We start from the raw sequence: 72089 nt of genomic DNA, 5'->3' as shown, positions 1-72089 counted from the left end.
GAGGACAGTAAAGCGAACTTTGCAGTCTACAAAAAACCCTAAAGCAAAAACCACGCAAAGGGGGCAAAAAAATCCCCACCGTGCCGAACTAACGGCACGGCGGTACACCCTTTGCGTCTCAGAGCTTCCAGCAAAACAAAAGACAAGCTGGACAGAAAAAAAGCAACAAAATAGCAAAAAGCACTTAGCTATACAGAGCAGCAGGTCACAGGAAAAATCAGGAGAAGCTCAGATCCAACACTGAAACATTGACAAGGAGCAAGGATAGCAGCATCAGGCGGAGTTAAGTAATGAAGCAGTTAACGAGCTCACCAGAACACCTGAGGGAGGAAGCTCAGAAGCTGCAGTACCACTTGTGACCACAGGAGTGAATTCAGCCACAGAATTCAGAACAGTACCCCCCCCTTGAGGAGGGGTCACCGAACCCTCACCAGAGCCCCCAAGCCGACCAGGATGAGCCGCATGAAAGGCACGAGCAAGATCGGAAGCATGAACATCAGAGGCAAAAACCCAGGAATTATCTTCCTGAGCATAACCCTTCCATTTAACCAGATACTGGAGTTTCCGTCTAGAAACACGAGAATCCAAAATCTTCTCCACAATATACTCCAATTCCCCCTCCACCAAAACCGGGGCAGGAGGCTCAACAGATGGAACCATAGGTGCCACGTATCTCCGCAACAACGACCTATGGAATACATTATGTATGGAAAAGGAGTCTGGGAGGGTCAAACGAAAAGACACAGGATTGAGAACCTCAGAAATCCTATACGGACCAATAAAACGAGGTTTAAATTTAGGAGAGGAAACCTTCATAGGAATATGACGAGAAGATAACCAAACCAGATCCCCAACACGAAGTCGGGGACCCACACGGCGTCTGCGATTAGCGAAAAGTTGAGCTTTCTCCTGGGACAAGGTCAAATTGTCCACTACCTGAGTCCAGATCTGCTGCAACCTATCCACCACAGAATCCACACCAGGACAGTCCGAAGACTCAACCTGTCCTGAAGAGAAACGAGGATGGAACCCAGAATTGCAAAAAAATGGAGAAACCAAGGTAGCCGAGCTGGCCCGATTATTAAGGGCGAACTCAGCCAACGGCAAAAAGGACACCCAATCATCCTGGTCTGCAGAAACAAAACATCTCAGATATGTTTCCAAGGTCTGATTGGTTCGTTCGGTCTGGCCATTAGTCTGAGGATGGAAAGCCGAGGAAAATGATAGGTCAATGCCCATCCTACCACAAAAGGCTCGCCAAAACCTTGAAACAAACTGGGAACCTCTGTCAGAAACAATATTCTCAGGAATGCCATGCAACCGAACCACATGCTGAAAGAACAAAGGTAACAAATCAGAGGAGGAAGGCAATTTAGCCAAGGGCACCAGATGGACCATCTTAGAAAAGCGATCACAGACCACCCAAATGACTGACATCTTTTGAGAAACGGGAAGGTCAGAAATGAAATCCATTGAAATATGTGTCCAAGGCCTCTTTGGGACCGGCAAGGGCAAAAGCAACCCACTGGCACGAGAACAGCAGGGCTTAGCCCTAGCACAAATCCCACAGGACTGCACAAAAGTACGTACATCCCGTGACAGAGATGGCCACCAGAAGGACCTAGCCACTAACTCTCTGGTACCAAAGATTCCAGGATGACCAGCCAACACCGAACAATGAAGTTCAGAGATAAGTTTATTAGTCCACCTATCAGGGACGAACAGTTTCTCCGCTGGACAACGATCAGGTTTATTCGCCTGAAATTTTTGCAGCACCCGCCGCAAATCAGGGGAGATGGCAGACACAATGACTCCTTCCTTGAGGATACCCGCTGGCTCAGATAAACCCGGAGAGTCGGGCACAAAACTCCTAGACAGAGCATCCGCCTTCACATTTTTAGAGCCCGGAAGGTACGAAATCACAAAGTCGAAGCGGGCAAAAAATAACGACCAACGGGCCTGTCTAGGATTCAAGCGCTTGGCAGACTCGAGACAAGTCAAGTTCTTATGATCAGTCAATACCACCACGCGATGCTTAGCTCCTTCAAGCCAATGACGCCACTCCTCGAATGCCCACTTCATGGCCAGCAACTCTCGGTTGCCCACATCATAATTACGCTCAGCGGCCGAAAACTTCCTGGAAAAGAAAGCACATGGTTTCATCACTGAGCAATCAGAACCTCTCTGTGACAAAACCGCCCCTGCTCCAATCTCAGAAGCATCAACCTCGACCTGGAACGGAAGAGAAACATCTGGCTGACACAACACAGGGGCAGAACAAAAACGACGCTTCAACTCCTGAAAAGCTTCCACAGCAGCAGAAGACCAATTAACCAAATCAGCACCCTTCTTGGTCAAATCGGTCAATGGTTTGGCAATGCTAGAAAAATTACAGATGAAGCGACGATAAAAATTAGCAAAGCCCAGGAACTTTTGCAGACTTTTCAGAGATGTCGGCTGAATCCAATCCTGGATGGCTTGGACCTTAACTGGATCCATCTCGATAGTAGAAGGGGTAAAGATGAACCCCAAAAATGAAACTTTCTGCACACCGAAGAGACACTTTGATCCCTTCACAAACAAAGAGTTAGCACGCAGGACCTGAAAAACCATTCTGACCTGCTTCACATGAGACTCCCAATCATCTGAGAAGATCAAAATGTCATCCAAGTAAACAATCAGGAATTTATCCAGATACTCACGGAAGATGTCATGCATAAAAGACTGAAACACAGATGGAGCATTGGCAAGTCCGAACGGCATCACTAGATACTCAAAATGACCCTCGGGCGTATTGAATGCAGTTTTCCATTCATCTCCTTGCCTGATTCTCACCAGATTATACGCACCACGAAGATCTATCTTAGTGAACCAACTAGCCCCCTTAATCCGAGCAAACAAGTCAGATAACAATGGCAAGGGATACTGAAATTTAACAGTGATCTTATTAAGAAGGCGGTAATCAATACACGGTCTCAGCGAACCATCCTTCTTGGCTACAAAGAAGAACCCTGCTCCCAGTGGTGATGACGATGGGCGAATATGTCCCTTCTCCAGGGATTCCTTCACATAACTGCGCATAGCGGCGTGTTCGGGCACGGATAAATTAAATAATCGACCTTTAGGGAATTTACTACCAGGAATCAAATTGATAGCACAATCACAATCCCTATGCGGAGGTAGGGCATCGGACTTGGGCTCTTCAAATACATCCTGATAATCAGACAAGAACTCTGGGACCTCAGAAGGGGTGGATGACGAAATCGACAAAAATGGAACATCACCATGTACCCCCTGACAACCCCAGCTGGATACCGACATGGAATTCCAATCCAATACTGGATTATGGGTTTGTAGCCATGGCAACCCCAACACGACCACATCATGCAGATTATGCAACACCAGAAAGCGAATAACTTCCTGATGTGCAGGAGCCATGCACATGGTCAGCTGGGCCCAGTACTGAGGTTTATTCTTGGCCAAAGGTGTAGCATCAATTCCTCTCAATGGAATAGGACACCGCAAAGGCTCCAAGAAAAACCCACAACGTTTAGCATAATCCAAATCCATCAGATTCAGGGCAGCGCCCGAATCCACAAACGCCATGACAGAAAACGACGACAAAGAGCATATCAAGGTAATGGACAGAAGGAATTTGGACTGTACAGTACCAATGACGGCAGACCTAGCGGACCGCTTAGTGCGCTTAGGACAATCAGAAATAGCATGAGTGGAATCACCACAGTAGAAACACAGACCATTCAGACGTCTGTATTCCTGCCGTTCAACTCTAGTTATAGTCCTATCGCACTGCATAGGCTCAGGTTTAACCTCAGGCAATACCGCCAAATGGTGCACAGATTTACGCTCGCGCAAGCGTCGACCGATCTGAATGGCCAAAGACAAAGACTCATTCAAACCAGCAGGCATAGGAAATCCCACCATGACATCCTTAAGAGCCTCAGAGAGACCCTTTCTGAACAAAGCTGCCAGCGCAGATTCATTCCACTGAGTGAGTACTGACCATTTCCTAAATTTCTGACAATATACTTCTATATCATCCTGACCCTGGCACAAAGCCAGCAAATTTTTCTCAGCCTGATCCACTGAATTAGGCTCATCGTACAGCAATCCGAGCGCCAGGAAAAACGCATCGACACTACTCAATGCAGGGTCTCCTGGCGCAAGAGAAAATGCCCAGTCTTGAGGGTCGCCGCGCAAAAAAGAAATAATAATCAAAACCTGTTGAATAGGATTACCAGAAGAATGAGGTTTCAAGGCCAGAAATAGCTTACAATTATTTTTGAAACTTAGAAACTTAGTTCTATCTCCAAAAAACAAATCAGGAATAGGAATTCTTGGTTCTAACATAGATTTCTGATCAATAGTATCTTGAATTTTTTGTACATTTATAACGAGATTATCCATTGAAGAGCACAGACCCTGAAAATCCATGTCCACACCTGTGTCCAGAATCACCCAAATGTCTAGGGGAAAAAAAAAAAAGTGAACACAGAGCAGAAAAAAAAAAATGATGTCAGAACTTTTTCTTTCCCTCTATTGAGAATCATTAGTTTGGCTCCTTGTACTGTTATGTTTGCTAATGACAGGTGTTATGAAGGCAATCCAGAGACACAGTGTGCCTAGCGATCAGAGCGCACACAGTGATCTGACAAATACCCAAAAATACAAGAACGAGCTCTGAGACGTGGAAACTCTGCAGACTGCACACCTGATCCTATCCTAAACACAACTAAAAGCGGCTGTGGATTGCGCCTAACAACTACCTAGGCAACTCGGCACAGCCTAAGAAACTAGCTAGCCTGAAGATAGAAAAATAGGCCTGACTTGCCCCAGAGAAATTCCCCAAAGGAAAAGGCAGCCCCCCACATATAATGACTGTGAGTAAGATGAAAAGACAAAACGTAGGGATGAAATAGATTCAGCAAAGTGGGGCCCGATATTCTAGGACAGAGCGAGGACAGTAAAGCGAACTTTGCAGTCTACAAAAAACCCTAAAGCAAAAACCACGCAAAGGGGGCAAAAAAAACCCCACCGTGCCGAACTAACGGCACGGCGGTACACCCTTTGCGTCTCAGAGCTTCCAGCAAAACAAAAGACAAGCTGGACAGAAAAAAAGCAACAAAATAGCAAAAAGCACTTAGCTATACAGAGCAGCAGGTCACAGGAAAAATCAGGAGAAGCTCAGATCCAACACTGAAACATTGACAAGGAGCAAGGATAGCAGCATCAGGCGGAGTTAAGTAATGAAGCAGTTAACGAGCTCACCAGAACACCTGAGGGAGGAAGCTCAGAAGCTGCAGTACCACTTGTGACCACAGGAGTGAATTCAGCCACAGAATTCACAACACTCTATGGTTACAATGGAGACGCATCGCCGACTCCCGATCATGTGACTGGGGTCGGCGATGACGTCATTTCCGGCCGCCCGGCCGGAAGCGGTAGTTAAATGCCGCTGTCTGCGTTTGACAACGGCATTTAACTAGTTAATAGGCGCGGGCAGATCGCGATTCTGCTCGCGCCTATTACGGGCACATGTCAGCTGTTCAAAACAGCTGACATGTCCCGGCTTTGATGCGGGCTCACTGCGGAGCCCTGCATCAAAGCGGGGCTTCTGACCTCCGACGTACTATCCCGTCCGAGGTCAGAAAGAGGTTAAGAAAGGAGAAGGTGTCTGCCCACCAACTGTCCTTATTACAGTCATTGTCTTTATCATATTGATCTCTAACTTTTTGAATATCTTCTAACTTTAACTTTAGAGTACTATTGGGATCTGTATAATAAGAGCATGTGGCTCCAATAATCTGACACATACCACCCTGTGCTGCTGTACTACAGTATATTGATTAGTGACTATGATAAGTTAGTTTTGGACAGCAACAGTAGTATTAAGTATTTCCAATATATCCCCAAATTTGATCATCTAGATAGTCTGTAGCCCTAAGCAATTTATCCCACATTTGTGTAATCATAGGGTAAATGAAAGTAGAACTGACAATTTTATTGGCTATACCCATCTGTACTACTAATCTTTCATGATATTGTACAAACTTATTATTCAAGGATATTGGAGAATTTAGACTGTCCCATGCGGTTACCAATATTATTAAATGGAAATACAAAAAACTAAAACATTATGTTCCCTTATTTGCTACTAGTCTGTTTGACCAGCTTGCAGTGCGATACGTGGATCCACATCGGCCTTCCTTCCAGCTTTACTGACATAGGAGTAATGAGGAGGACTTGGTAGGGACCGTCATACAAGGGTTCTAGTCTGTGTTTTCTGACATAGCTTTTCACGACCATAAAACCACCAGGCTTCAAATTGTGACAAGTGTCGGTTTCTGCTGAATCTGGAAGGGAAGAATAAACTAAAACATGGGTGTTAGCAAAATTTTTACTAAGCTGAACAACATATTGAACAACACGGTCAGTTTCTTCTGATAACTACTGAGGCTGGAAATTTGTAACTGAGGGCCTAGCACCAAACAATATCTCATATGGGGACAGGCCATGTTTTGCAATAGGGGCAGTACAAATGTGGTACAGTACAATGGGTAGGAGCTCTGGCCATGGAGCCGTAGTCTCCTGCATCATTTTGGTCAATTGTCCCTTCAGTGTGCCGTTCAGTCTCTCAACTTTCCCACTGGATTGTGGATGGTACGGAGTATGGAGGGCTACTGTGGATCCAAGCATTGTCAGAACCTCCTGATACACATGAGAAGAAAAGGCCGGGCCTTGGTCACTTTCGACAACTTCTGAGACACCATATCTGCATATGACTGCCATCACCAGTTTCTTTGCTGTGGTTTTTGCAGTCATGTTGGTAACAGGGAATGCTTCTGGCCAACTGGAGAACATGTCGACAACCACCAGACAATACTCATACCTTCCAGACTTAGGCAAAGTGATATGGTCCACCTGGAGCCTTTGAAAAAAATAGTCGGGCTTAGCAAGGTGCTTCGGGGATACACGTTGAAGTTGACTGGGATTGCAGGTCTGACAGATATTACATGCACGGTTGAGTGCTGTCAGGACTGTAGAAATACCTGGAGCCCAGTAGAATTTTTGTACCAGGTCAAGGGCCTGGTTTTTTCCTCGATGTGTGGGCCCATGTGCCCATGTGGCGATAGCAGGGTACATCCGCTTAGGGAGACACACAAGTTGGTCCTCTTTCCAGAGACCATTGTCCATACGTGCTCCATCAGCCTTCCACTGCTTCACTTCTTCCTTTGGAGACATTCTCTGCATCGTCATTAAGCGGTGTCGCGGGGTCCGGCAGAAAACCTCAGTCTGGCATAGATCATCAGGTTCCTGTAGAGTCAGTGTTTCTTGTAACTGTTTACGCTGAGAGCGTGTGGTTACCATAGTTGGTATGGTCTGTTCAACGGGTAGGAGAGCAGCAGCTTTTGCTTGCATATCCGCAAAGGTGTTACCAACAGTCTGTGGACTGTTCCATAGTACCGTGCTCCTTAACTTTTTGATAATGGCCACCTGGGTAAGTAATTTGATTGAGTCCATGAGGGTTTTAACAGCTTCAGCATTCTTCACTGGAGTTCTGGCAGTAGTAATAAACCCTAGATTGGCCCATAGGGCTCCGAAACCATGAGCAATACCAAATGCATACTGTGAGTCCGTGTATATATTAGCCCGCCTGTCTTTGGCCAGAACACATGCAGTAGACAGAGCCTGAAGTTCTACTTGTGCTGACAGGGAGGGAGGGAGGGAGTACAGCGTCGGGCACTACAGTGTCTTCCGTAGTAACAGTGTATCCGGTGTGGAATCTGCCAAAATCATCAGCATATCTTGAACCGTCTTTCAGGGCATTGTAGAGAGGTTGCATTATGCGGGATGCGTCCGGTACCCACTGACAACAATAAGTACATAGTCCAAGAAAACGCGGGAGTTCAGTCTCATCTTTTGGGAAAGGAAGGGAGCTGACGGCTATTTTTTTTTTCCTCTGTGAGGTGTCTGGCACCCTGAAGGAGACAGTGACCCAAAAATATCACTTGACCAAGGCAGAACTGAAGTTTCGAGGCCGAAACCCGACAGTTCAGATCTGCCAGATACTTGAGGAGGCTAACAGTGGCAACAATGGCTTCCTGCTCTGTCCATACACACAAGAAAAGATCAGCCACATACTGAAGCAGCGTGACATAGGGGTGATTTAACTGCCAGGGTAAAAGACACTCGCCCATATTTTTTGCAAACTGATTGGGACTGTTTTGGGCCCCTTGTGGCATAACTGTCCGCATCAATTGTCGTCCCTGATAAGTGAATGCAAACACAATCTGTCAATCTGGGTGTAATGGAATGTGTTGTGAATTCCGCTCTTGGGCTCCCTCCGGTGGTTGTAAGTGGCACTTTTGTGAGTTCTGCTCTTGGGCTCCCTCCGGTGGTTTTAAGTGGAATGGCTGCTCCTTGGATTTAGCAGTCTGCAGCTGCTTCCACTAATTGTCTTTCTGCTCGGCTTTTATGCCTGGCTCTTCCCTTCAGCCAGTGCCACTTGTCTATGGTTCCTGGTTGGATTCACATCTCTGCTTGGATTTCCCTGATATCCTGACCAGTTCAGCAAAGATAAGTACTTGCTTTGCTCATTTCTGTCCACATGTTGTGGACTTAATTGTTCAGTGCATTCTATGTTTTGTCCAGCTTGTCAGTATGGATTAATTCTGTTAGCTGGAAGTTCTGGCAAGCAGATTTACCCTCCACACCTTTAGTCAGGTGTGGAGATTTTTGTAAACTCTGTGTGGATTTTTCTAGTTTTTAATACTGACCGCACAGTATCCTGTCCTGTCCTATCTAGCTAGCTAGACTGGCCTCCTTTGCTACATCCTGGTTTCATTCTATGTATGTCTTTTCCCTCTCCACTCACAGTCATTACTTGTGGGGGGCTATCTATCCTTTGGTGATTTTCTCTGAGGCAAGATAGATTTCCTGTTTCTATCTTTAGGGGTAGTTAGTTCTCAGGCTGTGACGAGGTGTCTAGGGAGTGACAGGAACATCCCACGGCTACTTCTAGTGTTGTGTTGAGCTTAGGAACTGCGGTCAGTACAGGTACCACCTCCTTCAGAGCTCGTCCCATGTTGCTCCTAAACTACCAGTTCATAACAGTACAAGTGGCCAAAAATGAATTAAATGCATCTCAAAAGAAGGAAAAAAAAATACTGAACCATTTTTTTTTCTGTGCTCTGTTTTGTCTTTTTTTTCCTCTTGATCTCTGGGTGGTTCAGGATTTATGCTCTGGCATGGATGTTCAGGGTTTGTTTTCTCGTGTGGATCAACTTGCTGCAAGAGTACAGAGTATCCAAGATTATGTTGTCCAGACTCCGGCTTTAGAGCCTAGAATTCCTACTCCTGATTTGTTTTTGGGGACAGATCCAAGTTTTTGAACTTTAAAAATAACTGCAAATTGTTTTTTGCTTTGAAACCCCGTTCTTCTGGTGATCCCATTCAGCAAGTAAAATCATCATATCCTTGCTGCGTGGTGACCCTCAGGACTGGGCATTTTCCATTGAATCAGGGGATCCGGCATTGCTGAATGTAGGCGCATTTTTTCAAGCGCTCGGATTATTGTATGACGAACCTAATTCTGTGGATCATGCAGAAAAAACCATGTTGGCCCTGTATCAAGGTCAGGAAGCGGCAGAATTATACTGCCAGAAATTTAGAAAATGGTCTGTGCTCACTAAATGGAATGAGTATGCTCTGGCTGCAATTTTCAGAAAAGGTCTTTCTGAAGCCCTTAAAGATGTTATGGTGGGCTTCCCTACGCCTGCTGGTTTGAGCGAATCTATGTCGCTAGCCATTCAGATTGATCGGCATCTGCGCGAGCGCAAAGCTGTACACCATATGGCAGTGTCCTCTGAGCAGAGTCCTGAGCCTATGCAATGTGATAGGATTTTGACTAGAACAGAACGGCAGTAATTCAGACGTCAGAATAGGCTGTGTTTTTACTGTGGTGATTCTGCTCATGTTATTTCTGATTGCCCTAAGCGTACTAAGAGGGTCGCTAGGTCTGTTACCATTAGTACTATACAGCCTAAATTTCTCTTATCTGTGACCCTGATTTGCTCATTGTCATCCTTTTCTGTCATGGCATTTGTGGATTCAGGCGCTGCCCTGAACTTAATGGACTTAGAATTCGCCAGGCGCTGTGGTTTTTCCTTGCAGCCTTTGCAGAGCCCTATTCCTTTGAGGGGCATTGATGCTACACCATTGGCCAAGGATAAACCTCAGTACTGGACGCAGATGACCATGTACATGGCTCCAGCACATCAGGAAGATTGCCGTTTTCTGGTGTTGCATAACCGGTGCTGGATTGGAAAACTATGTCTGTGACTAGTTGGGGTTGTCAAGGTGTACATAGTGACGTTCCTTTGATGTCAATTTCCTCTTCCCCCTCTTCTGAGGTCACTGAGTTTTTGTCGGATTTCCAGGATGTATTTGATGAGCCCAAGTCCAGTTCCCTTCCATCGCACAGGGACTGTGATTGTGCTATTGACTTGATTCCTGGCTGCAAGTTCCCTAAGGGCCGACTTTTCAATCTGTCAGTGCCTGAGCATGCCGCCATGCGGAGTTATGTTAAGGAGTCTTTGGAGAAGGGGCATATTCGGCCGTCTTCGTCACAATTGGGAGCGGGTTTCTTTTTTGTTGCCAAGAAGGATGGCTCCTTGAGACCCTGTATAGATTATCGTCTTCTTAATAAGATCACGGTCAAATTCCAATACCCCTTGCCTTTGCTTTCTGATTTGTTTGCTCGGATTAAGGGGGCTAGTTGGTTTACTAAGATTGACCTTCGAGGGGCATATAATCTTGTTCGTATTAAACAGGGTGACGAATGGAAAACTGCATTTAATACGCCCGAAGGTCATTTTGAATACCTTGTGATGCCATTTGGGCTCTCTAATGCTCCATCTGTGTTCCAATCTTTCATGCATGATATTTTTCGCAATTATCTTGATAAATTCATGGTTGTATATTTGGATGATATTTTGATTTTTTCCGATGATTGGGAGTCTCATGTGAAGCAGGTCAGGATGGTATTCCAGATCCTTCGTGATAATGCTTTATTTGTGAAGGGGTCTAAGTGCCTATTCGGAGTTCAGAAGGTCTCTTTATTGGGTTTTATTTTTTCTCCCTCGTCTATGGAAATTGATCCTGTTAAGGACCAAGCCATTCATGACTGGATTCAACCCACATCTGTGAAGAGCCTTCAGAAATTTTTGGGCTTTGCTAATTTCTATCGCCGTTTCATTGCCAACTTTTCCAGTGTGGTTAAGCCCTTTACTGATTTGACGAAGAAAGGCGCTGATGTGACGAATTGGTCCTCTGCGGCTGTTGAGGCCTTTCGGGAGCTTAAACGCCGATTTACTTCTGCCCCTTTGTTGCGTCAGCCGGATGTTTCTCTTCCTTTTCAGGTTGAGGTTGACGCTTCTGAGATTGGGGCAGGGGCCGTTTTGTCTCAGAGGAATTCTGATGGTTCTTTGATGAAACCGTGTGCTTTTTTTTCCAGAAAGTTTTCGCCTGCAGAGCGCAATTATGACGTCGGCAATCGTGAGTTGTTGGCTATGGAGTGGGCATTTGAAGAGTGGCGACATTGGCTTGAGGGAGCCAAGCACCGCGTTGTGGTCTTGACTGATCATAAGAATCTGATTTACCTTGAGTCGGCAAAGCGGCTAAACCCTAGACAGGCTCGATGGTCCCTGTTTTTCTCCCGTTTTGATTTTGTGGTCTCGTATCTTCCGGGATCTAAGAATGTTAAGGCTGATGCCCTCTCTAGGAGTTTTTTGCCTGATTCTCCTGGAGTCCTTGAGCCGGTTGGCATTCTCTTGGAAGGGGTGATTCTTTCTGCCATCTCCCCTGATTTGCGGCGGGTGCTTCAGGAATTTCAGGCTGATGAACCTGACCACTGTCCAGTGGGGAAGCTGTTTGTTCCTGATAGATGGACAAGTAGGGTAATTTCTGAGGTTCATTGTTCAGTGTTGGCTGGTCATCCTGGGATTTTTGGTACCAGAGATTTGGTTGCTAGGTCCTTTTGGTGGCCTTCCTTGTCGCGGGATGTGCGTGCTTTTGTGCAGTCCTGTGGGACTTGCACCCGGGCCAAGCCTTGCTGTTCCCGCGCTAGTGGGTTGCTTTTGCCTTTGCCGGTCCCTGAGAGGCCCTGGACGCATATTTCCATGGATTTTATTTTGGATCCTCCTGTTTCCCAGAAGATGTCTGTTATCTGGGTGGTTTGTGACCGGTTCTCTAAAATGGTCCATCTGGTACCTTTGCCTAAATTGCCTTCCTGCTCAGATTTGGTTCCATGGTTTTTTCAGCATGTGGTTCGTTTGCATGGCATTCCTGAGAATATTGTGTCTGACAGAGGTTCTCAGTTTGTCTCTAGGTTTTGGCGGGCCTTTTGTGCTAGGATGGGCATTGATTTGTCTTTTTCTTCGGCGTTTCATCCTCAGACTAATGGCCAAACTGAGCTAACTAATCAGACCTTGGAAACCTATTTGAGATGCTTTGTGTCTGCTGATCAGGATGATTGGGTGGCTTTCTTGCCGTTGGCCAGGTTTGCCCTTAATAATAGGGCTAGTTCGGCTACTTTGGTTTCACCTTTCTTTTGTAATTTTGGTTTTCATCCTCGTTTTTCTTCAGGGCAGGTTTTGCCTTCTGATTGTCCTGGTGTGGATTCTGTGGTGGACAGGCTGCAGCAGATTTGGACTCATGTGGTGGACAATTTGACGTTGTCTCAGGAAAAGGCTCAATGTTTTGCTAACCGCCGTCGGTGTGTTGGTCCCCGGCTTCGTGTGGGGGATTTGGTTTGGTTGTCTTCTCGTCATGTTCCTATGAAGGTTTCTTCCCCTAAGTTTAAGCCTCGGTTTATTGGTCCCTATAAGATTTCTGAAATTATCAATCCGGTGTCTTTTCATTTGGCTCTTCCAGCCTCTTTTGCCATTCATAATGTTTTCCATAGGTCTTTGTTGCGGAGATATGTGGTGCCCGTTGTTCCCTCGGTTGATCCTCCTGCCCCGGTGTTGGTTGAGGGAGAATTGGAATATGAGGTTGAGAAAATTTTGGATTCTCGTTTTTCGAGGCGGAGGCTTCAGTATCTTGTCAAGTGGAAGGGTTATGGCCAGGAGGATAATTCTTGGGTTGTTGCCTCCGATGTCCATGCCGCCGATTGGGTTTGTGCTTTTCATTTGGCTCATCCTGATCGGCCTGGGGGCTCTGGTGAGCGTTTGGTGACCCCTCATCAAGGGGGGGTACTGTTGTGAATTCCGCTCTTGGGCTCCCTCCGGTGGTTGTAAGTGGCACTTTTGTGAGTTCTGCTCTTGGGCTCCCTCCGGTGGTTTTAAGTGGAATGGCTGCTCCTTGGATTTAGCAGTCTGCAGCTGCTTCCACTAATTGTCTTTCTGCTCGGCTTTTATGCCTGGCTCTTCCCTTTAGCCAGTGCCACTTGTCTATGGTTCCTGGTTGGATTCACATCTCTGCTTGGATTTCCCTGATATCCTGACCAGTTCAGCAAAGATAAGTCCTTGCTTTGCTCATTTCTGTCCACATGTTGTGGACTTAATTGTTCTGTGCATTCTATGTTTTGTCCAGCTTGTCAGTATGGATTAATTCTGTTAGCTGGAAGCTCTGGAAAGCAGATTTACCCTCCACACCTTTAGTCAGGTGTGGAGATTTTTGTAAACTCTGTGTGGATTTTTTGTAGTTTTTATACTGACAGGACAGTATCCTGTCCTGTCCTATCTATCTAGCTAGACTGGCCTCCTTTGCTACATCCTGGTTTCATTCTATGTATGTCTTTTCCCTCTCCACTCACAGTCATTACTTGTGGGGGGCTATCTATCCTTTGGTGATTTTCTCTGAGGCAAGATAGCTTTCCTGTTTCTATCTTTAGGGGTAGTTAGTTCTCAGGCTGTGACGAGGTGTCTAGGGAGTGACAGGAACATCCCACGGCTACTTCTAGTGTTGTGTTGAGCTTAGGAACTGCGGTCAGTACAGGTACCACCTCCTTCAGAGCTCGTCCCATGTTGCTCCTAAACTACCAGTTCATAACAGGAATGCTGAAGAAGGCATTGGCGAGGTCGATAACTGAACCAAGCAGCATCCTGAGATATCTGGGACAAGAGTATGTGGATTAGGCACCACTGGAGTTTCTAGAACAGTAGCTGCATTAACTGCCCGTAGGTCTTGTACCAGCCGGTACACAGGGGGTTGGCCGAGTGGGGTTTTTTTCTTAACGGGAAACAAGGGCGTGTTACATGGAGAAACACAGGGTACCAGGGCACCATTATCGAGTAACGTTTGTATTTGCCCCTTGAGGCCCTGCTCCTGATCATATTTCAAAGGGTATTGATGGACTTTGGGAAAAGGGGCACCAGGTTTGAGAAACACTTTTACTGGTTCTACAGGCATTATTGGGGGTGAATCTGGGCCTATCAGGGCCATCATAACCGTGGAAGGGACGTGTAAGATACAGATCTCATTATGTTCATCTGCATAGGGGTTATATAATGTAAGGACCATCATCTTGGAATTATATTCTGGAGCGGAACTGTGATAATAAATCTGCCCCCCAGTAAATTTACCGGACATGTGGGCGAGATTACAAACTGAGCAGTAACTTCAGGGAAAGGTCCCACAGGGATGGGTTTTGTGAGAGTATATTTATTGGGTCTTCCATCTACTCTAATTAAAACAAGCTCTTGATCTGAGAATTGACATGGCAGGGCTTGGAAGGGAGATTCCCAGACATAGGGTTAAAAAGGGATATTGGCGTATGGGACTGGATTTGTGTAAGGTGGGAGGGCAGGAGCTAAAGTCTGTTGCTTGGGCCACTGATAAGGAACGGAGCTGTGTCCTTGAAGCTGCGGCTCCTTGAAGCTGCAGTGGGGGCTAGAGAGCGAGCAAAAATCGCTGCAGCTGCTGATTTAACCTCTAATTTTCCTGCTGATGCAGAATGGGTTAAGTTCTTCTGAAAACTTTGTACTACTATTTTTCAATACATCGTCCAGAATGGAAGTCTCAATATCGGATCTGACTGACATTATTGCCTCTTTCAATTCCGATTTAAGGCCGGACATCAAAGCTACCACAAAAATGTGTGAATGGGCTTTATTATACAGTGAAAACCCCAGATCTTTAAATACTACCATAAGACGCCCATAGAACTTCTCAGCAGTCTCCCCCTTGTCCTGTGTGACATCTGTGAGGGAGGTAGCTTGGTCCGCTAGTCTATCTTGTGCCCAAACCTTTAAAGCATTACAGAAATCAACATCACTCTCATAGGTTCCCCCGTTCACATTATACATTATGCCACCCTCAATAATTGGAAAATACCCCTCTCCAGCCTTCACATGGAGTAAGTGTAACAGATCTCTCTGGGGAGTGGAATAAATCTCTCGATTCGCTGCTATTTGTCTATAGAAGGCCATGGGGGATGTTTCTGAATCGGGTAACTAAAGTAGGAGGGGGTGGATACTCGTAACCACTAGCAATACTAGGCATAGCAGGGACTGGTCCTGGCGGTGGCTGATAATAAGTGCCGTCAGCGTTTAGCAAGGGAAAGGTGGGGGCTACAACTCCGGGTCTTCTTGCTTCACAATTGTAACAGACCTGTCTCCACTGAGAATTAGTAACTCTGCATACATCACAAATCCACCCGACAGGATCATAGGGTGGGGGCGCACTGAGTTTTGGCAACCCAGGATATATTGGAGCTTTGGGGTTAAGGGGAACAGAGCTTACAGTCGGGAGAAGAGGCTTGATTTCCTGGGGAGGGACCTTATTATCTAGTAGGGAGACCCCCTGTTCCAGATAATCATTTTTAATTGTTTGTCTTTCTGACACATTATTCTCAATCGCTTTCTCAATACCTTCCTGCACCACAAAACATCCGGACTTTATCATAGGAGTAAACAGCTTTCCTTTTTCAACGTAGCAATAACAGAGACAATCAGAACTCACTTCCTCTGTTAATCCTTAATTTGCTATATATCAACCACTCAACTTGAAGCCGGTGAATCTTTTACCAATCTTTCAATTACACTGATAACCAAACAATCTCTTAAAGTTTCCTTCTAAAACTAGGCACAATATTTTACCTTAAACTTACAAAATTTATTTCTACTTCAATACAATATTGTACTATTGCTTCAAACAAAACACAGATCTCCCAGCACATACTACACAAGGATAGAAAATTCAGAGAGAACGCAGCTATGTGCCCCCTCCATACCAGAGACACAGAACAGATAAGAACATCACAGCATTCCTCAACACAGAAAGAAGAAAGCAATAGCGCAGATGTTTGACCTACCCCTCCCATTGGGTATCTTAAAAATCTACACACAGTAACGGAATACAGCAGTTCTCAGACTTAATTAATTTCTACAAAACCTTCATCACACAATTCATATGCCAGAACACCTTAGAAAAACCAATGATTGAGAATATTTTTCCTCATCTTTGGGCTAACAATATCAGATTCAACACACAAATTCAAAGTCTTCTCTTACTTCCATGGAAACATGATTCTACTTTAGAGCTAAATATCCTTACTTTACTTGTGCACAATACCGAGCAGCCTTACTTTTTGTTTCACGGGTCTCTCTGTCCCCCACTGGGACAACCCAAAAACGCAGTACTCAGTGAAAGGAGGAGGGCGTCTTAAACTTCCCTCCGGACACCTCTGGATATATATACTGTATACTTCTATATATTCCTGAGTTACGTATCCTACCCAATCTTCGATCACCTCACCACGCCTGATTATAACAATGATCAGGAATTCAGGATATTTTGACTATAAAGAGAATTACAATCACTGGTCAATCCAGGGTGTCCGTCCCTTATGAGGTACGGTTCGAGCACTGGGCTCCCAACGGAACTACACCTCTATATGATTCCACCCAAGAATCACCCCACCATCGGGGACAAACCTCAGATCCTCTTTGCAGCAAAAACACAGGAAAACCACACCAAACGGTCAGTCTGGACAGTATAACTGCCAACTTACCGTGGTTGTTGTGGGGGATGATCAGTCCCAATTTTCCAGTGCCTGTGTGTTGTGAATTCCGTTCTGGAGCTCCCTGCTGTGGTTGCTAATGGTATTTTTGTGAGTTCTGCCCTTGGGCTCCCTCTGGTGATTTCGAGTGGAACTGCTTCTTCTTTAGGTAGCTGTAGCAGCTGCCTTCACTAATCGCCTTGCCTGGGTTTGTTATTTAAACCTGCTCTGGGCTTTAGATCATGCCTGCTGTCAATGTTCTTGGTTGGATTTTGTTCTCTCCTTGGATTTCTCATATGGCCAGTCCTTGTTTGAAAAAAATAAGTTTTTGCTAGTTTTGGTTTGTCCATTTGTTTGGACTCTATTGCTTTGCAAATATGTCTCTATACGTCCAGCTTGTCACTATGTCTTATTCAGGCTAGCTGGAAGCTCTGGGAAAACAGATTTGCCCCTCCACACCGTGAGTCGGTGTGGAGTTAATTTTTGTAAACTCTGTGTGGATTTTGTAGTTTTTTATACTGACCGCACAGTATCCTTTTCTCTCTGTCTATCAAGTTTAGTATTGGCCTCCTTTGCTGAATTCTGATTTCATTTCTTTGTACGTCATTTCCCTCCCCATTCACAGTCAATATTTGTGGGGGGCTGTCTTTCCTTTTGGGGGTTTCTCTGAGGCAAGATAGCTTTCTATTTCCTTCTTTAGGGGTAGTTATTTCTTAGGCTGTGAAGAGGTGTCTAGGGAGAGTCAGGAACATCCCACGGCTATTTATAGTGTTGTTGTTAGGATTAGGGACTGCGGTCAGTAGAGATACCACCTTCTCAGAACTCATCCCATGTTGCGTTTTAGCCACCAGGTCATGTCAGTGTGGCCTCTTAACCACCAGGTCATAACACCTGTGTCCGTTCCGAAGGTCCTTTGTCTTGTTGTCCTCCGGGGGGCAGAGGCATTCCTGTTTGGGGCCCCACGTTACGGGCGCCAAGCTGTCGAGAGAGTATCTAAATTGATCCTTCACGGTTGACTCAGTGATTTCCAAATTAATTTACAGGGCGTTGCCGGCAACTGAAAATGACCAGACGGAGACGCGTGCCTCTGTGTGAGGGATCGAGCAGATCTCTGGGCCCCCGTTTATTGTTTTGCAGTTTTATCATATTAGCAAATTCTACTTCCACCAATCAGCATAAGAACACACTCACAGTTCTTAACCTATAAGAATGCAGGAAAAACTTAACCCATAAAGATACAGGAAAAAACGGAAACTACATATATGGTCGTGTCTTTTTGGCATAAAAAATGTATTAACAGGTGCCTCAAAGTCTTATCTAGCGATACACTCCCGAGTCCCCTCCCTGGCTGGAGTTAGAACACTCAAGGTCTTTATACCAATTATAAACCATAGCCTAGTTGAATAACAAAATATTATCTTCGTGAGAAACAGGACAGAGTTACTTCATAGCAGCTGTAACCTTCTACCTAAGTAAATAACAGAATTTATCTTTAACCAACAAGAAAATGGAGTCAAAGCACAAAATGGAGAATCTTTCATAATTTGTTCCTTCACACACGCACGGCTCAGCACTGTACACCCCGTACAGACGCAGCTCCACTCCATACACAGGCAGCTTCGCTCCATATATCTCATACACACACGCTCTACTCCGTACACCTCATACACACACGGCTCAGCTGCATCCACACTGTAAACCCCTCCTGACCCCACACATAAACTTCAGCTCATTCAGTAACATTATAAGGCCTCTTTCACACTTCTGTCTTTCAGCTCCCGTCCAAATACGTCGATTTTTGAAAATGCAGGATCCTGCAAAAAAATTTGTGGGATCCTGCATTTTCCCATAGACTTGTATTAGTGACGTATCGCGATGTATGGCCACACGTTTGATCCGTCGTGCACTGGATCCTGTAGAATTTGACGGCCCGTCTTTTGAAAAAAACGTTCCATGAAACGTTTTTTGTCTGCAGTGGAAAAACGTGCCCCGACGCCTCCTGCGGCATACGTCGTTCCACAGAATGGGAGCCTACGGACACTGGATCCTGCGCACACTGTGAAACGCCAGAATCCAGTGACGGATGCAGTTTTTACATCTGAGCATGCCTGGAAGCATATTTGAACCCGGGGAAAAGTCAGTCTCTCTCTCGTTTTCCACTATTTTTACAACGTCCATCGATACGTCGGTTCACCGCACTCTGACTCAGGACGACCACCGACGGAAGCGTGAAAGAGGCCTAACCAGCACAGCAGAGTAATGCGTACACCGAGGCCCCCTGATCATGTGACCCCTGACTCCTCCCCTCCTGTGACCTCATCACAGGTCCTGTGCCCACACAGCAGCCATATATCTGGTGTGCAGCTCTGCAAGTGAAGGTATGTGGAGATTCCCCATTACTGGCACATTAATATTAGAAATATATTTCTTGGTCTTCCAGTCCTTATCTTGACCTCTACTGTTCCTGGTAACTGCTATTTCTTAGTTACATTTCGAACTGAGGAAAGGGCAACTTGAAAACGCTTTTTTATCTTCTTAAATCCTTCTCCTGCTTTCTGGGCCTCCACCATTTTCAGAGCTCGGCAGCTGCTTCTATGTCTTCTATATTTGCATCTCGCCTTACTGTCTCCATTTCTAGCACTGTATTCTGTAAGTAGGGAGACTCTATTGTGGTGCAGGATGTCGTTACTCACATGCGCTGGGTACAATGTCCTTGTGTCTCTCCCACTAAAAGCTCCTGATTTTATCCTCCATTATCAGTGTCTGTTATGTTCTTTATGTGCAGATATTCTCTTCATGTTGTCACTGTGGTCACCGGTCTATGTGGGATAAGACCCTTCCAGATGATGCACTTTAGATTTACATATTAGTTTTGTGTCTCCCTATTTGATGAGGCTAGTGATGAGCGAGTATACTCATTACTCGAGATTTCCCAAGAACGCTCGGGTGGTCTCCGAGTATTTGTTAGTGTTCGGAGATTTAGTTTTTGTTGATTCAGCTGCTTGATTTACAGCTATTAGCCGGCATAAGTACATGTGGGGGTTGCCTGGATGCTAGGGAATCCCCACATGTACTCAGGATGGCTAACAGATGTAAATCATTCAGCTGCGGCAATGAAAACTAATGACAACCAGCACAGCAGAGTCCTGCATACACTGAGGCCCCTGATCATGTGACCCTGACTCCTCCCCTCCTGTATCCTCATCACAGCTCCTGTGTGCACAGAACATCCATATATGTGGAGTGCGGCTCTGCGGGTGGAGGTCGGTGCTGGAGGCTCCATTATTCTCTATGTGGAGTGCGGCTCTGCGGGTGGAGGTCGGTGCTGGAGGCCCCATTATTCTCTATGTGGAGTGCGGCTCTGCGGGTGGAGGTCGGTGCTGGAGGCTCCATTATTCTCTATGTGGAGTGCAGCTCTGCGGGTGGAGGTCGGTGCTGGAGGCTCCATTATTCTCTATGTGGAGTGCGGCTCTGCGGGTGGAGGTCGGTGCTGGAGGCTCCATTATTCTCTATGTGGAGTGCAGCTCTGCGGGAGGAGGTCGGTGCTGGAGGATCCATTATTCTCTATGTGGAGTGCGGCTCTGCGGGTGGAGGTCGGTGCTGGAGGCTCCATTATTCTCTATATGGAGTGCGGCTCTGCGGGTGGAGGTCGGTGCTGGAGGCTCCATTATTCTCTATGTGTAGTCCAGCTCTGCAGGTGGAGGTCTGTGCTGGAGGCCCCATTATTCTCTATGTGGAGTGTGACTCTGCGGGTGGAGGTCGGTGCCGGAGGCTCCATTATTCTCTATGTGGAGTGCGGCTCTGCGGGTGGAGGTCGGTGCTGGAGGCTCCATTATTCTCTATGTGGAGTGCGGCTCTGCGGGTGGAGGTCGGTGCTGGAGGCCCCATTATTCTCTATGTGGAGTGCGGCTCTGCGGGTGGAGGTCGGTGCTGGAGGCTCCATTATTCTCTATGTGGAGTGCAGCTCTGCGGGTGGAGGTCGGTGCTGGAGGCTCCATTATTCTCTATGTGGAGTGCAGCTCTGCGGGTGGAGGTCGGTGCTGGAGGCTCCATTATTCTCTATGTGGAGTGCAGCTCTGCGGGAGGAGGTCGGTGCTGGAGGAACCATTATTCTCTATGTGGAGTGCGGCTCTGCGGGTGGAGGTCGGTGCTGGAGGCTCCATTATTCTCTATGTGGAGTGCGGCTCTGCGGGTGGAGGTCGGTGCTGGAGGCTCCATTATTCTCTATGTGGAGTGTGGCTCTGCGGGTGGAGGTCGGTGCTGGAGGCTCCATTATTCTCTATGTGGAGTGTGGCTCTGCGGGTGGAGGTCGGTGCTGGAGGCTCCATTATTCTCTATGTGGAGTGCGACTCTGCGGGTGGAGGTAGGTGCTGGAGGCCCCATTATTCTCTATGTGGAGTGTGGCTCTGCGGGTGGAGGTCGGTGCTGGAGGCTCCATTATTCTCTATGTGGAGTGCGGCTCTGCGGGTGGAGGTCGGTGCTGGAGGCTCCATTATTCTCTATGTGGAGTGCGGCTCTGCGGGTGGAGGTCGGTGCTGGAGGCTCCATTATTCTCTATGTGGAGTGCAGCTCTGCGGGAGGAGGTCGGTGCTGGAGGCTCCATTATTCTCTATGTGGAGTGCGGCTCTGCGGGTGGAGGTCGGTGCTGGAGGCTCCATTATTCTCTATATGGAGTGCGGCTCTGCGGGTGGAGGTCGGTGCTGGAGGCTCCATTATTCTCTATGTGTAGTCCAGCTCTGCAGGTGGAGGTCTGTGCTGGAGGCCCCATTATTCTCTATGTGGAGTGTGACTCTGCGGGTGGAGGTCGGTGCCGGAGGCTCCATTATTCTCTATGTGGAGTGCGGCTCTGCGGGTGGAGGTCGGTGCTGGAGGCTCCATTATTCTCTATGTGGAGTGCGGCTCTGCGGGTGGAGGTCGGTGCTGGAGGCTCCATTATTCTCTATGTGGAGTGCGGCTCTGCGGGTGGAGGTCGGTGCTGGAGGCTCCATTATTCTCTATATGGAGTGCGGCTCTGCGGGTGGAGGTCGGTGCTGGAGGCTCCATTATTCTCTATGTGGAGTGTGGCTCTGCGGGTGGAGGTCGGTGCTGGAGGCTCCATTATTCTCTATGTGGAGTGTGGCTCTGCGGGTGGAGGTCGGTGCTGGAGGCTCCATTATTCTCTATGTGGAGTGCGACTCTGCGGGTGGAGGTAGGTGCTGGAGGCCCCATTATTCTCTATGTGGAGTGTGGCTCTGCGGGTGGAGGTCGGTGCTGGAGGCTCCATTATTCTCTATGTGGAGTGCCGCTCTGCGGGTGGAGGTCGGTGCTGGAGGCTCCATTATTCTCTATGTGAAGTGCGGCTCTTCGGGTGGAGGTCAGTGCTGGAGGCTCCATTATTCTCTATGTAGAGTGCGGCTCTGCGAGTGGAGGCTCCATTATTCTCTATGTAGAGTGCGGCTCTGCGGGTGGAGGTCGGTGCTGGAGGCTCCATTATTCTCTATGTGGAGTGCGGCTCTGCGGGTGGAGGACGGTGCTGGAGGCTCCATTATTCTCTATGTGGAGTGCGGTTCTGCGGGTGGAGGTCGGTGCTGGAGGCTCCATTATTCTCTATGAGGAGTGCGGCTCTGCGGGTGGAGGTCGGTGCTGGAGGCTTCATTATTCTCTATGTAGAGTGCGGCTCTGCGGGTGGAGGCTCCATTATTCTCTATGTAGAGTGCGGCTCTGCGGGTGGAGGTCGGTGCTGGAGGCTCCATTATTCTCTATGTGGAGTGCGGCTCTGCGGGTGGAGGACGGTGCTGGAGGCTCCATTATTCTCTATGTGGAGTGTGGTTCTGCGGGTGGAGGTCGGTGCTGGAGGCTCCATTATTCTCTATGAGGAGTGCGGCTCTGCGGGTAGAGGTCGGTGCTGGAGGCTCCATTATTCTCTATGTGGAGTGCAGCTCTGCGGGTGGAGGTCAGTGCTGAGTCCCGATTATTCTCTATGTGGCATACTGCTCTGCGGGTGGAGGTCGGTGCTGGAGGCTCCATTATTCTCTATATGGAGGTCGGTGCTGGAGGCTCAATTATTCTCTGTGTAGTGCGGCTCTGCGGGTGGAGGTCGGTGCTGGAGGCGCCATTATTCTCTGTGGAGGGTGGCTCTGCGGGTGGAGGTCGGTGCTGGAGGCTCCATTATTCCCTATGTGGAGTGCGGCTCCGCGGGTGGAGGTCAGTGCTGGAGGCTCCATTGTTCTCTCTGTGGAGTGCGGCTCTGCGGGTGGAGGTCGGTGCTGGAGGCTCCATTATTCTCTCTGTGGAGTGCGGCTCTGCGGGTGGAGGTCGGTGCTGGAGGCTCCATTATTCTCTATATGGAGGTCAGTGCTGGGGGCTCCATTATTCTCTATGTGGAGTGCGGCTCTGCGGGTGGAGGTAGATGCTGGAGGCTCCATTATTCTCTATGTGGAGTGCTGCTCTGCGGGTGGAGGTCGGTGCTGGAGGCTCCATTATTTTCTATGTTGTGTGCGGCTCTGCAGGTGAAGGGTCCACACTAGAACTTTAGCAGGTAAAGACTCCAATATCCACAGGTGTCCCTTCTAATTGGGGGGAAACTATCATCTAATAATCCTCGGACAGTTCTGACAAACACGGAAAAGTGCCCCTTTATGGAGGTGACAGAAAGTCTGTTTAGTCACTTTAGCTTCATAGTATCACCTCTAATTAGTGATGAGCGAGCATACTCTGTACTCGCCCGAGCATCGCTGCACTCGTGTTACTTGGCGAGCAGCGAGCATTTCCGTGATTATTCGGCTGGAGCTTGGGTTCCCACCCTGCATGTTTGGCGCTCTTTAGAGAGCCAATCAGCATGCAGGGATTGTCTGCCACGCACTGTAATGCCGTAGCCATGTTGGTTGTGGCATTACAGTGATTGGCTGGCCGCACAGCGTCATCAGGTCTATAAGAGACCTTGCTGTTACGTGTTACGGAACCACTCAGCACCCAGAATACGTTGTGCAGTTATATGTATGTATAATAGGTTCCATGTGAGATGCATGTCCCTAATGCATCAACCAACAGGCAGCGCCCCTGGGCAGAGGACACGATATTCCCCTTTTGTCCGCCCCCCCCACCTTTGTAATTCCCACAGTAAATATCGGCAGGCTCCGGCCACCTTCGGCTATTGTAATGTATTTCTGGCCTGCCGCTTTTCTATTGGCCTACCCTCTGTATCTGTGTGATATATTCTGTGTCCTGTGAGTAAAGTGTTATCAGACTGGAAATACGTGGCGAAGCAGTGATCTTTTATATGCGCCCATGTAACCAAGCAATTCCAGCCAGCGTCCTTCATTCAGACTCCAGCCAAAGCAGAGTAGACCTCCGGAAACACGGGGTGGTACTGAAAGAGGTACCCCAGATTGGTAGACCCCGTTACACTGATGGCAGACAGCGGGATATGATACCCCTTCTACAGGAGGAAAGGAATGAATGGAAAACAACTACCAGAAGTTAAAGAGGACTACATTAGAAGATCTGGTGGAAGCCCGAGGGTTGATCGCCAGCAACAAAACAAAAGCGGATTTGATAGCAGCCATCATGGAACGCGTCAGTGCAGCGCCCCCCAATGTGAACGTGGAGGAGACTGAATTGTGGCCCAAACCCTGCAGTAGAGATCATACGAGAGGTGATGGCTGATGTGCGTACTGATCTGAAGGAAAAGACGGCCGAGCGGACCAGGATAGAGCTAGCCAAGATGGAGATGGCAGAGCAGAGAGAGGAGAGTCAGCGATCAGGGGCAGCTCTGGCCTTCGACCAGGTACCTTCAACAGTAAGCCACAAAAAGATCCAGTATAATGCCTTCCGACAGTTGGGGGAGGCAGAGGAAGATATTGATGGCTTTCTGCAGGACTTTGAGCGGCAGTGTGCCCTTCATCAAGTGAAGCCGGAGGAACGGGTTCAGATTCTGGCCAGCATGCTGACAGGCTGGGCAGCGGACACCTATCGCAAGGTACCTGATGAGGACTGTATGGACTATGAGTGGATCAAAGAAGTGATCTTGGCCCGGTATGCGCTGACACCAGAGGCATACCGCCAAAAGTTCCGCGGACTTATAAAACGCGTAACCGATACCCATGCTGAATGGGCCTGTAAATTACGGCGGTCACTTCTACAGTGGGTACAAGGGAGCCAAGCAACCACTAAGGAGGACGTCCTCCAGCTCTTCTTGTTAGAACGATTCTTTAATGGACTAACCCCCGAGACACAGGAATGGCTTCGGGACAGGCGGCCAACGACTCTTGAGGAAGCCGCTCATCTGGCCGATGAACATCATGATGCCAGGAGGCCTCAGTTGTCCGGATCAAAGATGGTCACTAGGGGTCCGCCAATGGACCTGGAGGGCCCCAAACCACCGAAGATTGTAGGGGGACCAGCTAGAAACCCGGCCTACCACAGTCCCCCTGGGGCGCGATGCCACACCTGCCGTCAGCTGGGCCACCTGCAAAGACAATGTCCCAACCGGACTCAGCATACCCAGTGGCCAAAGGCGGGAACAGCTACCTTTAGCCGGGCTGCTGTACACTGCTACCAAGGCGAAGCTGACCTGGCATTGGGGGGCTACGACTAACCAAGGGGTGGAAGAGATGGAGGAAGTGCTGCATGAAGTAGACCCCGTGCAGGCAGCCCGGGCAGATAATCGACAACAGCATCGACAGGTCGTGTCGCTTAATGGGAAAGGTATGCAGGGACTAAGAGATTCCAGGGCAACTTTGACCCTTGTGAAGCCTCATCTCGTCCGGGACCAAGAGAAGATGGACCGGATAGTGGCAGTCCGTGTTGCAGGGGGAGCTATACATCAACTGCCCACTGCCAGGATTCACATGAACTGGGGAGTCAGGGATGGCCTTGTTGAGGTCGGCTTGATGGAGGATTTGCCTGCAGACGTCTTGCTGGGAAATGACTTAGGGCCCATGTTGTCTGCCTTCTCGGTTGCCCCACTGGCTGAGACATATCCTGTGACCACCCGGAGACAAGCTCGAGCTGCGGAGGCGGACTCACACTCAGAGGAGGCCCAGGTAAGACATCCCAGCCCTACACGTATTCCTATAGCCAGACACATTTCTTGGGCCACCCCAGATGAATTTAAGAGGAAGTTACTTGAGAATCCTTCATTGGAGGGATATCGAGGGAAGGCACAGGAGGGGAGAGGGGTACTGGAAGGGGAACAGTTTGTATGGAAGCAGGGACTCCTCTACCGGATCACAGAGCAGCACCACACAGGGACGAGCCCCACTATAAAACGACAGCTGGTAGTTCCCAAGAAGTATAGGCAGGAGTTACTGCGAATCTCTCATGACATACCCTTGGCCGGGCACTTCGGCGTCAGTCGCACCAGGCATCGTCTGACACAAAACTTCTTTTGGCCGGGGGTAACTTATGATGTTCGTCAGTCCTGCCAGACCTGTGACAGTTGCCAGCGCATTGGCAAGAGGGGAGATTGATGCAGGGCCAAATTACTCCCCCTCCCCATTGTGGAGGAACCATTTTGCCGAGTAGCGGTCGATCTGATAGGGCCGTTGGCCAAACCCAGTCTGTCAGGGAAAAGGTATATTTTCCTATCGCCACGACAGCACCCCTACGAGAGAGGGGATCCGCCCACCTTCCGGACAGGAACCTACAGAATTTAAAGGGGCGGTCCCCCTCATCACTCCAGTTTGGGTTCCTGTCCGGACGGCGGGAGCCTGCAGCAGCAGTCTTACCCGGGCCTCCATGCCTTCGCGCGGTATCTTCTAGGAACGGCGGAATCGGGGGCTCGGAAGCAGCGTCGGGGGTGTCCTGCTTGCAGACCCCCCCCTCATCTGGCCATAAGGAGCGCGTCCCAGGAGTCGGGCAGTGCCGTCCTGGTCCGCGGTGAAGCGCGGTGTGCAGCGTCCACACCGGCGCTGGTGAACCCGGAAGTAGTTGACACGCTTCCGGGGTAAGCCGGGGGAGGAGCGCTGCAGCGCTGTAAAAGAGCGACGCTGATGGTAGGAGGCGCGCAACCATGTCCTCAGTAGGGGACGCCGAGCACCCTCATGGAGAGGGAACGGAACAGCGCAGAGGAGAAGCAGCAGCAGCGTGGTACGGGGGCAGCAGCGTGCAAGCGCCTCAGCGTCACATTTGGATCCTACTCCTCCAGAACCGGTATTCACGGCATCAGCCTTATGGTGAGTGTTAAATCAGACACCTGGTGCTGATATGGTCTGTTATTTGTGCTTTGTTTTAGGGGAAAAAGACCACTAAATCTAAGCACAAGCAATGTGCTCTATGCATGACTCCAATGCCTGACAGTTACACCAAAAGGCTGTGTCAGGCTTGCATATCTCAGACCTTAGAAGAGGAAGCTCCCCTTCGGTCATCAGACCTTAGAGCGGTCATCAGGGAGGAAATAAGCTATTCCCTTAGAGGCAGCCGCCAGGAAAGGTCGGGCAGGGACATATCGCCAGGATTTAGTCTGTCCCTGCAAGAAGGGGAATGTTCCAGATCTTCATCCCCATCCTCCTCAGATGAAGAGGGAAGGCCTTGTTTCTCGGTAGACAACATGGACATGTTAGTTAAAGGAGTCCGAGCTACCATGGGTGTTGCAGAGAGCAAAGAACCAAGGTCCGCACAGGACATAATGTTTGCGGGCTTGTGCCAGAGGAGTCGTAAGGCTTTTTCGGTGGTGGATACGGTCAAGACTCTTATAAAGAGAGAATGGGATAAGCAAGACAAAGGTTTCCTTCCGTCATCAGCCAAAAGAAGGTATCCCTTTGATGACAATGAGCTGGCGGAGTGGATGAAAGTCACGAAAGTGGATGCAGCGGTGGCGTCAACATCTAAAGCCGGTACTTTGCCGCTGGAGGACGTGGGCCTTTTGAAAGACCCGTCAGATAGGAAGGCGGACATGTTTTTGAGAAAAACATGGGAGTCAACTGCCGGGGCGTTCAAACCTGCTATCTGTAGCACATGTACAGCTAGATCCGTCATGGTGTGGATATCCCAACTGGAAGAACAGCTGAAGTCCAAGGTGCCCAGAGACAAGATGCTGAATTCCCTTTCGCAAATACGTGAAGGGGTGGCGTATTTAGCGGACGCATCAGTGGATTCATTAAAATTGGCGGCAAGATCAGCAGGTCTCTCAAATGCTGCTCGCCGTGCCTTATGGCTTAAGACCTGGAAAGGGGATGCCCAGGCGAAAGCTGTGTACAATACCGTGTAGGGGTGAGTACCTGTTTGGCCCAGTATTGGATGATATCCTGGCTAAGGCTGAGGATAGGAAGAAAGGTTTTCCTAAAGCTTTCAATCCTACCTTTAGGAATACCTTCAGGAGACGCTTCCAATACAGAAGACCCTACCAAAACCGAGACTGGGAACCATCAGACCCGAAAAAGAAAGGTTCGGACTTTAATGCTTCAACATCTTCCTCAAGAAGAAGAAGGAATTATCGTTAATAATGATCTTCCAGTAGGGGGCAGATTAAATTACTTCTATGCTCAGTGGCCAAAATAACTTCGAGCAATTGGGTTCTGGGTATAATTAATTCAGGGTTAAAATTAGAGTTCCGGGAAAGACCTTCTGAATTTTATATCTTGACTGCCCCTGATTCCTTAGACCAACAAAAGGCCCTTGAAAAAGAGGTCCAAATGTTAAGACGGAAGAAAGTCATAGTGGAGGTTCCAAAACATCAGCAGGGGAAAGGGTTCTATTCCCCTTTATTTTTAATCTCCAAGCCAGATGGATCCTTTTGAACCATCATAAACTTACGGAGATTGAACAAACATCTAGAGTATCATGCCTTTAAGATGGAATCTATTAAAATGGCAACTAAACTTCTCTTTCCCAGATGTTATATGACAGTCCTGGATTTAAAAGATGCGTATTACCATCTGCCCATTCACCAGGATCATCAACAATTCCTCAGAATGGCGGTGCGCTTAAACGACCAGGTCAGACACTTTCAGTTTGCTGCAATGCCCTTTGGTCTATCTATGGCACCGAGGGTGTTTACTAAAGTCATGGCAGAAGTAATGGCCTATGTCAGAGAACAGGATACGTTAATTATACCCTACTTGGATGACTTCCTGGTAGTGGGAAATTCTTTTTGCCAGTGTAGTACTCGCCTAAATCATGTAATATCTTCCTTACAGGACTTGGGTTGGATAGTCAATATGGAAAAGTCATGACTCGAACCATCAACGACTCAGACTTTCCTAGGTATTCTGCTGGATTCGGAAGTGCAACAGTGTTTCCTTCCGGAAGAGAAAAAGCAGAGGATTGTGCACAAAGTCAGTACGGTAACAAAAAAGCCAGATCTGACTTTAAGAGACGCTATGTCCCTTCTGGGATCCCTGACGTCCTGCATACCAGCCGTCCAGTGGGCTCAATTCCACACTCGAGTGTTGCAGGCCCAAGTCTTGGATACAGAAAGGAGTCTTCAAGGGCAATTAGGCGGAAGACTCAGGCTGTCCACCGCCACTCTACACAGTCTGAGATGGTGGTTGAACAGAAGACATTTAGGAAAAGGAGTACGCTGGAGTATAGTACCAGACAACACGGTCACAACCGATGCCAGTCCTATAGGTTGGGGAGCTCACATAGGAGATGTCTGGACTCAAGGGCAATGGTCTCTCTTAGAGGCTCAAGAGTCCTCAAACTGGAAGGAGCTCACGGCAGTAAAGAAGGCCTTACTCAGGTTGCTTCCATCTCTGCAGGATTCACATGTAAGAATCCAGATAGACAACACAACAGTAGTGGCGTATCTCAACCATCAAGGGGGTGCAAGGTCAAGATCCCTAATGAACACCGCCACAGACATACTCGAAATAGCCGAAGCCCACTTTCGCTCTCTATCAGCCGTTCACATTCGGGGAGAGCTCAACACAGAGGCAGATTACCTCAGCCGTCATTCTTTACGTCAGGGAGAATGGGTTCTGAATCGACGGGTGTTCAAACAAATAGTAGACCTATGGGGGTTGCCCGTTATCGATCTGTTTGCAACGAGAGAGAACAGACAGACCAGGAAGTTCGCTTCTCTTCAGGTGGCGGACAAGCCCTGTATAATAGACTCCCTTCAAATACACTGGGATTTCCCTCTGGCTTATGCGTTTCCCCCAATGTGTCTGATCCCTATAGTCCTCAGGAAGATCAGGGAGGAGAGGGCGAGAGTGATCCTGATTGCCCCCTTTTGGCCCAGGAGGGCATGGTTCTCGTTACTCAGGACAATGTCTGTGTCTGACCCCTGGGTACTGCCGACCAACCCGGAGCTTCTTTCTCAGGGTCCAATTCCTTTACCCCAATGTGGAATCCCTGCATCTGACGGCGTGGAATTTGAGAGGGAGTTATTGAGGAGAAGAGGGTTTTCAGAGGCTCTCATATCTACCCTTTTAAACAGCCGGAAAGAAGTTACCACTAAAATCTATACTAAAACTTGGAAAAAGTTCCTTGCATTCTACCAACATCCCTTTTCAGGCAAGGTTCCAATTCCGGCTATTCTGGAGTTTTTACAGAAGGGCCGAGAATTGGGCTTGGCGGTAAATACCCTTAGAGTCCAAGTATCAGCTTTGGGAGCGTTGTATAACAACGATGTGGTGGGAAATAGATGGGTTTCTCGATTTATTAGGGCCTCTGAACGTAGTAACCCAGTGTATATTTCTAGATTACCACCATGGGATTTAAATTTGGTTTTAGATGCCTTAACAGAACCCCCCTTTGAGCCAATAGATTGTCTCCATAAAAAATTTTACTTTAAAAACAGCCTTCCTAGTAGCCCTGACCTCTGCTAGGAGAGTGAGTGACTTACAAGCTTTGTCGAAAGATCCTCCTTATTTAATGGTCTTTCAGGACAGGGTAGTGTTAAAACCTGATCCAGCATACCTACCAAAAGTGGCTTGCAAATTTCATAGAAGTCAGGAAATAATTTTACCATCTCTCTGTGACAATCCGAATTCAGCTGAGGAGCAGAAATATCACATGTTAGATGTCAGAAGAGTTCTATTAGAGTACTTACACAAAACAGAACCATGGAGGCAGAGTAGGGCTCTGTTTGTTTCCTTTCAGAATCCAAGGAAAGGGGCGAGTGTAACTAAAGCGTCTATCGCCAGATGGATAAGAGATGCCATATATCTTGCTTATACTGCTAAAGGCCAGACACCACCAGATGGCATCAGGGCCCACTCCACTCGAGCCATGGCCTCATCCTGGGCGGAAAGAGCGGACGTCTCCATAGACGTAATATGTAAGGCGGCAACTTGGTCATCTCCTTCCACCTTTTATAGACATTATCGCCTTGATTTATCTTCAGAGGCCAATTTAGTTTTTGGCCGTACAGTACTTAGTGCTGTAGTCCCTCCCAGGTGATGGATCTTTGAAAATCTCTCGTAGGGGTGCTGTCGTGGCGATAGGAAAACCGGTTTTTACGTACCGGTAATAGGATTTTACGGAGCCACGACAGCACCCGCACATTCCCCCCCCCCCCCCCCCGTAGTTATTCACTGGTTTCTGCACCCTTTGGGGAAAGTGTGCTTGTTAAAAAATCACTCTTTAGAAGGTGATGGTATTTAGTAATGTTTAAGTATATATGTTTATGTACTAACTCAATGGCGGTGTCCCTTATACTCTGAAACACAAACTGGAGTGATGAGGGGGACCGCCCCTTTAAATTCTGTAGGTTCCTGTCCGGAAGGTGGGCGGATCCCCTCTCTCGTAGGGGTGCTGTCGTGGCTCCGTAAAATCCTATTACCGGTACGTAAAAACCGGTATTGACAGTGGTAGATTATGCCACACGGTATCCAGAGGCGGTTGCGTTACCTAACATACTGGCAGAGACGGTGGCGGCCGCCCTGCTCCAGGTTTTCTCACGGGTTGGATTTCCCCGGGAGATTATCTCGGACCAGGGTACTCAGTTTACAGCAGAGGTGACCAACATTTGTCATCTTCCCCCACTTATGTATTTGGAGGTTGTGTATATAAAAGGTGTTATACGGATTTTTTTGCTAAATTCCTTGTTAAGACTGTGATAACATATTTTTGTAGTACTGTAAACAATTTTTGGAGTGTCTTATACAATTTTGTGACACCATTTTGCTGGCCAAAATATTTAGCTGCAGGACAGATATTTTACACTGGGCTTTGTCCGCCACACGGATCACATATCATTGTGCTCAAAATTGTGCTATTTTAGGCCTCCATGGAATTGTTTTTGTTGTGTCTTAGCCTACTTATTGACACAATTTTACTGGCCGACAAAAAAAAAAATACAGGCCAGATATTTGAATGCATGGTGTCTCCGTCACACGCCTCATCTATCTGATGGCTACAAATTGTGGTGTTTGAGGCTTCTATTCAATTGTTTTTGCTGTGCACTACCCTAGTTAGTGACACTATTTTGCTGTAAAAAAAAAAAAATAGAATTAATCTTATCGGTAATTCGGTTTCTAGGAATCTTCCACAACAGTCACCTTGGAGGATGTCTCCCCGCCCTTATGGGGGACAGGAAACACAAAGAGGTTAAATAACCCTCCCCTTCCTGCTATCTCCAGTGTTTTTTCTGGACACACTAGCATGTATAGTTACCCCCAAAATGCAGGAATCATCCTAAAGGAGTATCAGATAGGGAGGGAAATTAGTGCTGTTGTGGAAGGTTCCTAGGAACTGAATTTCCGATAAGACAAATTCTATTTTCTCCAGTCATCTTCCATGACAGTCACCTTGGAGTCATACCAACAGTGATTTCTTTAGGGAGGGACCAAAGCTTGCAGAACTCATCTGCCGAATGTTAGATCCCTGTCAAAATTTAGTCTGTAGTGTCTGGTGAAAGTATGTACAGAAGACCTGGTGGCGGCTCTGCATATCTACTCAGATGAAGCGTTCCCTCATGCTGCCCATGATGTAGAGACTGATCGAGTGGAGTGAGCCTTTAGCGAAGCAGGAGGAGAGAGATCTTTTACCGAATATGCTAGAAAGATGGCCTGTTTGATCCTGTTTTCAATTGTGCTTTTTGATGCTTTCTTTCCTTTAGTTTGGCCTGAAAACTTAATAAAAAGATTCTGTTCAATCATCCAAACCTTGGACTGTTCAAGGTAATGGAGGACCACCCTGCGAACATCCAGAGTGTGGAAATTTTCTTCCTTCGCATTGGAAGGTTTTGGGCAAAATGAGGGCAACACAATATCCTGACCCCTATGAAAGTCTGAGACAACTTTGGGCATAAAAGAGAGATCCAAACGCAAAAGAGTTCAGAGATAGGTAGGGCTCTTCTACAGACAGGGCTTGCAATTCTACTATGCATCTAGCCATGGTAATTGCCACAAGGAAAACAGTCTTAAGTGTTAGGATTTTTAAAGATATTGAAGACCAGGGTTTAAATGTGACCTTAAGTTAGGCAGGGTTCACATTGCGTTGATGGCAATGCACTGACGGCATCCGTTACATAGTGGCACTAACGCTATGTAATGGATGAGTTAGCGCACTCATTGACTGACATTATGTAGCGCATGGCTAGCGTATGTCATAATTGGCATGCATTAGCGATGTGCTGTTATTCTGTGACGGACCCTCGGACGCGGTCTGCAGCGTTTCAGGGTCCGTCACCGCGCGATCGCATAACGCGATCTTTAAAAGGCACTTTTGTTGTGCAGTCTGTTTAACACATGCGTTGAACAGACTGCACTTAACGCAATGTGAACCTTAGACTGTGGAGCACTAAATTTAGATCCCAGGGGGGAACATGGATAGGGAGTCTACGATGTATTCTGCTTGCAGAGGTCATAAACCATTTGATCAAGCGGTGCCTGGCCAGGTCCTGGTCAAAAAAGGAACTAAGAGCAGAAACCTGAACCCTCAGTGTGCTTGGGGTAAGCCCTAGCTCTAATCCCTTCTGGAAGAAGTCTAGGACCTGAGCAATGTTGGGATGGAAGGGATCAGGGACGTTGGGAAGACACCAGGAAGAGAACTTCCATACTTTGCCACAGATGGCATTGATTACTGGTTTTCTGCTTTTTTGTCCAAGAGACCAAGAGACCTCTGGCTTTTAGGATGCTGGCCTCCGTAACAAAGCCGCAAGGTTCAATCTGTTGAGGTTTGGGTAAAGTAAGGAACCCTGATAAAGGAGGTTGGTCTTTTGGGGCAGAAATAAGGGACCTTCCTGGGCCATATCCATCAAAGCGCTGTACCATCTTTGCCCTGACCACATTGGAGCAATTAAGATTGTCGTGACCTGGTCCAACTGGATCTTCTGCAGCATTTTCACCAGCATAGGGATTGGTGGGAAGCCGTAAGCCAGGTTGAAAATCCATGGATGGGCGAAAGCATCTATCCCCCAAGCACCGTATGCAGGACTGAGGGAGAAAAATGTTTTTGATTTTGCATTTTGAGCATTTGCAAATAATTTGACCTCTGGGTTCCCCCATCTCGAGGTCAGGGATAGGAAGACCGCTTGGTTCAGGCACCATTCTTCAGGATGGACGTCCTTCCTGCTGAGGAAGTCCGCCTGGATATTGTCCAAACCCTTCAGATGCACTGCTGAGATGGACAATAGGTGTTTCTCTGCCCAGAGAAATATCCTTGCCGCGATTGATTTTAAGCTGGCATATTTCATGCCACCTTGGTGACAGAGGTAGACCACCGCAGTGCTTTGTCGGAGTAGATACGAATATGATGGTTTTGGTTGAGAGATGAAGCAGCTTTTAGTGCTTCCTCCACTGCCTTCAGTTCTTTCAGATTTGATGATCTGGATCTTATGTCCGGGGACCACAGTCCTTTGAAATATGCTTCCTCCACCACGGCTCCCCAATCTTTTTGACTGGCATCTGTACAAAGTACTTTCAGGGGGAGCTGATCCCAATTCACTGCCCGCTGCAGGTTTCGGCAATTCAGCCACCATGAGCGCGCCGACTTCACGTGTCCGGGAAGTGGAATTTTCCTGGACAGAACGTTCCGATACTTCCGTGAGAGTAGAATGACGTGGGATTGAGGGTTCGTGTATGTGCCTGAGCCCAGGACACTGCCAGAATACACGGTTAGGGACCCCAGAATGGACATGGACTCTCTTAAGGTTGGTGACCTTTGCTGTTTGAATCTGTAGATTTTCTGACGAAGGTCACGCTGACGATCCTCTGGAAGGAAGGATGTCTTCTTTTCTGAATCTAAGAGAATCCCCAGGAATTTCTTCCTTGGGGAAGGGTGTAGGTCTGGCTTCTGAAAATTCAGGATCCAGCCTAGGGATTCGAGGATCTCCAGGGTTTTTGACTCATCCCGATTCAGCCGAGATATCGATGGAGCGACGATGAGGAAGTCGTCTAAATATGGAACAACACATATTCCCGGAAGATGGATGAAGGTGACTGCTTCGCTCATAACCTTTCAGACCACCCTCAGTGCTGAGGATATGCCGAACAGGAGCGCATTGAACTGGAAATGGGTGATCCCCCGGTTGTGGGAGACTGCGAACCTGAGGAACTTCCTGTGATCCGGATGGATCGGAACATGGTAGTAAGCGTCCCTCAGGTCTATCGTAGCCATCACCCAGTCTTGTCCAATAAGAGGGATTGCCATTTTGATCGACTCCATCTTGAACCTCCGGTATTTGATAAACTGATTCAGGGGTTTTAAATTTATGATAACCCTGCATTTTCCGGAGGGCTTCCTTATGAGGAATAGGTGAGAATAATGGCCTCTGCCTATCTCTTGCTAGGGTACATGTGAGATTACTTTTTTTCGCAAGTGATCCTGTACTTGATGGAGTAAGGAATTCTGGAAATCTGGAGTCTGTAACGGGGTAATTCTCAGACACTGGGGGGGTACTCTCGAATTCCAACTTCAGCCCAAATTGTATGGTGTGGAGCATCCACTGGTTTGTGGATATGGACTGCCATTGGGCGAGAAAATGCAAGAGTCGACGCCCCCCTCACCAGAGAGTCACTGTTTGTCCGGGGTCTGCTGTTGTGGAGCAACACGGATGTTCTTGCCTCTACCCCCCTTTGGGTAGCTCCACCGTCCAGACTTACCTTTTCCCCAGAACTCCTTCTGGGAGGAATGTTCACGAGGGGGACAAAAAAAAACACTTCCTAGTAATTTTCTGTTTGGGAAGCTATTTATTTTATTTCCTTATCCAAAGCTTTTTCAAGGATATCATCCAAGACTGGCCCAAACATATGGTGTCCTTGAAAGCGGATGGCACAAAGTTTAGTTTTAGAGGTGATGTCACCCCCCTACGATTTCAGCCAAAGGGCTCTCCTAGCTGAATTAGCGAGGACTAAGGACCTTGCTGCCACCCGAACAGATTCTCCTGAGGAATCAGCTAAAAAGCCCGTCGCCTTTTGGAGAAGGGGTAGGGAGTCCAGGATCTCCTCTCTGGGGTCCCCTGAGAGAGGTGTTCTTCCAACTTGCAAAGCCAGAGAAATAGGGCTCTGGTGACGCATGTAGAAGCTACATTTGTTTTGAGCAAATTAGTAGAGGCTTCCCAGGACATTTTTTAGGTGGCTTTCTATCTTCTGATCCATAGGATCTTCTAATTGGGAAGAATCCTCGAAAGGGAGAGACATCTACTTGGTTACTTTAGAGACCTGGACGTCTACCTTAAGGTACCTTCACGCATAACGATTTCGTTAACGATATAGTTGCTTTTTGTGATGTAGCAACGATATCGTTAACGAAATCGTTATGCGTGACAGCGACCAACGATCAGGCCCCTGCTGGGAGATCATTGGTCGCTGGGGAATGATCAGGACTTTATTTTGGACGCTGATCTCCCACTGACATCGCTGAATCGGCGTGTGTGACGCCGATCCAGCGATGTGTTCACTGGTAACCAGGGTAAATATCGGGTTACTAAGCGCAGAGCCGCGCTTAGTAACCCGATGTTTACCCTGGTTACCATTGTAAAAGTAAAAAAAAAAACACGACATACTTACATTCCTGTCACGTCCCTCGGCGTCAGCTTCCCTGCGTCCCCCAGTGTCAGCGCCGGCCGGCCGTAAAGCACAGCACAGCAGTGACGTCACCGCTCTGCTTTCCGGCCAGCGCTTACACAGTGCAGGGAAGCTGACACTGGGGGATGCGACAGGAATGTAAGTATATAGTGTTTTGTTTTTTTTTACTTTTTCAATGGTAACCAGGGTAAACATTGGGTTACTAAGCGCGGCCCTGCGCTTAGTAACCCGATGTTTACCCTGGTTACCCGGAGACTTCGGCATCGTTGGTCGCTGGAGAGCTGTCTGTGTGACAGCTCTCCAGTGACTAAACAGCGACGCTGCAGCGATCGACATCGTTGTCTATATCGCTGCAGCGTCGCTAAATGTGACGGTACCTTTAAGGATTTCCCAATTAGAATTGTCACTTTCAAGGGGAAAGCGATTTCTTAATTCCAAGGGTACGCTAAGTCCCCTCCCTGGGGGGGCCCACTCCTGGGAAATAAGATTTTGGACATTTTCATGAATAGGAAACCCTTTTTTACCTCTGGGTTTCAGCCCCCCAAACATCTCATCTTGGACTGAGTGCTTCACCTCCACTTCCTCAACCCCCATGATGTTTCTCACTATGGAAACAAGCTCTTCCATATCCTCAGAAGAGAAATGGTATATTTTACTATCGGGTTTAGGGGTGGATGTGGAGCCCTCATTTTCCCAAATATCCTCTAACCCTGAGGTATGAATTTCACCCGAGTCTGAGTCGGTTTCAGCCGGTGCCATTTTCCTCTTTTTAGGGAGAGAAGGGTGCAGCACTGGGGACTGGGAAAGGGCTGCCATGAAGGTTTGCACCTCCTGCTTAATGAGCGTTTTAATACTGTCCAGGAAGGAGGGCTGCTCAGCACGTAATATGTCATTCGTGCAAGGTTGGCATAACGTCTTCTTGTAAGCAGAAGGAAGCCTGGAATCAAACACCACACTTGCGGCTGGGTTTGCTCTTTGGGGCAGAGACCTCTTCTACCTAAAAGAGAGAGAAGGCATACTAAATGACCCATAGCTCTCAATGCCTAGGCAGTGAAGGACCAGCCCCGCTACTCACAGTAGGAGGGTGAACGCTGGGCTATGCAGACACAGCTGTAGGTTTGTCGCAGTCCATGGTCAGAACTGTCACACAGAGACACTGCGTCTTACCTGGAGGCTCCTGACCAGGATATGAAGACATCGTGGTCCAGGGTCAATTGTGTGCCCCTCCTCTCCTTGGTCCACAAGGAGGATCCCAAGAACGACCCCTGTAGCAGCTAAGGCACCGGAGCCCCTGGATCGCAAAGCAGCGCGAGCGTTCCAGCGTGGACTCCTCAGGACGCGAACCGGAAGTGCGCCGTCGACGTCACTTCTGGCACGCATGGACTCTTTAATTTCGGCAGCACTACGGGACGAGGACGCCGGGGAGCTTCGGGAGGACCCCGGCCACGTCACCACCCCGCTTTACCTCACAAAGAGGCGCGAGAGGGACGAGAAGGAGGTCCTGAGTCACATGAGCCATGGAGAGGGGAGCAGCCACGTGGAGGAGAAGAGGCGAGCCACCCGACCTCGGCTGCCCGGCGTGGTAAGGCTTTTCTAGGGCTCTACTCGCCGGCCACGGCAGCACCTGAGATGAGCCTCTTCATTTTTTTTCTCATTAATGTACATTTTCCACCCCTTCTTGATGTAAATAAAACAGAAATGTATTAATTTTAGCCAATTTCTTAAAAAAGAAAAACCGAAATATCACATGGTCATAAGTATTCAGACCCTTTGCTCAGACACTCATATTTAAGTCACATGATGTCCATTTCCTTGTGATCCTCCTTGAGATGGTTCTACTCCTTCATTGGAGTCCAGCTGTGTTTAATTAAACTGATAGGACTTGATTTGGAAAGGCACACACCTGTCTATATAAGATCTCACTGTCACGATTTCCTCTCTGTTTCTGTCTTTTTGGGTCTGTGCTGCAATCACCTGTGTTCATTTTCCTTAATCAGGATTCTATTTAGACACGCTAGTTCCTCCCCTCAGTGTCAATCATACACTTGCTGTTGCCTGTGGAACATTTATCCCTCTGTGCCTGACCCTGCTTGACTTGATTCGCTTCCCGGACTCTTACCTTTGCTTGTGACCTGACTTTGCTTGTGCCTCTTCCCTGTAACTGTTTTTTGTCTCTCTGGCTTTTCTGACCTCAGCTCGTGTATTGGACTTCGTCTCTGACTTCCCTTTGTCGTACTGCGCAATTTTCTGGACTTGACCTCGGATTGTTTGACCTCCCTTTACCTACAGTAAGTAGTATACATAATTACTGCCGTGACTCACGTCACAATACGGTTGACCGTTAAAATTTTTTCAGTTTTCCACCTATGGATCCGTTACATACCGTATTTTTCGGACTATAAGACGCACTTTTTTCCCACCAAAAATGTGGAGGAAAATTGGGGGTGCCTCCTATAGTCTGGATGTATGAGCTCTGGCTGTGGTGGGGAGGTGGGGGAGCGGTTTCGGCGGAGCATCGGGTCAAAGGAGGCTTGAGCCGGCTGCTCCAGCTAGCTTCTGTGCCCGCTGCTAAAGAGAAATGAATATGCACTGCATTCCACGCCCATGGCTGTGGAGGGCAATGGATATTCACTTTTCTAACATCCTGCTATAAATGGCCCCATCCTGTTCCTGGTATGATTGGTCCCATCCTTTTACTTTTATAATTGGCCCCATCCCGTTCCTGGTATCCATGGCCCCATCAGGAAAGATTAAAAAACAAACAAAAAACATTACACTCACCTACACGGCGCTCCCTCACAGTGTCCTGCTCTGGTGCCAGCAGCTGCTTAATGCTTGTAAGCAGCGCATGGCAGGGACGTCATGCGCTGTTCACAAGCAGAGCACAGCTGCCAGAATACTCACTGGGACCGTTCATTGCAGAGAGCGGTGAGTTTCCATTTCTCTTCAGTAGCGCGCAGTGTCAACTGGAGCCTTCCTCCTGCGGCCGGCGGTCACGTATTAAGTTAAGTATCGGCACACGTGACCACCGGCAGCAGCAGGACAATGCGCGCTACTGAAGAAGAATGGATACTCACCGCTCTCTGCGATGAACGGTCCTGGTGAGCGCCGTGTAGGTGAATGCAATTTTTTTTGTTGTTGTTTTTTTTTTTAAATCTTTCCTGATGGGACCATGCATTCCAGGAATGGCATGGGGCCAATTATACCAGAAAAGGGATAAGACCAATCGAACCAGGACTGTGATGGGGCCAATCATTACAGGATAAGGATGGGGTCATGCACACCAGGATAGAGATGAGGGAGCCATGCATACTAGGATAGAGATGAGGGTGCCATGAATACCAGGATAGGGATGATGGGCCATGTGTATCAGAATGGGGATGAGGGGACCGTATATACAAGGATAGGGGATATTGCAGTACAGAATTGACCATTTTTTTGCTTCAATTTTTTTTTCATAATTTCCTTCTCTAAAACCTAGGTGCGTCTTATGGTCCGGATCATCTTATAGTCTGAAAAATACTTTGTGTAATCCGGTAGCAAATCTGACTCTGTCCAGGATTTAGCCTTGGAACAGAACATACTGGCTTCCTCTCATGCTCAATTCTGGTACTCTTACTGCCCCTCAGAATCCCAGTTCAGAGTTTTTAGAGTTGCAAATTATTGTTTGTCTTGCGCCCCCGGTCAGCAGGGAATGAATCACAGCGGGTGGGAATTATAATGTCACTTTTGCTGGGTGGTCCCCAGACCTGGGCATTTTCCCTACCCTCTCTTGCTCCTGAACGTCTTTTTTGATGCTTTAGGACAGATCTATGATGAACCTGACAGGGTCAAGGTGGCAGAGACAAGGATTATGAACCTGACACAGCGGAACCGCACAGCTGAAGACTATTGTACTGTGTTTCGTCAGTGGTCTTCTGAGGTTCTGTGGAATGACGCAGCTCTCAGATTCCAATTCCTCAGGGGTCTTTCGGTGTCTCTTAAAGATGGTCAGGCTCTACATGCTCCACCTGGTTGTTTGGTGGCGGCCATGACTCAGGCTATCCGCATGGATCAGAGGATGCGGGAAAGACACGAGCTGCAAAAAGAGGCTCCATTTTGTCCAACTGGCCCGGCTTGGGCACCTGAGGTGGAACCTATGGAGGTTGGTGCTGCAAACTCTAGGATTAAGGAGAGGAGAGACCGGCGGGAACTTGGACTTTGTCTCTATTGTGGCCAAGCTGGACATTTCTTAAAGGATTGCTTGGCACGACCTGCAGCAACCAAGCCATCGGGAAAAGCCCAAGTCTGGGTGATTGTCGAGGATGTCACTCAGAATTACAGGTACCCTTTTACTCCTCTGATAAGGTGTTGAATGCAGAACTTCTTTTTCAAGATCAGAGTCTGTTCACATTTGCCCTTATTACTGCGGATCTGTTGCTAATTTCATAGTTATGAATTAATTTCTGGTTCTGAAGTTAGGATTAGGGACAGTTAAGCTAGAAAGCCCTATTGAAATTGTGGCCGTTGATAGAACATAGTGATGAGCGAGTATACTCGTTACTTAAGATTTTCCGAGCATGCTCGGGTGGTCTCCGAGTATTTGTTAGTGCTTGGAGATTTAGTTTTCATTGCCGCAGCTGAATGATTTACATCTGTTAGCCAGCTTGATTACATGTGGGGATTCCCTAGCAACCAGGCAACCCCCACAAGTACTTATGCTAGTAGCTGTAAATCATTCAGCTGCGGAGATGAAAACTTAATCTCCGAGCACTGACAAATACTCGGAGGACACACGAGCGTGCTCGGGAAACGAGGCATCCACATACATTCGCATGGCCTGCGTACCCAATGTTGAAAATAGGTATGCAGGATGCATGTTGACGTAGGCGGAGCTGAATGGAAGAGGTGCGGCAGTGGGCAGGGCTTAGCAGAGGAACTGTGCAGCCCTCCGCAGCTCTGCCCTACGCAAATGTGAAACCAGCCTTAGAGAAAATTTATTAGAGGATTTTCTCAGATTGTCAAGCCTCTTATGGACCTCTCATAAAGGGGCAGAGCTAAAGGTTTGGTCGTCGGAAGCAGTTGGGGCTTTTTAAAATGTAAAGAAATGTTTTATGTCTGCTCCTGTTTTGGTGCAACCAGACCTCCAGAGGCCTTTTATTGTGGAGATAGATGCTTCTGAGGTCGGGTGGGTGCTGTCTTGTCTCAGGACTTTGAGACTTTAACTAACCTGCAACCATGTGCCTTCTTCCCTAAAAAATGTTCTCCTTCTGCGAGAAACTATGATGTGGGTAATCGGGAGTTGCTTCTGGTCAAATTGGCCTTTGAAGAGTGGAGGCATTTTTGGAGGGAGCTGTTCATCCAGTCACTGTGGTGACGGATCACAAAAATCTTGCTTATATTGAGTCTTTGTTTTTTTTCACAATACAATTTTTCTATTACTTTCAGACTAGGGTCTAAGAACGTGAAGGCGGATGCCCTGTCTCATAGTCTTGATTCTGTGACTCTTCCAGAACCTCCTTCCTCCATTCTTTTTCAGGGTGGTGTTGTGGCCATGGTTTCCTCTGAGCTGGAAGCTGAGATTCGTACTGCTCAGTACTTGGCTCCTTCCAATATCCCTGAAGGCAAGCTGTTTGTCCCTGTGCATCTCAGATTACGCCATTTGCAAGAATTCCATGATTCTGTTGAGTGGTCATCCTAGGGTCACTGCCACCCAGAAAGCAGTTGCTAGACACTTTTGATGGTCCGCCATGTATAAGGATATTAGAGATTTTGTGTCTGCTTGTGAAACTTGTGCACGCGCTGAGGTACAGCATTGCCGGCCAGGGAATTGGCACCTTTGCCAATTCCAGAAAGGCCATGGACTCATTTGTCCATGGATTTCATTTCAGATTTACCAAGGTCTGGGGGGATGACTGCTATTTGGGTGGTAGTCGATCACTTCAGTAAACAAGCTCACTTCGTCCCATTATCTGGATTACCCAATGGTGAAACTCTCTCCACACTGTTTATTATTCATGTGGTACGATTGCATGCAATTCCTCAAAATATTGTATCTGATAGGGGTGTACAATTTGTCTCTAGATTTTGGAGGGCTTTCTGCAGTAAACTGGGAATTCATATGTCCTTTTCCTTATGCTTATCATCCTGGGAGTAACAGTCAGACAGAGAGGACAAATCAGTCTTTGGAGCAAATTTTAAAATGTTTTGTCGCTCATCAACAGGAGAATTGGTCAATGGTCATCGTTTCTTCCGCTGGCTGAGTTTGCCTTTAACAATCGGGTTAATCAGTCCATGGGGACCTCGCCGTTTTTCTGTAATTACAGGTTTCATCCTCATTTTGATGAGTTCTCCAGGATAAGTTCTCGGTGTCCTTGGGTGAATGTCACCATTCAAGAGCTGGGGGATGTTTGGAGGAGGGTTAAAAAGAACATTGGGGTGGCTCAGCATCGGCAGAAGTGGAAGGCCGATGGGAGGCGCTCGTCAGGAGTCGCCTTGAGAGTGGGAGATAAGGTATGGCTTTCCTCTAAGAATATTAAGTTGAGGGTGCCCTCGCTAAAGTTGGGTCCTAGATTCATTGGTCTATATGAAATTTTGGAGTTGGTCAATCCAGATGCGTTCCAGTTAAAGCTCCCTCGGTCTTTCAGTATTTCTAATGTGTTCCACAAGTAATTGTTGAAGGAATTTATTCCCCCTGTTCAGTCATCTTTGCCCCGCCTTATCCAGTTTCTATTGACTGAGGCTTGGAATATGAGGAACAGAGGATCGTTGATTCCCGAATGGTCTGGAATTCCCTTCAATATCTGGTACTTTGGAAGGGGGTATTGACCTGAGGATCGATCCTGGGTTCCAGTTCATTCTGTATGGGCTGATCGGTTGGTCCAGGCCTTTCATCTGAGGTTTCCTGGGAAACCTGGGGGTCTGGTGGCCCCCCCTTGAAGAGGGGGGTACTGTCACGGTTTCCACTCTTTTTGTCTGTCTTATACTTTGTGTTGGGGCTGTAAGTCTGTACTGGGTCTGTGCTGCAATCACCTGTGTTCATTTTCCTTAATCAGGATTCTATTTAAGCATGCTAGTTCCTCCCTCCACCCCCCCAGTGTCAATCGTACACTTGCTGTTGCCTGTGGAACATTGATCCCTCTGCACTCTGTGCCTGAACCTGCCTGATTTGATTTGCTTCCCGGACTCTAACCCTTTGCTTGTGACCTGACTTTGCTTGTGCCTGCTCCCGGTAACTGTGTTTGTCTCTCCGGCTTTTCTAAGCTCGGCTCGTGCGTTGGACTTCGACTCTGACTTCCCTTTGTTGTACTGCGCCATTTCCTGGACTTGACCTCGGATTGTTTGACTTCCCTTTACTTACAGTAAGTAGTATACATATTTACTGCCATGACTCGCGTCATACTCGCAGCTCACCGTGCATGACAGACCAAATGAGAATCATGAGGTCAAAGGAACTGGCCAAGCAGCTCAGAGACAGAATTGTGGCAAGACACAGACCTGGCAAAGGTTACAAAAGAATTTCCGCTGTACTCAAGGTTCTGAAGAGCACAGTGGCCTCCATAATCCTTAAATGGAAGAAGTTTGGAACCACCAGAAGTCTTCATAGACCTGGCCTTAACCCAATTGAGCATCTCTGGAGAGACCTGAAAATGGCTGTCCACCAACATTCACCATTCAACCTGACGGAACTGGAGAGGATCTGCAAGGAAGAATGGCAGAGGATACCAAAATCAAGGTATGAAAAACTTTTTGCATCATTCCCAAGAAGAATCATAGTACAAACCATCTCAAAAGGGTGCTTCTACTCAATACTGAGCAAAATACTTATGACCATATGATATATCAGTTTTTCTTTTTTAATAAATTTGCACAAATTTCTACATTTTGTTTTTCAGTCAAGATTGGGTGCAGAGTGTACATTAATGAGAAAAAATGAACTTTTTTGAATTTGCCAAATGGCTGCAATGAACAAAGAGTGAAAAATGTAAAGGGGTCCGAATACTTTCCGTACCCACTGTATCACTGTATCTTTTGCTGTGTCTTAGCCTAGTTATAGACACTATTTTACTCTTTTAGAACAAAATACAGGCCATATATTTTAAAGTGTGGTATCTCCATTACACGCCTCACTTATCTGTGGGCTAAAAATTGTGTCATTTGAGGGTTGCACCAAGATGGTGAGCGACGATGATGCCATTATAAACATCACCAGCCCACTTCCCTGTGTTCTGAAACGCTCTCTGCTCACAATCAAAGAGGATGCATTGCAGGAGTAGATTGATGAGATGGAGCAAGGAACGATACAGGGTAATTACACACTGCCCAGCCTCATCTCATCCCAACGTGGATTGGGTGACAATGAGGAGGAGGTATAACAGGAGCTACTTTCATGCGCTCTAGACGGTACTACAAGCACAACTGTCATTCTGTCTGTTCAGCGTGGATGGCCTGAGGACAGAGAGGAAGAGGAGCGCATTGTCATTCGTCCTCTTGGTGAGGACACAGAAGTCTTGCCTGTTAGTAGTCTGGCACACATGGCTGAGTTTGTTACGCTGCCTTGCCCGTGACCCTCGCATTCTCAAAATTTTGGGTGTCATACCCACGCTACAAGGATAATTTTCTATCTCTTATTCCAGGGGCAGATAGGTCTACTAAAATGGTGCAGTACCAGAAGGACCTTGTTGCGGAATTATTAAAAAAGTTCCCATCTGAAAACGCTGGCAGCAGAGGTCACAGTTCGTTAGACAACCAAAGAGTACAGGCGAGAGAGACACAACTCCAATCCAGGAGAGGCAGGGGGAACTCTGGCAAAGTTCTGGGAGAGTTTTCTCAGACCCTTCCATCACACAGGCCCTGAGGCACAGAGTACTCTCACAAGGAGTGCAAAGTTTTGGAAGATGATGAGGGAGTGTCTTGCTGACCGAACCAATGTCCTCTGTGATTCCTCTGTGCATTATAGTTCTTGGGTATCCAAGCTGGATACGTGGCATGAACTGTCTCTCTACACCTTGGAGGTCCTAGCCTGCCCAGCCGCTAGCGTTTTGTCAGAGCAGGTGTTTAGTGCTGCTGGTGGAATTATAACTGATAAGCACATCCACCTTTCAACTGAAAATGCCTACAGGCTGACACTTATAAAAATGAACAAGGGCTGGATTGGGCCAGACTTCTGTACACCTCCGAGTGAGAGCAGCGAAACATAAACTGTAATCCAGTGTCTTTTTTTGGAAACTCTATTACCATGCACCTCTTCACACCCAGACATGGGTATACGCTTCCTGATTTTGCCTATTTGCTGTTGTCATCGTCCTCCGCCTTCTCCTCATCCTCATCATCCAGCACCACTAGATCACCAGGGTGAACGTGGTCCGTGATGCAACAACCACGTTGTTGTGTTAAAGGGTGTTTTTGATGTCCGTAAAAAAAAGTTTACACATTATGTTGATGTGTACCCCCCCCAGAGTGAAATGTTTGTCAGCCCATACACTTAGGGTACCATCACACAGTGGCATTTTGATCGCTACGACGGCACGATCCGTGACGCTCCAGCATCGTAACAATATCGCTCCAGCGTCGTAGACTGCTGTCACACTTTGCAGTGTACGACGCTGGAGCGATAATTTCATGACGTATGTGCGATGTAGAAGCCGTTGGTTACTATGCGCACATCGTATACAATATCGTGCACACCTTTGTTACACCATGCGATCATGCCGCCACAGCGGAACACTAGACGACGAAAGAAAGTTTCAAACGATCTGCTATGACGTACGATTCTCAGCGGGGTCCCTGATCGCAGGAGCGTGTCAGACACTGCGAGATCATAACTATATCGCTGGAACGTCACGAATCGTGCCGTCGTAGCGATCAAAATGCCACTGTGTGACGGTACCCTTAGTATATGGTTATTACAAGTATAGGCGACCCGCTCCTTTGTAATGAGAATTTTTTTTTTTTAATGAGGCCCTCCTCCACGTTTCTTCCAAGGGGGATAGGGGTGCGTGCAAATTTGGGGCAGGCCTTGCATTCACTGTATAGCCAAACAGTATGGGAGACCCAGTTCATAATAGTGGGAACTGTAGCGTTGGTCAGCTGCTTCAATAATGCAATTCTCAACTTTTGGGTCTTCATCCTCAACACTGAGATTCTGCACTGCAGGTTTTCCAGCTTCAACATTGAATTTCTCCACTGCAGGTTCTTCATCCTCAACACTGCAATTCTCCACTGCCAGGTGTTCTTTGGCCTCACCATTGCAATTCTCCACTCCGGGTTCTTCAGGCTCACCACTGCAATTCTCCACTGCTGGCTCTTTATCCTCAACACTGCAATTCTCCACTGCAGTTTCTTCATCCAAAACCACTGCAATTTTCCCACGGAGGTTCTTGAGGCTTAACACTGCAATTCACTGCATAGTCAAACAGAATGGAAGTACCAACTTCCTAATAATGGGAAGTTTGGTTTCATGTGGCCATCCACTATGTCACTTCAAAGGGTTATTAGGGTGCGTGTAACCTTGGGGCAGGGCAGGCCTTGCATTCGATGCATTGGCAAACAGTATGGCAGTGCCAAATAAATAATAATGGGAACTTTGATTTCATGTGGCCATCGACTACGTCAGTTCAAAGGGTTATTGGGATGCGGGTAACATTGTAGCAAGGCAGGCCTTGCATTCGATGCATAGGCAAACAGCGTGGCAGTACAAAATTTCTAATAATGGGAACTTTGGTTTCATGTGGCCATCCACTACGTCAGTTCAAAGGGTTATTGGGATGCGGGTAACATTGTGGCAAGGCGGGCCTTGCATTCAATGCATAGGCAAACAGCGTAGCAGTACAAAATTTCTAATAATGGGAACTTTGGTTTCATGTGGCCATCCACTAAGTCGGTTCAAAGGGTTATTGGGGTGCGTCTGACTTTGTGGCAAGGTAAAGCTTGGTTTCAACGCAAGGGCTAACAGTGTGGCAGTACCAAATACATAATAATGGGAACTTTGGTTTCATGTGGCCATCCAGTACTTCAGTTCAAAGGGTGATAGGGGTGCGTGTAACTTTGGGGCAAAGCAGGCCTTGCATTCAATGCATAGGCAAACACTATGGGAGACCCACTTTCTTATAATGGGAACATTTTTTCATGAGGCCCTCCTGTACGTCTCGTCAAAAGGGTATTGTGGTGCGTCCTCATTTTTGGCACCCCTGCCACTCACTGCATAGACAATAACAGGATAGGAGACCCACTGTTTAATAATGGGAACAACAAAGCATAGCTGGCTGATGGCTCTCTAAGAATAGTGAGGACGACCTTTAAGAATAGTAATGGCCGCCTGATGGCCCTATAAAAATCGGCTTTGTGACTGACTCCTTCCTTCATAAATGAAACAGGATGTGTCAGATGATGTGTCACACACCACACGGCCAGATAAGGTTGTAAAATATTAAAATGACATTTCCCAGTGAATGCATTTGTGTTGGATGAAAGCAATGCTAAAGTTGAAAAATGCATCAAAAACGCTACGTGTGAACATAGCCCAAGTGGTGGAGGTATATTTTTTGTGGGGGCTATTTATTTTGCCTTACATACAAGTCATTACCCTGGAAAGGATGTTCCTTAACATATTTCCCAGGAAAATCCATTTTGGTTACGTTTTTGTATGTTTTAGTGTGCACCTGTAAAATTGGCACAACACTCTGACATTGTTCACACCAGTGAAGTAGGAGTCAGAAATACTTCCAGGGGTCATCCCCATGATGATCCCATGTCATTTGAGCAGTGTTCCCATTGATTTCCAGCATTTTTAGACCCTAAAAAGACCCCCGGGGGGTTTGCGGCAAAAATGCTCAGGGTTCCCATAGACTTGCATTGGGCTCGTTGCTCAGGTTGAGCACCCGAGCATTCCAATTTGCCCAACCTGAGCAACGAGCATCCGAGCATTTTAGTGCTCGCCCATCACTAGCTCTAATCCAATGGTGAGATAGGGATTTACCCTAAAGAGTAACAAATTGTGGGTTTGTTATAAAAATGTTATATTTGGGGGGGTTTGTGTTGTCTCCTTATAAGGGTGTATTTCCACGTTCTGGAAACGCTGCGTGTTTGACGCTGCGTAGAGCCGCAGCGTCAAAAACGCAGCGTCCAGATGTTACAGCATAGTTGAAGGGATTTCCTGAAATCCTGTCTCCACTATGCTTTAAAACACGCATGCGGCAGACCCGCGTAAACGGACATGCGGCGCGTCTTTTCAGAACGCAGCATGTCTGTTTACAATGTGGCGACGCTCTGTCGCCGCACCGTAAATTTCCCATAGATATTTGTTAGATGCGGTAAAATCGCATCTAATGATTAGTCACATGCGTAGTAACTGCATAAAGGCAGCTTACTACGCATGTCTCCTAATTTACATGCCGCCTTACCTGTCACACCGCCGGAAGTCCCACGTCCACTGCACTTCTCGCGGTAAGCTACGGTAAGTTCTTGCGATAACTTAGCTTACCGCGAGAACTGCCGTGCACGTGACCGGGGGGTTATCTCCGGTCACACTAGGCTGGTTCTCACGGTCAGCCGACCGTGAGTGCTAGAATTTAGGTGATCGCTGGAGAGTTATCTCTGGCGATCATCTACAGGCTCTGCTATGTCTGGATGCCAGTTACATATGTCTGCGGTCAGATATACACACACTTATAAGTTTGTGTATGTATGTATATTTATTGATACACAATTGCATTTTTTCATTATCTAAAATGTGTTTCTGGTGGATGATAGACCAGTTTATTTTTTGATCTCTATATTAGTGAATATTTTGGCTTGTTTTCATTATGTCATATTATTTTGTAGATAATCACCTTGACAAAGGCATCACTGGCCGAAACGTTGGTGCAGTATATGACTGGTCGCAATATCTATTCAATAAAATAATTTTTGTCATTGACTACTAGTGGTCCTCGGATTATTCTACGATATTGCATTATTTTTCTGCTACATTTCGTTCTGCCATCCCCTTATCCTATTCTTTCTAGGCAGCTGAACGCAGCGGTCCAAGTGCCGGCGGCAGTGCCGGGTATTGAGGCGAGAGACTCGTGTGAGTTACTCGCAAGTGTGACACCGGCCTAATGCAGATTTCGTGTGCGTGTCTTTATTTAAGGCCGGTATCACACATGAGAAACTCGCACGAGTCTCGCATCTTAATACCTGACACTGGCACCAGCACTCGGGACTAGTGTTGAGTGATATCTTCCGATATCGGAAAGTATCGTTATCGGATTGGATCGGCCGATATTCAAAAAATATCGGATATCGCCGATACCGATACCCGATCCCAATGCAAGTCAATGGGATGAAAATATCGGAATTAAAATAAACCCTTTCTTTCCTTGTAGGTTCATTCTACATGAAGGAAAACAACTAAGAATAATGTAGGATGTATTGGGGGAGGTGGCGGAGACATTAAAGGCATAGAGGTTTAGCCAAATCAAATAGAATAGCAGGAATTTTAATTTTTTTAAAGACGTTCGGAGTTACAAAGATATTGACTATGTTAAGAATTTTTTATTTTGGCAGATATTGATGTTTCACTACTTCCACGCCCATCACCTTTTTTATTTACTTTTCCCACACATTCTTCTTCATCATCATCAGCATCTTTGACATCAACTTCTTCTTCACCTTACTCATCTTCTTCTTCATCTTCTACCTATTTTTTTTTTGTTAAATTCTTCATATTCTTTTTATTCAACTATTATTCTTCTTCATATTTTACTTCTTCATCATATTCTTATTTGTGACAGGCATTCCCGTAGTTGTTATCTATAAAAGTTTGAAGATTACACCTTCCGTTCTGCCTGTCACAAAAGAGTAACATTTGTCCGCGTTCAGTTTGGCCTGCAGCATAAGGCTTTATCCAGGGGCACCACGAGGAGGAACGGACTCACCCCCATACACTGCTTAGTCTTCTTCTGCATATAATTTAGATAATATCTTTTGCTCTGATATTAAGTGTTATGCTTAATTTTCTTCTGCTCTTTGTTATGCAGCCTCTTGTTCTTCTGCTTCTCGGTCTTCCATGTCGTCGTCTCCAGGGTAGTCGTCTCCAGGGTCGTCGTCTCCAGAGTCGTCATCATCGGGGTGGTCTTCAGGGTCGTCGTCTCCAGGGTCGTCGTCATCTCAGTGGTTGTCGTCTCTGGTGTCGTCGTCATCTTAGGGGTGGTCTTCCGGGTCGTCGTCTTTAGGGTCTTGAGCTTGGAAATGTAGCAGAAGGTACAAGAAGGCTGAGAAAATGCCGAGAACCAGCTGATGGAACTGGAACCCGGATGCGTTGGCCAAGTGTGCAAGAGCCAATGGCACGACCGAGGACCAGCTGACGGTGCTGGAACCCGGTTACTAAGCAGGAGGTACCCGCGCTAAAAAGCACTACCAAGGACCGCCTGGCGTTGGCGGAACTCGGATACCCAGAAGGAGGCACCTAAGCCAAAGGCTCTGCCCGGATCCAGCTGACGGTGCTGGAACCAGGATGTGGACCAGAAGGTCCACAGGAGAAGAGAGAACAGCTAGGCCGCGAGGCTGCTGCAGTTACCGAACACCAACAGTCCTACAGGGGGAGCTTGGCCTACTGGCACTACAGAACCAGCCTTGATTGCCAATTCCCACAGCCCACATAGGAAGCTCCTAAACTGGAGGCACGATGGAGTTGGCTAACCCGACCGCAACACGACGGGACAACGTATAGGCGTGTAAGTGACCTTGACAGTACCCGGAACCAGCTGACGGTGCTGGAACCAGGCTGGGCAGGAGGAAGTACCCGTGACAAAGACACTGCCGAGAACCTGCTGACGGTACTGGAACCCGGATGCGTTGGCCAAGTGTGCAAGAGCCAATGGCACGACCGAGGACCAGCTGACGGTGCTGAAACCCGGTTACTAAGCAGGAGGTACCCGCGCTAAAAAGCACTACCAAGGACCGCCTGGCGTTGGCGGAACTCGGATACCCAGAAGGAGGCACCTAAGCCAAAGGCTCTGCCCGGATCCAGCTGACGGTGCTGGAAGCAGGATGTGGACCAGAAGGTCCACAGGAGAAGAGAGAACAGCTAGGCCGCGAGGCTGCCGCAGTTACCGAACACCAACAGTCCTACAGGGGGAGCTTGGCGTACTAGCACTACAGAACCAGCCTTGATTGCCAATTCCCACAGCCCACATAGGAAGCTCCTAAACTGGAGGCACGATGGAGTTGGCTAACCCGACCGCAACACGACGGGACAACGTATAGGCGTGTAAGTGACCTTGACAGTACCCGGAACCAGCTGACGGTGCTGGAACCAGGCTGGGCAGGAGGAAGTACCCGTGACAAAGACACTGCCGAGAACCAGCTGACGGTACTGGAACCAGGATGTGGACCTATTCAAGATTGTCTTCCTAGAGCCCCAACTAGTGGTGTTGGAGCAAAGGGTCAGCAGGGGAGCAGAGTGTAGGCCGAAGCCTGCACTGGAGGCAGCTTTGTGTCTGCGTTGCGTTTGCAGGACACGTTGCCGGCTACACAGCAGGGGAACAGCTGGCGTTGCTGAACCCCACTGACACAATGGCGGGTGTTTTGCTCTGTGCAGCCAGCACTTCCGGGCACCAACTGGCGGTGTTAGAGCTCAGAGTCTGCAGGAGGAGCAGAGTGTAGGCCGAAGCCTAATTGAACCAATTTCAAAGGTAACCTTTAACCCCCCCTCAGGTGTTACAAACTAGAAGAGCCACACCTTATGCTGCAGTAATGCTGCACAAGTAAAAGGTTGCTCTATGAATTTTGCTCCTTGCACACGCTGAATGAAACACGTATCCAATTTAGCCCCTTATACAGTCAAACTGTCTTGGAGGCGTGACTTGCCTTCTTAATGAGACGCAGCACAGCTGTCAAAAAATCCCACCTTGGTGCTGGGCGCAGCCTCCTGAGCGTCGTTATTTGCTGTACAGGAGTCTGCGCTCTTGTGTTATCCCTTGGCCACGCGCTTTTAGCGCTGCCCGTCTTCTGACCTCATTTCATGTCGGCCGATGCGGTTAGCGATGCCCATGAATCCCAGACCCGCAGTGTCTTTTCCTAAATTCACACTGCGGGGCTGGGATTCATGGCCTTGCGCAGTAAATATGTTCGCCTCTCACTCATGTCCTTACACCCGCTTCAGACTGTGCGGCGTCAGCTGATCTCTTATCGCATGCCACGGCCATGAAGCCGCACAGTCTGAAGAAGGCGGAAGGAGATGAGTGAAGACAGGCGAAGATATACACTGCTCCTGCCCATCAATCACACCCTCGCAGTCAAAATAAATAAGACAACGAGGGGCGTTGTGTCGGGCTGGGTGGACGCACAGGCGCAGCCAGCCAACCAATGATGTCAGAAGACGGGCAGCGCTACCAAGGGGGTTGCTGCGTATCATTAGAAAGGAAAGTCACACCTCGGGGACGCAGTAATGGTCTCAGGGGACACATTTTTTACGTGTTGAGTTCGACGTGTGCAAGGAGAAAAAAATTTGAGCCACCTTGTACAAATGTAGCATTACTGCTGTACAAGGTGGCTGTTATACATACAAACGCCTGGGGGGGGGGGGCAGGGTCCCTTTATTTCAGTTCAGGTGTCTGCATGGCGTTTGCAGGACACGTTGCTGGATACACAGCAGGGGAACAGCTGCCGTTGCTGAACCCCACTGACACATTGGCGGGTGTTTTGCTCTGTGCAGCTAGCACTTCCGGGCAACAACTGGCGGTGTTAGAGCCCAGGGTCAGCAGGAGGAGGAGAGGAGCAGAGTGTACACCGAAGCCTGCACTGGTGGCAGCTTTTGTTCTGTTGTGCCAGCGTGGCTTGTGCTAGACACGTTGCCGACTACACAGCAGGGGAACAGCTGGCGTTGCGGAACCCCACTGACAACTGAGCGAGTGTTTTTTCTGTGTAGACAACACTTCCAGGTGACAACTGACAGTGTTGAAACCCAGGATATCAAAGAGGAGCAGAGTGTAGGCCGAAGCCTGCACTGGAGGCAGGAAAATGTCTGTTATTGTGCCAGCGTGGCTTGTGCTGGACACGTTGCCGGCTACACAGCAGGGGAACAGCTGGCGTTGCTGAACCCCACTGACACATTGGCGGGTGTTTTTCTCTCTGCAGCCAGCACTTCCGGGCACCAACTGGCGGTGTTAGAGCCCAAGGTCAGCAGGAGGAGCAGAGTGTAGGCCGAAGCCTAATTGAACCAATTTCAAAGGTAACCTTTAACCTCCCCTCAGGTGTTACAAACTAGAAGAGCCACACCTTGTGCAGCAGTAATGCTGCACAAGTAAAAGGTTGCTCTTTAAATTTTTCTCCTTGCACACGCTGAATGAAACACGTATACAATTTAGCCCATTATGCAGTCAAACTGTATTGGAGGCATGACTTGCCTTTTTAATGAGACGCAGCACAGGTGTCAAAAATAACACCTTGGTGCTGGGCACAGCCTCCTGAGCGTCGTTATTTGCTGTACAGTAGTCTGCGCTGTTGTTATCCCTTGGCCATGCGCTGTTAGCGCTGCCCATCTTCTGACCTCATTTAATGTCGGCCGGTGCGGTTAGCGATGCCCATAAATCCCAGACCCGCAGTGTCTTTTCATTAATTCACACTGCGGGGCTGGGATTCATGGCCTTGCGCAGTAAATATGTTCACCTCTCACACATGTCCTTACACCTGCTTCAGACTGGGCGGCCTCAGCTGATCCCTTATCGCATTCAGCGGCCATGAGGCCGCACAGTCTGAAAAAGGCGGAAGGAGATGAGTGAAGACAGGCGAACATATGCACTGCTCATGCCCATCAATCACACCCTCGCAGTCAGAATAAATAAAACAACGAGGGGCGTTGGATCGGGCAGGGCAGACGCACATGCGCAGCCAGCCAACCAATGATGTCAGAAGACGGGCAGGCTACCAAGGGGGGTGATGCGTGTCATTAAAAAGGAAAGTCACACCTGACGGACGGTGTAATGGTCTCAGGGGACACATTTTGTACGTGTTGAGTTCGACGTGTGCAAGGAGAAAAATTGAGCCACCTTGTACAAATGCAGCATTACTGCTGTACAAGGTGGCTGTTATACATAGAAACACCTGGGGGGGGCAGGTTCCCTTTAATTTCAGTTCAGGTGTCTGCGTGGCGTTTGCAGGACACGTTGCCAGCTACACAGCAGGGGAACAGCTGGCTTTGCTGAAACCCACTGACACATTGGTGGGTGTTTTTCTCTGTGCAGCTAGCACTTCCAGGCACCAACTGGCGGTGTTAGAGCCCAGTGTCTGCAGTAGGAGCAGAGTGTAGGCCGAAGCCGACACTGGAGCAAGTTGAAAGGGAACCTTTAACCCCCTCCCCTTCCCAGGCGTTTGTTGCTGAAAGAGCCATCTTGTACAGCACTAAAGCTGCACAAGGAAAAGGTGGCTCTTTAAATTATGCTCTTTGCAAACGCTGACCTACACACTCATGTAATGAGTCACCGCTGTGCTTTCCGGCTGGCCGGCGCTCACAGCCAGTGCAGAGAAGCACAGCGCCGGGGACAGACACGGAAGGTAACCCCTTGAGAAAGGCTACGAATCGCCGAAACGCGCATCGGGGAGGACGCCCGCAGTATTTACTAACTGCATAGGTAACTATCAGCTATTATGGCTGCTCCAACTTATGTGGCTATCATACCGTGTATGGGGTATACTATGCTTTAGACCTATTGGGTTGAGTGCGCAATAGAAGGGTGCCATTATTCATGGCAGGGTATGCTTATTCATAATTGCGTTACTGTGGGCGTCTTTTTCTGAACACGTGCGAGTGGGTGTTCTGTTCCCCTCCTCCGTGTGGTACCTGTATTGGATTTTAATAATAAAATTTATATTTTGCTTATACATTGTACTTTTGGAAGTCTTTTGTCGTATGTTTTTTCTTTGTTGTGTTCTATATTGCGACATTCCTTATTATGTCCAGAAGCAATCACAGTTATTTAAATATTTAAAATCTATATTATTACTACTGTGATATGCGTATTCATGAGGTGTTCTAAAAAAACGGAAGGTAAGTATGTAGTGTTTTTTTTTATTTTTACGTTAACGCTGGTAACCAGGGTAAACATCGGGTTACTAAGCGCGGCCCTGCGCTTAGTAACCCGATGTTTACCCTGGTTACCAGTGAAGACATCGCTGGATCGGCGTCACACACGCCGATTCAGCGATGTCTGCAGGGAGTCCAGCGACGAAATAAAGTTCTGGACTTTCTGCAGCGACCAACGATCTCCCAGCAGGGGCCTGATCGTTGGTCGCTGTCACACATAACGATTTCCTTAACGATATCGTTGCTACGTCACAAAAAGCAACGATATCGTTAACGATAACCTTAAGTGTGACGGTACCTTAAAGGTACCTTCACACTTAGCGACGCTGCAGCGATACCGACAACAATGTCGATCGCTGCAGCGTCGCTGTTTGGTCGCTGGAGAGCTGTCACACAGACAGCTCTCCAGCGACCAACGATGCCGGTAACCAGGGTAAACATCGGGTTACTAAGCGCAGGGCCGCGCTTAGTAACCCGATCTTTACCCTGGTTACCATCGTAAAAGTAAAAAAAACAAACACTACATACTTACCTTCCGTGTCTGTCCACGGCGCTGTGCTTTCCTGCACTGACTGTGAGCGCAGCGGCCGAAAAGCAGAGCGGTGACGTCACCGCTCTGCTTTCCGGCTGGCCGTCACTGACACAGGATGCAGGAGGAGTGCAGAGAAGCAGAGCGCCGGGGACAGACAGCAGAAGGTAAGTATGTAGTGTTTTTTTTTTTTACTTTTACGATGGTAACCAGGGTAAACATCGGGTTACTAAGCGCGGCCCTGCGCTTAGTAACCCGATGTTTACACTGGTTACCAGTGAAGACATCACTGAATCGGCGTCACACACGCCGATTCAGCGATGTCTGCAGGGAGTCCAGCGACGAAATAAAGTGCTGGACTTTCTGCAGCGACCAACGACATCACAGCAGGATCCTGATCGCTGCTGCGTGTCAAACTGAACGATATCGCTAGCCAGGATGCTGCAACGTCACGGATCACTAGCGATATCGTTCAGTGTGACGGTACCTTAAGAATCACAATGTTTGTTTTTTTTCCTTTTCCGCTGATAGATACAAACGACGCAACTACGAAAGATGGAAACCAAAAAAACATGTATTACTCTTATAGTATGTGGCTCCTTTATTGGCTCCTACACAGCGTAATATTCACACAGTATTGTTTTTTTTTTTGTGTTTTTCATGTAATATATGGAAACGTACAGGAAAATGCTAAAAAAAAAAATCCAGAAAAAAAAACACTGTACATTGAGAGATTATCATCAAATAACTCTTGTCTTGGTTCTTACAAACCATCTTTTCTAAAAGCCTCAAACTTCTGTGTGTGAATCAGACCTGAGATCTAACGTGAAAGAAGATTACAGTGCGGAGAAGACGGGAAACCTTCATATAGATGGCCGGTGGTGATGGAGTCAGTGACCGACTCTGGACAAATATGTTTCTAGAGCCGTAGTAGAAGATGAAGATGTCGTCCTCCTCATGAAGTAGTTATTTCTCCTGTCACGTGTAATGAATATCTCCTGCAGTATTGCTAATGCCGATTCCAGTGTCGGTAAATGAGACGAGAATTAGCGTTATGGAAGATGAGTCTATGAGGAACGTATTCAGCTGCCGACTCCGAGGAAGAAACTGCTTGTTGTCTGTGGCCTAAAATATATAGGTTTTATTAGTAGATGTAAAGAAGAAAACTAAATACTGTAAAATAATAAATCTCCTCATATGTTTCCCCTTATTATCTCCAGTAATTGTATTATTACACAGGACTTGTATGATGTTACATCGGCTCATCTTCTCATTCAGGTCTCTACAATAGCGGATCCTCTCAGTGAAGATCTTCTGTATAAGAGAATTTTCCTGATTTACTCATCAAGGATGGAAATGGATAGAGAAAAGATGGCGGAGAGGATATTACATCTCACCCTAGAGATCCTCTTCCGTCTTACTGGAGAGGTGAGAGATTCTGATGACGTCACATTACATCATTCTTATCTATGGGAATAATAGATGGACAGAACTGGAGAGGTGAGGACTCTGGAAATGTCTGTAGTGAGGTTTATTAATGTGTCTCTCCATAACCAGAATTACACAGTAGTGAAGAAGACCTCTAGTGAGCGCTGTCAGGACCCTGTGTCTGAGGGATGGGGAAGACCCCTGAGCCCAATCACGGGGTTTCCACCTCACTCCATAATACACAAAGACATCAATGACCAGAAGATCCTAGAACTCACCTACAAGATGATTGAGCTGCTGACTGGAGAGGTGACACTGCTGGGAATGCTGGGACATTATACAGTAACGCTATGAAGGGATCAGGGGATGACGGTATCATTGCATGTGTCAGGTTCCTGTAAGGAGTCAGGATGTCGCTGTCTATTTATCCATGGAGGAGTGGGAGTATTTAGAAGGACACAAAGATCTGTACAAGGACATCATGATGGAGGTTCCCCAGCCCCTCACATCACCAGGTAATAGACAGGACTAAACACATACGGCCTATAATTATCTGTATGTAAAGGATGGAGTCAGTCCCTGTATGTGTTTCCTCTAGATCTGTCCAGTAAGATGACAACACCAGAGAGATGTCCCCGTCCTATTCTTCTACAGGACTGTAACCAAGAAGATCCCAATGTTCCTCAGGATCATCAGGTAGATGGAGAGAAGGTGTCATGAGATCTCCCATATGTTGTGTAGATAGTTGTGAAGGTCTTGTGCTTAGTCTTGTTTTATCGACCAATATTATTTGCTTAGTCTTGTTTTATCCACCAATATTATATATATTTTTTTTTACTTGTGTAATGAGAACAATGGAGATGGCAGGATTAGAGATGATGATAGCTGTGAATTCTCAATCTGTCTGTGACTTTTACAATATTTATTTTAGGGTGAAGATCTGACCCATATTAATACTACAGAGACCTATATGAGAGATGATGAGCGGTGTAAAGAGGAGATTACTACTTATAACTGGCCAGGTGAGTAGTAACCACTAAATATAGAGAAGTCACAGATTCTTCTCAGTCACCGGCTGTGGCTGCTTTATCGGTGGTGTTGTCCGGCCGTATCACAATCGTGTGATCACCATTTTGCCTCTAGACCACAATATGTTCCTCCACCCAAAGCGGTTCAAATGACATTGGTCATTGAAAGCCCTTTTCTATAGAAGTTACAACCTGGAGGCTCCACCTACCCCCTGGGATTAGAAGACGCTGACCGTTATCTGCACAGATCTGTAAACTAAAAAGCCAAATGACCGTAGAACGTGCTGACAAGTTAGAAAATCACTTGAAGAAAAATATTAAAATGGCCTCTAAGAGAAAGTGTATGGTAATGATGCTGTTGGCTTCCTAGAACCCCGAGATCTTATTAGATGAATCTACCTTCTCTCCCTCCTGTGCTGCTGAATGTGCTCATGTGGCCCCTACAAGACCAGGTCCAGTCTTTCTGGCCAAACTTCACTTTTGTGATCGGTAGCATTAAATGTGCAGTGAGGCCAAGTGTGACTTTCTGTACAATAACAACAGAGTTTCCCTTTATCCTGACTTTTCAATTTAAAATTGGCTAACTTCAGAAATGGTCATGAGAAACTACATAAAAACATTACACCTGTGCCATGATATATCTCTAAGCTGTGCATAGCTGATGTCTGTAATATACATTTATTCTCACCTGCAGGAGATGTGTTGACTCGAGCCCTGGTTTCATGGATTGACTCCACGTCATAAATTTCATTATGTTTATAATCCTAAGGAATTCAGATTACTGCACAATCTCTCCTGAAATGGGGGAGCACTAATACTTTCTCTACTCTTCTGGTCAGCACTCATAGTAGCTCCAATGGTCCACCATAAATGAGTGCAAGTCCTGTTTAGTATTGGAGCTTGCTCCTCATGCATACATTTTTGTTAAGGATATAACATGTTTTTTTTGTTCTATGTCTGTTTATTTAGTTTTTTATATTGTATGAGTCGTTCTGGAATTGGCCTGCCTCAGTTATGTGAGCCTGTAACTTCATAGTAGTCTTTAAAAAAAGGTCGACTTTGCGATGCCCGAGATCTAAATTTTATTTGCAATATTATAAAAAGTCCTCCTTGAATGCCTAATACTTTTTAAAGAAACTTATTTAATGGAAAATATTGCCCGAGATCTAAATTTACTTGCTGTTCTGTGGTGTGACATGGCAAGAAGCATGGTCAGATAGCTAGGTCACAACCAGGAGGGCAGAGAAAATACAAAATTAGAAGATACAAGAGTAGTCAGTAAACAGGCCGGGATCACAACAGGAAACAAATACAGAAGCCGGGAGCTGAGCACAGATGACTGAAACAGAGGAGAACAAGGCTGTACCTGGCAACTTCCGGCAATACGCTTTGATTTTTAGTAGGGTGTGGGGTTTTCCAATTGGCTGAAGCAGGAATAATAATAATTTTATTTCTATAGCCCCAACATATTCCGCAGCACTTAACATTTTGTTCATGTAAAGCTGCATGAACCGGTTATCAGTCTAAGTATGTAACAGTACAGACGCAGAGGGCTATTAAATAAATAAAGAGTATGAGAACATGATACGAAGAACCTGGATATGGTAAAAATTTTGAAAGGGAAACACAGGGGATAGTTAAATTATTGTGTTGAGGCAGTAGGCCAGTCTGAAGAGATTCATTTGTAAGGCACGTTTAAAACTGTGGGTATTGGGGATTAATCGAATAAACCTGGGTAGCACTTTCCAAAAAATTGGCAAAACAAGTGAAAAGTCTTGGAGACGACGGTGGGAGGTTCTGATTATTGAGGATGTTAATCTCAGATCATTAGCAGAACAGAGGGCACGGGTAGAGTGGTAGACTGAGACGAGGGAGGAGATGTAGGGTGGTGCTGAGGCATGGAGTGCTTTGTGGGGGAGAGTGATAAGTTTATACTGAATTCTGGAGAGGATGGGTAACCAGTGTAATGACTGGCACAAGGCAGTGGCATCGATGTAAGGGTTGGTGAGGAATATGATCCTGGCTGCTTCATTCAAGACAGATTGGAGAGGGGAGAGTTTGGTAAGAGGAAGACCGATTAGTAGAGACCATAGTCCAGATGAGAATGAATAAGAGAAATAGTAAGGCTGTGTGCACACGTTGCTGATATTTCACGTTTTTTTTCGCGATAAAAACGCTATAAAACCGCAAAAAAACTGCATACAATATGCATCCCATCATTTTGAATGAATTCTGAATGTTTTGTGCACATGATGCGTTTTTTTCTGCGAAAAAAACGCATCCCGGTAAAAAACGCAGCAGGTTCATTAATTTTGCAGGGTTTTTTTGCGGATTTCCCACGATAAAATGCATTGGGAAATGTCCGGAAAAAAACGCATCAAAACCGCGGCAAAAATGCATGCAGATTTCTTGCAGAAAATTTCTGTTTTTTCTCAGGAATTTTCTGCAAGAAATCCTAGACGTGTGCACATAGCTTAAGAGTTTTGCAGCATTGAAAGTAAGAAAAGGTCGAATTCTAGAAATGTTTTTGAGGTGCAGAAAACAAGCGCGAGCCAGTGATCAGATGTGGGGGGTGAATGAAAGCTCGGAATCAAGTATGACCTCAAGGCAGTGGGCATATTGCTTGGGAGTAATGGTAGAACCACATACGGAGATGGCAGTGTCAGGCAAGGTTAGTGGAGGGAGGAAACACAAGAAGTTCAATTTTTGACAGGTTCAGTTTCAGATAGAGGGAGGACATTATGTTGGAGACAGCGGTAAAACAATCACTAGTGTTTTCTACTGTTGATTCTATTCTTTTTTATTTTGTTAGCCATATACTTGGTTGGTTTGTTATGGGATGTGTAAAATTTGTAGTTTGACATTTTTACAATATTGTCATATGGCGAGAATAAAGTCTCTCTGAGTTCTGTTCTTAGTTTAGAAAGTTCATTTTGGGTATTCTGGGGGGGTATAATATCATTGAGTAGGTTATTTTCTAATGTCCGAATTTTGTTTGATAGGTCTTGAATTCTTTTCCTAGACTCCTTTTTTTTCTTTGGAAGCTATTCCCATCAGCACTCCTCTGATTACCGTCTTGTGGGCGCACCAGTTGATGCAGGGATTAGTGGCGTGATGTCAGGAGAGGAGGTGTAAATCTAGGAGTCATCAGCATACAGATGGTACTGGAAACCAATTCTACTGATTGTTTGTCCAATAGGGGCAGTATTCAAATGAGGGGGCCTAGGACTGATCTTTGATGAACCCCAACAGTATGGGGAAGATGAGAGGAGGAGGAACCAGCAAAAGATACAGTGAAGGATGAGTCAGAAAGATAGGAGAACCAGGAGAGAACGATGTCCTAGAGGCCAATGGAGCAGAGCATAGTGAGGTGGGGCTGATTATCCACCATGTGGAATGCTACAGAGAGATCCAGGAGAATTAGCATGGAGTAGGGACTATTAGGTTTAGCTGTTAGTAAATCATTAGATACTTTAGTAAGGGCAGGTTCAGTAGAGTGTAAAGAGCGGGAACTGGATTGAAGAGGGTCGAAAAGAGAGTTATCTGAGATATAGCGGATAAGGCGGGCGTGGACCAGGCATTTGAGGAGTTTAGAGATGAAGGGAAGATTAGAGACAGGTCTATAGTTAGCAGCACAGTTTTGGTCCAGGGATGGTTTTTTAAGTAATGGATGTATGATGGCATGCTTAACCCCTTTCTGCCAGCTGACGGAATACTACGTCAGCTGGCAGATCCCCTGGTTGTTGATGGCCGATTGCTTTGAGCGCCACCCTGTGGTTGGCGTTCAAAGCAACCCTGCATTTCTGCTACATAGAGGTGATCTGTACTTCACCTCTATGTAGCAGAGCCAATGGAGTTATGCATGCTTCTAGCCTCCTATGGAGGCTATTGAAGCATGCCAAAATTAAAAAAAAAAAAAAAGTGATTAAAAATATTAAAAAAAATATAAAAGTTCAAATCACCCCCCTTTCGCCCCAATCACAATAAAACATAGTTAGTAAGTTAGTAAGTAAGGCCAAAAAAAGACATTTGTCCATCCAGTTCAGCCTATATTCCATCATAATAAATACCCAGATCTACGTCCTTCTACAGAACCTAATAATTGTATGATACAATATTGTTCTGCTCCAGGAAGACATCCAGGCCTCTCTTGAACCCCTCGACTGAGTTCGCCATCACCACCTCCTCAGGCAAGCAATTCCAGATTCTCACTGCCCTAACAGTAAAGAATCCTCTTCTATGTTGGTGGAAAAACCTTCTCTCCTCCAGACGCAAAGAATGCCCCCTTGTGCCCGTCACCTTCCTTGGTATAAACAGATCCTCAGCGAGATATTTGTATTGTCCCCTTATATACTTATACATGGTTATTAGATCGCCCCTCAGTCGTCTTTTTTCTAGACTAAATAATCCTAATTTCAAGGATCCTAATAAAACAATTAAAAAAAAAAATCAAACATACACATATTTGGTATCGCCGCGTTCAGAATCGCCCGATCTATCAATAAAAACAAAGGATTAACCTGACCGCTAAATGGCGTAGCGAGAAAAATCAAAATGCCAAAATTACGTTTTTTTTGCCGCCGCGACACTGCATGAAAATGCAATAACGGGCAATCAAAAGAACGTATCTACACCAAAATGGTATCATTAAAAACGCCAGCTTGGCACGCAAAAAATAAGCTTTCACCTGACCCCAGATCACGAAAATTGGAGACGCTACGGGTATCGGAAAATCGCGCAATTTTTTTTTTTTTTAAGCAAACTTTGGAATTTTTTTTCACCACTTAAATAAAAAATAACCTAGACATGTTAGGTGTCTATGAACTCGTAATGACCTGGAGAATCATAATGGCAGATTAGTTTTAGCATTTGGTGAACCTAGCAGAAAAGCCAAACAAAAAACAAGTGTGAGATTGCACTTTTTTTGCAATTTCATCACACTTGGAATTTTTTTCCCGTTTTCTGTTACATGGCATGGTAAAACTAATGGTATCATTCAAAAGTACATCTCGTCCCACAAAAAATAAGCCCTCACATGGCCATATTGACGGAAAAATAAAAAAGTTATGGCTCTGGGAATGAGGGGAGCAAAAACGAAAATAAAAAAGCGGAAAAAGCTCCGGGGGTGAAGGGGTTAAATGAGGAGGGAAAGATACCCAACGAGAGAGCGAGAAGTTGAATATTTTTGTTAGGTGAGTGGTGACAGCTGCGGAAAGGGACTGGAGGAAATTTGATGTAATAGGGTTACTGGTGCAAGTAATAGGGCGAGAAGATGCAAGGAGCCTGATCACGTCTTCTGTGACTGGTTCAAAATCAGAGAGTGAGCTAGATGCAGTGGGGGAGGGAGGACAGTGCATGGTATGAGGGGATTGGGAGAAAATTTCCAGTCAGACAGGGTCAATTTTTTTTCTTTGAATTAATTGGCCAGATCGTCAGCGCAGAGATCTGTGGTTGGGGCCTGCACTCTTGGGTTGAGTAGGAAGTGAAAAGAGTCAAGGAGACGTTTAGGGTTATTGGATAGGGAGGTGATGAGGGTGTTGAAATAGGTTTGTTTGGAGAGGTGAAGGGCAGTGTTGTATGTTTTAAGCATAAACTTATAATGGATAGATTGGATTTTCTCCACAGATGTTCGGGGCACCTGGAGCACCGCTGTAGGAAACGTTTTTGCAGCGCGTGCCAGGGTTGTTGCCATCTGTGCTGAGTTGTTCTATGTATAGGAGGTGCGGTTTCATCCAGGGCACTTTGCAGTGTTTCATTAAAATGCTTCAGTTCAGAGTCAGGACATGGGGGAAGGAGATAGGGGCCAATGATGACTGCAAGTTCTTCATAAGATTTTGGCTGTTAATGGCCTGTATATTTCTATAAGTGTGGAAAGTGGGGGTGACCTGAGCAGGATAGCAGTTCTTAACCGAGAATGAAAGAAAGTTGTGGTCCGAGAGTGGGAGAGGGGAGTCTGGAAAATCATACACTGAGCAAAGCCGGGAGAAGAACAAGTCAAGGGAGTTTCCGTCTTCATGTGTAGGAGAGTTAGTAAGCTGCGAAAGGCCAAACTAGGAGGTTAGAGGTAAAAGGTGAGTAGCAGATGGGGAGAGGGGAAAAGTAATGGGGATGTTAAAGTTTCCTATGATGAGGGTTGGGATGTCACAGGAGAGAAAATATGGAAGCCAGGGCCAAAGTGATCCAGGAACTGATGGGAGGGACCCAGAGAATGATACACAACCGCTACTCACATGGAGAGGGGATGTATGTAGTCTGAAAACATGGACCTCAAAAGAAGGGAAGATAGGTGAGGGTACTTGAGGGATAACCTGAAAGGTACATTTGGGTGATAGGAGCAGACCAACGCCTCTACTTGCTCTGTTGTCTGATCTTGGGGTATGAGAAAAGTGTAGTCCACCATATGAAAGGGCAGCAGCAGCAGCGGTGGTGTCTGACTGCTGGATCCAGGTCTCGGTAAGAGCCAGAAGGTTAAGAGAATCAGAAAGGAAGAAGTCATGGAAGAAGGAGAGTTTTACACACTGAGCGAGAATTCCAAAGGGCACAATTAAGAGACCTAAGACACACAGGGAATGTTAATGAGATTTGAGGGGTTTCTGAATGTAGCAGTAGAGGTGTGTGACTTACTATAACATGAGGGGCCAGGGTTGGGAGAGATCTCCTGCGACTAGGAGGAGGATAGAAAGAGTGAGCAGATGGTTAAGAGACTTGTGAAAGCGTCTCTTCTGTTGAATGGTGGGACTGAATGGATCTGTGCAGTTTAGCAATGTGAAAAGAGCGTGAATGCTATACATAGTAGAGGAGAGGACTGAGGGGCCGATGTGGATGAAGTGTAAAGAGTTAATGCATGCACGGTGGGTGTGTGTGAATGCAGCAACCAGAATATAAATGATACAAATGCATATGGTATTTGTTGCATTCCAAATGTACTGGGAACAGGTTTGTTTAAATGTCTTACCTGTCTCTTGCCCTTTCTAACTGCCATGTATAACTGCAAGATACTTTGAAAAATGTACTTTGAATAAATGTAGATAAATGCCATCCCTACATAAATGCATCCCCAAGCTGTGTCTGAATATAGAGGACGCTTGCTCTTAGATCTATCAATATTTTACCTTGTTAGCAAACCATCAACCAAGTTAAGACAGCAGGAGACAATAAATGAAGAGACAAATAAACAACTTTGCAGGCCTACATGGATCATAAACCTCTTTGACAAAGTTACATGACCTTACAGCATTAAGGGAAATGCAGAGTAAGAAGAAACTATATACCATTAGATATGCTTTCTGACATAGAATAGAAATGACTGGAGACATGCAGGATCTTTGCAGTAGTTGAATGAGCTATATACCTGTATGAAGAGAATAGGAAGCAGATTACTGCAGTTGGACACCATGCAATCCCATACTGCTAGACTGGATGGTACTACAGGTCCCAGGCAACCTAATCTTATTGGAAGGACAGAGCCTGTGCCATCCAGAGTTTCTGGTTGCTATATCTCCTGCATCACCAGCGCTGCCTGCAGAATGAATAAGGTGGCACCTGGTGGCAGAAACGGACATTGCAGGAGCAGATCCAGTAAAAAATGTGACATCATTTTCAGTAGTCCTAATATGACAAAATAGAAAACCATAGAAAACCATAGCAGTAGAAAACCCAATAAAGTGGCTCAGTTTTGGAAATTATAGCCCCAAGGGAATTAATCTTTAGGAGTAGTGACTATTTTTACACTTCACAGCCACTTTCTGGAAATTAGCACCGAGTGGATGTTGGAGAGTGAAAATGGCACATTTGCCATTTTATTACCCTACACATAGTGCCCAGATTGTGCTAAAGGAGACACACCGTAAATGAAGTGGGTTCTTCTCAATATTGTAGTGCCAAATACATGGATATTGAATGTGGTTGGGGCACACGGCAAGGCTCAGAAGTGAGGGAAAGATTTGACTTTGGGAGAGCAGATATTGCTGAATTGGTTTATGGAAATCATGTTGCTTTTCAAGAGCCTTTGAGCCACTAATAATGTGGAAACTTCTGTTTTTCCTCTGGCAGATGATGGACCTGAGTGGGGCTTGTTTTTTGTGAGATGAGTAGAAGTATTTATTGTTGTTATTTTCACCTACTTTTGGGAGGCAGAATGAACAAACAGTCGAACACCACGCTCTACTGGTTCATGCTATGAGGTTTTCTATCAGACTGTGAAATGTCATTGTCTTCGTGAATAATTAAACTTTTTTAACATAACTTGCATGTTTACAGATAGTTTAAGATGAAATGTTAAAAAAATATTTTATTTATTATTTTAATATAAGTTTCAAGGATTTTATTCAAAAATAATAATTGGTTTTATTCTTGGCAGATGACTGTACCAGGAGATCAGAGGGACAGCTGACATCTTCAATTTTTAAATCAGATGATCTTGAGATCCCACAGGATACAATTGAAGTGAATGCCATTACTCCAGATATACCATCATCCTTTCACAGCAAAGATCTACCATCTGATCCTTTGAAACAGATCCTGTCTTCTGATTCATTACCAACCTCTGAGGAAAATCTAAGTCACAAAATAAGCATTAAAAAACAAACTGATAAAGCAACAAAGCCATTTTCACGTTCAGAATATGTAAATAATTTTCCCCTCGAAAAGTCTTTTCTTAAATATCAAAACATTCACACAGTGGAGAATAGATTTTCTTGTTCCAAGTGTGGGAAATATTTTAGCCATAAATCACATCTTGTTACACACCAGAGATGTCACACAAGTGAGAAGACAATTTCATGCTCAGAATGTGGAAAATGTTTTACAGAGAAATCAACTCTTGTTAGACATCAGAGAACTCACTCAGGGGAGAAGCCATTTTCATGTTTAGAATGTGGAAAATCTTCTACAGCTATATCAGGGCTTATCACACATCATGGGACTCACACAGGGGAGAAGCCATTTTCCTGTTCAGAATGTGGAAAATGTTTTAACCATAAATCAATTTTTATCACACATCAGAGAACTCACACCGGGGACAAGCCTTTTTCCTGTTCAGAATGTGGGAAATGTTTTACCCAGAAATCACATCTTGTTACACACCAGAGAAGTCACACAAATGAGAAGCCATTTCCTTGTTCAGAATGTGGAAAATGTTTTACCCAGCAATCAAGTCTTATCACACATCAGAGAACTCACACAGGGGAGAAGCTATTTTCATGTTCAGAATGTGTAAAATGTTTTACCCAGCAATCAAGTCTTATCACACATCAGAGAACTCACACAGGGGAGAAGCCATTTTCCTGCTCAGAATGTGGGAAATGTTTTAACCATAAATCAAATCTTATCACACATCAGAGAACTCACACAGGGGACAAGCCTTTTTCCTGTTCAGAATGTGGGAAATGTTTTACCCAGAAATCACATCTTGTTACACACCAGAGATGTCACACAAGTGAGAAGACAATTTCATGCTCAGAATGTGGGAAATGTTTTACAGAGAAATCAACTCTTGTTAGACATCAGAGAACTCACTCAGGGGAGAAGCCATTTTCCTGTTCAGAATGTGGAAAATGTTTTACCCAGCAATCAAGTCTTATCACACATCAGAGAACTCACACAGGGGAGAAGCTATTTTCCTGTTCAGAATGTGGGAAATGTTTTAACCATAAATCAAATCTTATCACACATCAGAAAACTCACACAGAGGAGAAACCTTTTTCATGTTCAGAATGTGGAAAATGTTTTGAGAAGAAATCATCTCTTCTTAGCCATCAGAGCAGTCACACGGGGAAGAAGCTTTTTTCATGTTCTTAACGCGGGAAATATTTTACATGGAAATTAACTCTTAATAAACTTCAGAGAAGCCACAGAGGGGAGAAGCCTTTTTCATCTTCAGAATGTTGTTTTTTTAACCGAAAATTGTACCTTCTCATTTCTTGTGTTTGGTCTCTTTACAATAAAAACACTCATACTTTCCTTCCATGCCGGTGCTGATCCATTGGTGTCGCGATTTGCAATCCCGCATTGCTTATCGAAGGGCTCATCGTCCCATTTCAGTGCCATTACTACCTCTGCTTGGAAAGAGAAGCACTCTTAACCCTCACAATGCAAGACAGCTCAAGCCTGTAAAGTTTTGAAGTGAAGGACAGCATTCAATCCAGGTGAAGACAATAAACACTTTATTGTGCCATAGGTGCAACGTTTCAACCTCAGGGGGTCTTTATCAAGCATACATAATAGTCAACATGATGGCCTTAAATAGGAAGTGGATAACCACCACCTGACAGGTCCGCCCACAAAATTTACATTCATAACATCTGGTGATCATAATAACAATAGAAAAATGTGTACACAGTGAAACATATATAATTAAAAACACGTTACAATGTTACTAAAATCCCCCGTTGTGGACAATACTGTTCGTGATCATAGTAGTAAACACATGTAAGAAGTTGGAACGTAAACAAAAAACATTGCCTGTCACATCTAAGCCTATCAAAAAGCTCATGGGGGCCATTATATACGCGAGCTGCCTATCACTGAGCTTGTAGCACGTCTCTCATAATCCACCAATCCATGCCTGTGACGAAGGTCCAAACTGGGGTACTGATACATAACCAGCCCCATGCAGAGAAGCCAATCCAGGCTCTATACCTGCTTAACTTGAACCGCCTCCCAGGCTGATCATATTACCTGCTATCTGTGACATCAGAGGCTCACCTGGCTCACCGCTTAAAGGGAACCTGTCATCTGAATTTGGCGGGACTGGTTTTGGGCCATATGGGCGGAGTTTTTGGGTGTTTGATTCACCCTTTCCTTACCCGCTGACTGCATGCTGGCTGCAGTATTGGATTGAAGTTCACTCTCTGTCCTCCAGAGAGTGAACTTCAATCCAATATTGCAGCCAGCATGCAGTCAGCGGGTAAGGAAAGGGTGAATCAAACACCCAAAAACTCCGCCCATATGACCCAAAACCAGTCCCGCCAAATTCAGGTGACAGAGTCCCTTTAAGGCGAGAGTCCCAAACCTAGTGTGCATGCCCGCCGGCTCCATAGCAACGCATAACATGAGGAAACATGCAGCACCACCACGGACAGCCGAAAGGCACGCCCACCGGTGCCAAAACATTACCCGCCCCATATAATAGAGCCAATCAAGGCTCCATACCTACATCTGTCGAACCGCCCCCAAGTTAGTCACATGACCGGACATCCGTGACATCCAAGGCTCACCTGGCACACCGCATAGGGAAAGAGTCCCAAACCTAGTGCGCATGTCCGCCGGCTCCACAGCGACGCATCACATGAAAAAACATGCAGCGCTGCCATGGAAAGCCAAAAGACACGCCCACCGGCTGCTAGACGCCACCCCATATCCAGGCAGACCAGAGCCCGTATACTACAGATCCACCAGCACAGCTCCCAAACGCAAAGCGCGCATGTCCACAAACATAAGGGCTTACGGAAAGATATACAGACATTAAGGTCCCCCAACTATACATAATAAAAGCGGCTCCCACAGATAACCAATCCCATGTTAAAGACTAAAAATAGCTCAAACCCATCTTGATGGGAAATAACTACATGGAGAAAGGTTTAAATATATAAATAAACCGTCTTATCTAATATACCGCCATATCTATGGCTATGTAATCAATACCCATAAGTGGGAATACCCCAAATTTAATAGAAAACCCATCAACTCCAAGGGACAGGGGACAAAAAAGCATATCAGGCAATATAAGCCAATTCATTACATACCAGTTCACATAACCCATAGAGGTCATCACGGGAAAAAACAAAATATATAACCAATCACCACTTAAAAACATATCTATACGAATGCGAGCCGCACGAACCATATAAAGATAGATCAAGATACACATAGCAGAAGATTGTAATCAACATTTAAGAAAAAAAAGGGGAAGTCCAGCTCACCATAGTAGTAATCCCAGAAGGCTCGGAGCACGGAGACGCTGTGTCAAGCGTGAGGAGACCAGAAATGAAGAAATTCCAGCTCGACGAGGCGTGAAAAGTAAAAACTTGATACTTTATTCACTTCATATCAGAAGCAGAGGATGAAACATCAGCACAATACAATAAAAACACTATCTACGCGTTTCAGGTGACAGGGCACCCTTAATCATGATTAAGGGTGCCCTGTCACCTGAAACGCGTAGATAGTGTTTTTATTGTATTGTGCTGATGTTTCATCCTCTGCTTCTGATATGAAGTGAATAAAGTATCAAGTTTTTACTTTTCACGCCTCGCAGAGCTGGAATTTCTTTATTTCTAATCAACATTTAACCCTCCGGGCTGGCGAGAGCCAAACTTCGATATCCATCTAAGTTCTTTCTTTTTTAATAATTTAACCCTGTCACCACCCCTACGAAGAGGAGGCACGCCATCAATCACCCTAAACCGTAGCTGACTGACTGTGTGTCCACTCTCAATGAAATGTTTAGGTATCGGTAAATCCACCATCTTAGTTCTAATGGTACTTTTGTGTTTGCTGATGCGTGCCTTTATTTCCATGGTGGTCTCCCCCACATATGTAAGTCCACAAGGACAGACAATAAGATAAATAACAAAACTTGAGGTACAAGTGTACCTCTCCCTGATGGAAAACCTCTGGCCTGTGCGAGGATGATTGAAAAAATCTCCCTTTATCATATTCCCACAACACGCACATCCTAAACAGGGAAAATTTCCACATTTCGGGGGACCCAAAGTCCTCTGTAAACTAACCACCGTAGGACCAATGTCAGATTTGACTAATTTATCATTTAAATTATGTCCTCTTTTGTAGGACAAAATCGGTGGCAGGGTAAATTCTTCAATGTCAGGTAAACCCTGATGTAAGATATGCCAATGTTTCAAAATCATATTCTTCACATGCCCACTGGCTGTACTAAAGGTGGACACAAAGGGGATCCGCTTATCTCTAACCTTGATTTTCTTTTCCTTTACAACAGCTCTCGATGTCGCCTTCACCCTCTCCACATGTTTTCTAATTCCATTTTCAGGGTAAACTCTATTCAAAAATTTATGGCACATCTCATCTAATCTGGAGTCAATAGTCAGTGACTATTTTTCTCACTCTAAGCATCTGGCTCCAAGGTAACGACTCAACCATATTCCTCGGATGATGGCTATTAAAT

The 72089-nt window shown here is 46.5% G+C and overlaps 1 protein-coding gene across 1 annotated transcript; it reads left to right on the top strand.

Annotated features, from left to right (window-relative positions):
- Window positions 1–19359: 19359 nt before the first annotated feature.
- Window positions 19360–68909, top strand: LOC138663214 (oocyte zinc finger protein XlCOF22-like). Its single transcript, XM_069749376.1, has 8 exons — window positions 19360–19401; window positions 39114–39206; window positions 57768–57917; window positions 58047–58226; window positions 58309–58432; window positions 58516–58613; window positions 58849–58939; window positions 67305–68909. The coding sequence occupies exons 3-8, from the start codon at window positions 57840–57842 to the stop codon at window positions 68741–68743; spliced, it is 2010 nt and encodes a 669-aa protein (XP_069605477.1). The 5' UTR covers window positions 19360–19401; window positions 39114–39206; window positions 57768–57839; the 3' UTR covers window positions 68744–68909.
- The last annotated feature ends 3180 nt before the right edge of the window (window positions 68910–72089 follow it).

Source organism: Ranitomeya imitator, chromosome 2, assembly GCF_032444005.1.
Source record: "Ranitomeya imitator isolate aRanImi1 chromosome 2, aRanImi1.pri, whole genome shotgun sequence".
Classification (NCBI taxonomy): Eukaryota; Metazoa; Chordata; class Amphibia; order Anura; family Dendrobatidae; genus Ranitomeya; species Ranitomeya imitator.
The sequence above is the reverse complement of the archived record's forward strand: the minus strand, read 5'-3'. Positions and strand labels throughout refer to the sequence as shown.

What these genes read in the sequence shown, in the direction of transcription:
- LOC138663214 (XM_069749376.1), top strand. Translation starts at nt 57,840, where the DNA reads ATGGAAATGGATAGAGAAAAGATGGCGGAGAGGATATTACATCTCACC. An exon ending in ATGTTCCTCAGGATCATCAG is followed by an intron (nt 58,614 to 58,848) that starts GTAGATGGAGAG and finishes TATTTATTTTAG; the next exon opens with GGTGAAGATCTGACCCATAT. An exon ending in TACTACTTATAACTGGCCAG is followed by an intron (nt 58,940 to 67,304) that starts GTGAGTAGTAAC and finishes TATTCTTGGCAG; the next exon opens with ATGACTGTACCAGGAGATCA.